The following is a 72,089-nucleotide window of genomic DNA, read 5'->3' as shown; positions in this document are numbered from 1 at the left end:
TACCATGATATGGAAGATCATGGCAACCTTGAGGAGGGAACAAGGAGATTTCTTGGAAAAGATATTTCAAGACCCAAAAGGGAGGATTCCAAATCAAAAGAAAGAAAAAATCCAAAAGAGAACCATTTGCCAATGAGATGGGTAGGATGAGGTACTAACGGACTAAGATCAGACATGAGGAAAGCTATATCCTGCAAGGACCTATCGGAGAGCAACTAAGTTGGTGGATTTGGATGAGTGATGTGTCTGGAAAGCTGAACTAAGAAGGATAACACTTTGGTGACAGGAAATCTAGCTAAAGGATGCATTGAAATAGCTAACCAAGGTGTGCGATGTGTGCAAGATGTTGACCAAGGAGGAACTGACATGAAAGCTAGATAGATACAATGGTACTAAGCTAAAGAGGATGTACAAGCTGACAGACCAAGATATTTACAAGCTAAAGCTGACCAAGATATTTACAAGCTGGAGCTGACCAAGATAGTTACAAGCAGGCAAAAGCTCAGGATGATAGGATAGCAAGAGATATGGATTTGGGAAGGATGCATCCAATGATGATGAGAGATTTTGAGACCAAGGATAGCTAGAGGAGTAGGGTGAGATGGCTAGATAGGATGGTAGATAGCTAGGATTATGATGGATATAAAGAGATGACATTGGGTTTGCATGAGGATAGCCTAGGGCTAGATACCAATGACAAGGGAGGATGGACAAGACAAGATCTCCAAGGAATACAATGCCCCTAGTTAGAAGATGACATGTGGAAGAAGGTCTTATAATGGATGTGATAGGATTGAAGCTCGGATGAAAAAAAGTTGAGGGGCTAGGGAGATGGATGATAGCTGGGATGATTGGCTAAAGTTGTAGAAGATAAGTAGATAGTGATAGGTAAAAGATGGAGGATGAAAGATAGGTGGAAAAAGTGGAAGATGGATCTAGATGAAAAGATGTAACCAAAAGCATGAGGATGATAGGCTAAGCTGGGGATGGCTAGATTACGCATGATGCTTGTTTGCCAAGTTTTCATCATAGTACTTGTCCAAGGCACTTGAATTGCCAAGTTTTCACCAGTGGACACTTTCTTTTTATTTTTCTTTTTTTGAATTTTTGATTTTGGACTTAGCTGGAATGATTTTGGCTTTCTTCAGCTATTTTTGGCTTTTTCTTTAGAATTTTTTTCACTAGCTATTGGAATGTTCAATTTTGTTGCTAGCTATTGGTACACCAGATGTGTGATTTATGCAATAGATTGGATTAGATGGGATTGGTGGTAGATGGAGGGATGAAAAGGCTAGAAAGGAGTGTGAGATGGGGATGCTTGCAGGATCAACATTGGCACATGTTGGGACATGTGTGAAAAGAGCATATGGGGGATAGATGGTAGATGTGGGCTTGATGGAGGATTTGTGGAAGCGTACTTGGGGATATAGGCACCTAATATGGAGTTAGGAGATGGGGGACATGAGTAACTGGATGAAGGATTAGCAATGGTGGATGCCATTATGCATTGGGTTTCAACTTTCTTCTTTGGGGTCCACATGGTTTTGGGTTTTCTTTTCATAGGATTTTGCATTGTTTTGCATTCTTTGATTGGATTTTGCTTTTTTAAAGTATGTATTTTAAAATGGACAAATGATTGCCTAGGATGTGGATTTTTAGCTTTATGCATTTTGAAGTTGGCATTCGCATTGCTGTGGTAAGCTTTGGGAAGATGGTTAGGAGAAGCTTTGTGAGATGGAGAGGATATGGAAGAGAATTTAGGGGGATGATGATGGATGATGTACCCTGATATGTGCCTTTGTTGATCTTGCATAGGAACGGATGGAATAGGATTTTAATGATGGCCGATAGGAGGATGTAGGATGGTAGATTTTGGGACATAGGGACCCAAAATGGATTTAGCGGATGAAGGGGGGATATGGTAGGTTGTTTTGGGTTGCAAGGATGGTGGAGGGGGGAAGACATAAGATTTCTTGAAGGAGTGATGGGAGGCTGGCATGGTGGGTTTGGAGATAGGCTTGGTTTGGGGATGTGGTGTACCAACACCTTTAGATGGTGAGCCTTTGGATACATATCCAAGACCATGAAATCCTAGATTCTTTTATGCAATAATAGGCTTTATGATTCCTTGCTCTTGTGGTCCTAAACCTTGACCTTGATAATGCCATCGATTGAGCATTTGAACTAGCTAAGGATACTTTTTGCTTCTGAAAAATGGTGGAAGTGCTTTATCAGATGTACTGCAATGGGGAGATACTATTCTTAATTCTTTTGCTGAGAGGTGGTCACCATGGATGAATGTAAGTGAACCAAGAGGATAGATTATAGATGGTGGAATAGTTTGGATAGGTGGTAAGATGGAAGCATGGAGTGGAGGAGATGGTAGGATAGGATCTAGATTTAGCTGATGGGATGAAAAGATATTCTGCAGTAGAGGAGGTATGGCTTGAGGTTTTGGAGATGGAGGGGATGGTGACTGTGCTATGGAGGGAAGACATGATATGATGATATCTTTGTTTATGCTTTGGGGGATGTCAACATGCTTTTGGGAAAGATCTTGATAGGATTGGATTGGGATGGATGGTGTGATAGGAGGTGAAGGGATGGATTCTTCAAAGGTAGTGGATGGATAGATGGGAGATTCGGTAGTGGAGATGGGTGAGTAGAAGATCGATGCATAAGGGTCATCACGAGAGATTTGGGAAATGCTTGGAGGGGATGTTGATATGATTTGAAGGGATTTGACAGGTGGTGGGATTTTTGTGCTTGCGGGAAGTAGAAGGATTTTAAGCAATTTGATGGATTGTAAGGGGATGATAGCTATGGGAGATGGAGGTGATATAATAGATGGGGAAGCTTCATCACTAACTACTTCACATGGTTGGATTGGATGACATGGCTTATCGACTGCTGGAGGCTATTTGTCTTGTATTTCCTTTGGGAGATTCCTTGGAGACTTGTGTGTCAGAGGTGGAGGTGAATTGACAGGAATAGCTAGTGTGATGGGGTGAAAGACTGGAAGCTTGGTTGATTGGGTGATGGAGGAGAAGCTAGGATATCAGATGGCATGACTAGATAGTTTGGAATAACTCTTGGATTTTGGGGGATGGTTGGTGGAATGTTTCTAAGGCTCTCAAGATACCCTTCATAGTCAACAAGATCTTCATCATTATTGGAATAGGAGGTAGTAGGAGCAAGGACAATGCGACCGAATATATCATGATAGGATTGGTACTTCATGCTTTGACGATGAGTTTGATGGGGATGGGGTCTTGCATATGGATGAACATAGAAGCTCATGGTCGAATTTGGATTAAGCTCAGATTTTGGATTGGCTGATGAAAGATTTCCTAAGGAGAGTCAAAGCTGTATGACAGACCTAAGGAGGATTGGCTGGAGATTTTTGGCTTTCTTGTGGATGGAAGACTTGAAGGGCAGGTTGTCAAAAAGTGAGAGTTTTGATTTTCTATGTGTAGGATTGGTGGAAATTGTGTCAACTTAAGGATAGACTAATGATCCTATGGGCATGACACGAGATTGACCACTTGTGGATCCCAACCTTTAGCTCAAGGTGATGGGGGATACAAGTGACAGAGCTAGATTACCCTAGACAATGCTCTATCCAAGGGATAACCTTGGTGAGATTGGTTGATTGGTAGGATTGGATAGCAAATTCTAGTAGAGTGACAACTCTTTAAAGGCTTGGGTGTGATTTTGGATTGGGTTGCTAGTTGGCTAGGGGGGATGATTTGGATGGACTTTGGATTTGGGATTGTTCTAAAGCAAAGAACTAAGGGAGCTTGGATGATCTTTTGATGAGGCAATGACTATGCTAAGTATGCCTTGAGCTGGGAGATTTTTTCTTTTCTGAGATTTTGACCAAAGTTGGCAAACATTTATTCAAAGGCTATGAACAAATAAGCAGAAATTTTTTTGGAGCAAGCACGTCAAACATACCAATATCCTAGGAAGCTTTCTACAAGGATGAAATTTGGTTTAGCTAGGGAGTCCTCGATATACACAAGGTACGTGAGGCCCATTTCTGTAGATGAAATCAAAAAGATGTCACACAGCCGAGAGGAGCGATAACCCACTTCTCCTCTTTCACTTCTTAAGGGTATAAAGTTCCTTGAGGCTTAGCCCGAGTGACAAAATCTTGATCCCAAGAGAGGTGTCTTTTGATTCACCTCTCGATTCTTATACTCCGTCAGAACGCTGGAGTTGAGGTCATCCTAAGGGGTGATGAAATCCCCAAGCAGGCCTCCAAAAAGAAACAAGATTTTGGATCCTAATCTTATGCACCCAAGATGGCCTCGAAAGATGACAAGGGGAGAGAAGACTTGGATGACCTTGGGCTAAAAAGCAAAGTTCTTTTCCAATTGATGATTTAGATTTTGTAAGCTATGATTGAAGACACTCGTGATTATGGCATACAATATTCATTCCAACTTGACAGCGTCGTCAACATAATGGAAATCAAGAATTCGTCAATGTAAGAAAAGCAAGCGTCATTGAGATGCATCAAAACCATGTAATGTTTATTGATTGTTAGGCATTCAAGATTGTGTTAGAGTGTTTTAAGCTCAAATTGGAAGTGTGAGATATTGCATTGATTCATTGATTCTTTGCATTCAAGATTGAGTTTGTTTGTTTTAAGCATGCATTCCAATAAAAGGTTGATTTTTATCCATGGCATTCAAGAGTGTGTTTTTTAACAACATTCATTCAAAGAAAAATGCTTAAACATTCAAGTTCATTCCAAGGAAAACCTAAGAAACATGATTAAGTTTGTTGCTCCAACCTACAATAAGACAAAAAAGCAATTTGATTAGTTACCCAAAATTTTTTAAAATGAAAGCTTAACTATAGGAAAAATAATTTTTAACTTTTTTTGTTCTTTTTGATATGCATAAAAATGCTTAGAATGGTTTTTTTCCTACATACAGGTTCATTTGTTAGAGTTTTGAAAGCATGTAAAGACAATGACTTGGACAAGATAGCCAAAAACTAGGCGACAAATCTTGAAAAATAATACAACAGGCGGAGACGCCAATCTACGCAGACCCTAATCTCCACAGACGCTGATCTATGCAGACACTAATCTGTGCAAACAACAGTCTGATGAAGAAAGTAGCTGGTAGCGTCAGAGATGACATTTGGCAGATAACGGCGGTGGAGATGACATTTTGACATGTAGAGATGCCAAAATTTGCAAATGACAGTTTGGGCTTTCGAAGACGATGGTTGAGCTCGTGCAGACGACGGTTGTGCAGGTGCAGACGATGGTTTATCTCTTGCAGATGACGATTGAGGTTGCAGAGATGATGATTGAGTTTGCACAGACGACGTTTGAGATGTCAAAGATGACGGTTGAGTTGGCGCAGATGACAATTTGCAGAGATGATAGGTGGAGATGCCAAACTGCAGAGACGATAGGCGAAGACGACACTGCATGAAGTGAACCGACAGACGCTATTTTTTTCTAGAATTTTTTATTTTCTTAGTTATTTTCAGATTTTAAAAGGTATGTCCTTCTCTTTAGTGCATTCTTCAACCTACAAAATAAGAAAACACACCTTGCAACAACTCAAACAACAACAAACCATTAGATTGTTAGTTTGTAAAAGCAAATTTTAGATTGAAATGGATGAAAAAATAACCCATAGCAGGGTCCCACCGGGCGTGCCAAAATGTAGAACAAGATTTTAGTATGCAAAGAACATTAACAATAAGAGAAACATTCACAAACTAAAACTAAATTTCCATATGAGCTTAGACAAAGAAAGCAAACAAGAAATGCAAACCTCAAAGGATGAATCACTTCATTGCTTTTTTGATTTTGTAGATGTGTCGTTTGATGTGGATGTATGCTCAAATGCTCAAAGTTTTCTTCGATGGTGGAGATGGATAATAGAAAATTGATAGCTTTGTGAGCTCTCAATTTAAAATAATAAGGGTAAGATTGATGGCTTTGGTTCTCAAAATAGCATGGTAACTTTAGCTCAAAGATTATTGATTAAATGGCTTGGGATGGGATTCAATTTATAGGCCAAGGGGTAGAGGGATGGAGGGCTTAGATGCAAGGATGGGGAGATGGTTAAGGAGGGCTAAGATGCATTCAAAGGGGAGCACATGGATTGTGCTTGTTTAGCGCCAATGGGAAGGTGACACTTGTCACAAGGAGGATGAGTGTGAGAGGGTAGGGTAAAGGGTTCGTTAAAGGCATGATGAGTGGGGTTGAGTATGTAAGAGAGATGTAAGAGGAATGAGTGTGGAAGAGGGAAGAGTGTGGAAGATGGATGTAAGAGTCATGAGTGAGCTTGTAAGAGTCTTTTATGGTTTGCAAGAGCACTCATGGCTTGGTGGTTGGGATTTTTGAGGGGAGACTTTGGTTTGGATTAGGAAAGTCTTAAACTTGTTTAAGGAATGTGACAACATTAGAGAGTGAATTAGGCTTGGGTTTAGGATTAGATTAGAGATGTGCAAGTGGATGGCATTAATGAGGTTGGGTGAGTTAGTGGCTAAGCTAGGTTAGTATGGGTAGATGGGGTGGATTAGGCTAAACGGAGGATTAAGGATAAGTTAGGGGTTTTTGGATTTGAGGATTTTATTTATCAAATAGATTTATTTAATAAATGGAGATTTTTGGAATTAGATAGAAGAATAAGATTTAATTGATAAATAGTAGGTTATTTGATTTATCAATTAGGACTATAGATGATTAATTAAATTAATCAACTAGGGATGGAAAAGGATTAATTAAATAAAAATTTAATTAATGATGCCTTTAGAGATAACTAAATAGGATTACTAAAGCGGTGTAATCAAATTTAGGTGTCTACAATATTATGACTAGTTATCATAGCTTTAGCCATAGGATTACAAATTTTATAATAAAATCGTTTACAAATTTGTGCTTATTCAAGCAACAACATGAGACTTACATGTATACTCAAGCTCCTTATGAGAAACCACACTAGAAACAACAATTACAAGACCAAGAGTCATAGCTTAGAATCTACATTTTATAATGAGACAATAATAACCAATAGAAGACCAAGAGTCTCAATTGTGAATTCCACAAAGATGTCCCTCTTGGGATTTGAACCACAATGAGAACTCATTATTTCAACCAACTAAGATAAATCCCTTGGACAACAACATTAGAACTTTCCAAACCATATATATTCAACAAATATTTTAGATATATAGATTTTGATATAAAATACCATCTATATTTTGCACAATCTGTAAACCCAATAGAAATTTCATTTCACCAATCATACTCATCTAAAATTCATTCTTTGTTCCATTGGAGAACATATCACTTCCTTCATCATTACCTCCAAATATTATTTCATCAACAAATTTAATAATGATCAACAAACTATTCTCAATTTCTTTGAAATACAAATTATTATCTTTTATACCTTTACAAAATCCCAATTTTTCCAAATATTTAATCAACCTTGCATACTTGGTTCTATGTGTTTTTCTTAGACACAGTGCTTTCTTCAATATACATACCATATTGTTTTCCTATATCAAAGGAAATCCTTTAGGATTCTGAATATAGACTTCTTCTTCAAGCTCTCTATTCAAAAATGTTGATTTTGCATCCATCTGATACACTTTAAACTTCTTATTTGTTGCATAATCCAAGAACATTCTTATTGCTTCGACTCTAGATATAGGGGCATGTTGTAAATATGGCTAAGAAAGTTGAATATTGTCATTTATGGAAACATATATCTCTAAAGAGAGGAAAGATTATATAGTTGAATATTCTATGATTACCAACATAAAATTGTCTAAGTGTTAGATAATTTAACATTAGTACAAAGGTAATTTTGATATTGCAAAGTCTACAGTTGCAACTGGAATGTGTGTTCTTAAGGATAGGTAGTGTAAAGTGTCTTGATGAAATACCCAAGTGTGTAGATTACTATAGATAGTAAAAAACAAGTTACAAGTCAAACAATACTAATGGCAATAAATAGACTAGAATAGATCATAATATAAATAGAAGAATAAATTGTTAAGGATTTATTATTTTTATGAAATAATTACTTAATTGATTAGGGAAGACATCCTAGATGTTAACCCTAAGAGGGTGGTAGCCTAGTTTTTCATGAGTTAAAATTTTTGAAATATTTTAGTGAAAAATCTAGTTTACCTTTAGAAATTAAGGTTATGTGCTTTTGAATCATTTTTTTCTCTTGAACAATCCCTAATTTTGTATCATTTTTCCAATATTTGGTTTTTGCCTAAGGTCACTAAGTTAGGTTTACATGGTCTTTATTTTAAAGAAATGTGGGGAAAATTTCTAAAAATATTTTACAAACTTTTTCTTATATATTTTCCTGGGTGCCCTTCAAATTTTGCTGCAATACTTTACCTTGCCCTAAGTATCTTTTTGCAATATAACCCAAGCTTTTATTTTAATCTTACACAGGTTACATTTTATACTTAAAAAAATAACCAAGTAATGATAGCCCTTGATCTTCCTTAAGATCAGGGGTCATTGCTATGTCTCTTTGAAAAGATGTGCATCTTTTAACTACAATAACAGAGCAACAAACTAACATCTATTTGCGGGACCTAGTGAATGGCAAGGTTTCAAAATATAATCATCATCATAGATCAGATGATAGATCAATAAATACTATTATGTTGCTAATGAAGTTGCTTGTTCTTTATTCTTGGCAGCATAGTGACATTTGGATGTGTGGAAGGTAGTAGGACCAGCCCTTGCAAGAATTTTCCATAGGTTCCTATCATGAACTGTTTTCTAGCTATCAAAATTTCATTTTCCACAGAGATAAACCTTATAGAGAAAAAGTTTTTTGTCAAAAATATTAGATCCTTTAAAGATCAATGAATGTCACTTCATCATGAAATAAAGTTGCATGATACATATTTATAGTGAGATAGTGACAATACAACATGTATTTGACAGGCCCATCATAGTTATAATATGGTTACTTTATTTTTACTATCAGATTAAAGGTTAATCAATGGATGTTTCTGTTTCATTATCTAGAGTTGTAAGGTTTTTACTTTTGATGACATACTGACAATGTGACACATAATATGGTGGCCCACTTTCAAAAGATTTTAAAGTATCATGCTTGATCATCAGAGAAAAAAAAAGAAAGGCTATCCTTATGTCACTAACATTAGATTTTTATGAATTGATAGCCCATTTTCAAACTCAAAAGGAAATGTCACTCTTTTTCTTCTCTACACCCATTTATGGGAAATTAAAAGCTTCTCATGCAAACTGATATAGGGAATGTAATGAAAAAAATTGAGAATTTTATTTTGCAAATAGATTTTATGAAATCTTGGAGCCTAGTACCTATTGAAAAAACTATTATTTCACCTTGCTGAGCTATGAATTTTTTTATATCAATAATCCATTTGAGTGTTCAAAGAAGAAGTGAAAATTGTTGGAATATAAAACTAGGAAGATTACTTCTAAGAGGGGGGGTGAATCAGAAGTAACACACTTTAGCCATAAAAACTTTTAACTAAAATAAATTGCATGCATGTAAACATATCAAATAAACATAAAGTAAAGACATGCATCAAGACGCATAACACCAAATTTTGGTCACCCAAAAACCCTCCAAAATGAGAAGGTAAAACTAGGGTGGGGATGATACCCACAAATTATCACTGCAGCAATATAGTTTGACCACTGCCAATGGTCTACCTTATGAGAGGTCTTCCCTATTAAAGGCTTTACTCTCTATCAAAAGTGACCTATTTAAAGTATTTTCAAACACTTACTTGAAGTGTTACCCTATCAAAGGATTTATCACCTTGTTAAAGGTTCTACAACATAGTTGTTAAGCTAACCTATCAATATAGGATTTTCCTTCCTAATAGAATTGCTAGAAAGTATTAGATTGAATTGACCTGATAGCTTACAATCCTTTATTGCTAATTTCAAGCTCTTGATCTACTCACTCTATTTTGATCCCTTGTGATCTAATGTTTATGCATAACCCTTTTGCTCTATTCTGACCAACTATATTCTACAATGCTAATCAATTATCTAAGTCTTGACACCCCTATTGCAGTTCACTTTCTTAAATAATTTAAGTTCTTAACAACATTCAATCATGGGGTCTTTACCTTCTTATAAAGGATTTGAAGACTTAGCATTAGGTTTGAATCCATGAACTTATTTTCCTACTCAAATCCTTGCACTTTTCCTATAGGTTGCATGAATTCTCCATTTTTCTTATTGGCTATATGCAGATTACATAGGTAAAGTAAAAGATTCAACCTTATCTTTAAAATCCTTCCTGATTCATCCTAAAAAGGGTTTACATCTGAGTTTTTGAGGGCACAAACTTATATGTTCATGTTGTGTTACTCGACACATACTAATTGCTTATGCTCAACACATATAAGATTTCTAACTTGCTCTACATCAATTGTGACTTGGCACATATAGATCTATCAACACCAATTGGACTTCTAGCTTAGCACACATTTTAGCTCAGCGTGCATAGTGTACTTAGCTTCAACTTGAAAATTGGTTAAGTGTATTGACACTCAATTGTCAAAACCAACCCGAGACCAACAATCTCCCCCTTTGACATGAGTGTCAAAAACACTTAACTAAGCATTATCTATCTGATCTTATGAGTATAATATGCATTCTATTTGGCATATGTACAAAACTTCAAAAAAAATTCAAAATTTTTTATAAGACAATCTACCTCAAAGTCTTGTAACTCCCCCTGATTTGATGTGCAACTTCTTTATTTAAAAATCTAATAGACTTTATGTTGGATCTTTCTCATGCTAATATAGCTTTTCCTTGTCTTGTTGTGCCTTAACTGACCTATTCTTCCTACTATATTTTTTCCTATTTTGAACTTGAATCTTTTATTTAGTCTCCCTCTTACATCATGTCTCCCCTTTTTGGCTATCATAGGGTATATACAATCTTCCCCTTTGGTTATTTTCCCAAAAAGAATGAAACAATTTAAACAATGTAATTATTCTCCCTTAGTACTCTCTCCCTTTTTGACACTTATGTCAAAGGAACCTAGGGATGAATTGAATACTTAGCCAAAAAAAAATTATTTACCTCCAAAATGATCTTCAGAGTAGACTCCCAATTGTCTAATGCAATTTTTAGGCCTTTGAGCTGGATAGCTATCTTTTTTGCAAGGTGAAAAAGGCCATATAAAGTTGAAAAATATGGATATTTCTACAAAACAATCTTAGCATAGGCTTGTTCCTTATGAAGTACTTCCATGTGGGGAGTGATGGCTAATTGAATCTATACAAGTGTGGCCTTTATGTTTGCCTCTTCTACTATTAATATTGCTAGTTCCATCTATGTTTGAAGAAATGTTGTAAAATGCTTCTCACTTTGAGCTAGATTATTTGGTAGCTATGAGCTAAATACCTTCAAATTTCCTTCCAAACTCAGTATCTTCTGGCTTATTTCCTACGTGAAATATGATGAGTCACACAATTTGGAGTACACTAAGAAAATTTTCTCAAGTACTGTCTTGACCTTTTCAATTTTCTTTGCCAATTCCACTTGGGTAAGTGCTATCTCACTAGATATCTTTTCCTTAACTTTCATCTAGAATTTCCTCTTAAACCATTCTAATAGTTTAACAATTGTATCTAGGTCTTCATTCTATACCTAGTCCACTATGTTGGACAATTGCTCCATAATTGGCTTGGTTTCATTAGGTAATTGTAGGCATAAGGCATCAAGAAATGTCTTTGATTTCCATTAGTGCTTATCTTTGTCTATACTCATTTTTTAGTATCTCCTACTTCTTTCTCTTCTCTAATGTCTCTTGCACTTCATAAATCTGTTCTAGATTCATTATTTTTGAGTCATAGCTCGGTATGACTATTTCTTCATCTAATTTAGGGTCTCCATAATGAATTTCCCTTGCTACTTTGGTAGAGCTTGAGCCTGGTGCTAAAATCTGCACTGGTACTACATCAGTGCTCAACTACTTGGTAGGAGTCCCTAAGGTAGGAAAATTCACCAATGTTTGTATTGCCTCCTATTCCTTTTCCTTGGGGGATTTCTCCTCTTCCCTATCCTCTTCTCTACTACTTTGATTAATGATAATAATTTTAGGAGGTACACCTTGGTTTGTGCAGTAGTGACATCTTGTCTTGTTTGTTCCTTTGATGGCTCCTCGGTAGTTGTTGTTGTTGTGGCTATATGATCAACCTTAGTAGTTGTGTCCTATGATTCTATACTCACCAAAATAGTATTTGTGCATAGTTGTGATTTTAATGTGGTTTGGTGAAGGATCTTTTTGAAATCCTCTACAGTCAATGGATTGATGTTCTGACCTAAAGTGTCAAGAACAATCTTTATAGTTACAATTTCTATAGATGTTATATGTGGAGGACTTGTTGGTGGCATTTGAGTGTCTTGGATACTTTTTTCTTCCTTCTACTCTTCACCTATTGCCTCTTCACCTTGTTGTGTCTTCTCTACTATTTCCTCTTCTTTTTCTTTCTCACCTCCTTCTTTTTCTTTCTCCTCTTCTTCTTCTTTTTCTTTCTCCTGTTCTTCTTCTTTTTCCTTCTCTCTTTCTTTTTCTTTCTTATCTTCCTTTTCTTCCTTTTCCTCCTCCTCTTCATCATTCCTTCCCTCAAAGGGATCTTCTTTGCCTTCCTTCACTATTTTTAATCCATAAATAACTTTCCACATAAGAGTGGATTTTTGCACAACATCTTCAATTTGATTTTTTAAAATGCTGAATGCCCTGTATATAGGAGAAAATCTAGCTCCATACTTCTTATTGGCCTTTTTGATTTGAAATTTGTCAATTCTGGCATAACTTGAGCTAGTGTGGATTCCCTAATCTCCTTTTCCATATTTAGGTACTAATGCCATTTATTTTCTACAATGGAGCTTAGCTCCTTAGGCATTGAGTTATCTAGTTCAAGTGGGGTGGTCTTGAACTTAGCCATCATAGTATAGATAGATGCTTCCACTATGTTTTGTTCTTCACTTGACTACTTATAAAAATTAATGGTCTTTAAACCAAATAAATCTACATTATCTCTAATGTTATTACAAACATTTTAGAATTTAGATTTGGTAGAATTCCTTACCAATCGGTATTGTTCATCATCAAACTCTATCTTTTCTTCATCTCACTTAGGAGGTGCAACATATTTTCTTCTTTTCTTTGGTTCTGTAGGCCCTCCTTGTTTTGTTTCCTTTTTTTTCCCCTATTATTTTTCTACTTTGGTAGTTTCCTTGGTGTTTTCCCTTGTAGTTGGCTTGGCTGGACTTGGCTTTTTTTCTTTCTTCTTTCCCTTGGGTTGTGCAGCTAGTTGTTTTTGTGCCTTTCTCTTCTTTGGCTCAGCCTTGGGTGCTTCTTTCTTGGCACCTTCTTCTTCATTTGCATCCTCCCCCAAGCCTTGTGTTAATTTTAATGGAACTTTCCCTTGTTCATCTTCATCTTCTTCATCTTCTTCTTCCTCGTCTTCTACAACCCCTTCTCCAAATTTAGCCTTCAACTTCTTCACCAATTTATCTTTTCTTTTGATGGTGGAAGCTATATTCAATTCCATATCAACTTTGGAAGTTACCACATCATAGGTTCCAAAATGAGGAGCACTTTTATCTATCTCTTCTGCAAGAAAAGCTATGATTTCTATAGATGTCTCATCTATGTTAATCTCATAGCCTAGAGGCCTCAACCATTTGATCCTTGAAATAGCAGCATGTATATAAGTCTAGTCAATATCTAGAAGAAACCTTACATAATTTACATATTTTTCTACTAGGGAAATAGGTATTCTTAGCCTTTGCTTCATTGTCTTCTTGAAGTCTTCAAAATAGCTAGTCATAAGGGTTTCAAAATGAGCTCCCACTTGCTCAATATACTCATTTACTTGGAAGACCATTGACCTGTTTGTCTTCCAACTAACCTTTCCAAAGGATGGAAACTCATTCTACATATAAAACAAAATACAAATCAAAATTGCACCAAATTTACACTATGCACCTTTACTTCTCCTTATTGCTCCTAAATTCTCATTAATTTGTTGCAATTACAGCTCTGCAAGATCATAGGTATGATCCTTCTTAACTAGTTTATATCCAACATCAACTACAATGCATGGAACACTATTAGATTGATAGAATTTATGTGAGAAAACTCTAATAGCAAAGTTGATGAGGGGATCTTGGATGGTATCTATGTTAATCCCTCTTTTGTTCCATTTTTCTCCAGTATTCTTTTCAATTACCTCTTTGGAGTCATTCCTAAGGGTCTTTAGCTGATCTAGGGTTGGGTACCTTGTAACTCTGTGCACAATTCTTTTGGAAATTTTTACTGGACCATATTCTAACCATAGGCTCCCATCATGAATCCTACTAAGCACTATCCTAATCCATTTAGTCTTGAAAATTGTGGGGAATTCGAGACAACAAGTCAAACCCTTGGTTTCAACAATTTTGAACTCATCCGTCAGGGCTCCATCTACAGATAGCTTATCATATGCTTCACTAATTTCCATGTCTCCTATGGCTTCAATCTTGCAATTGTAACATCTCCTAATGTCTTGCACCATAACTACCTTAGGGGGTATGATAGATAGGGCTCCAACTGGGTCCTTTTCATATGCAACCTCTAGGATAGGGTGAAAATCTAGTTGCTTAATTTGGTTAGATACTAGTTGAACCTCAAATAGCTCTTTTTCCTAATTTTTCCTTGAACTAGATGCCATTAATTCCTTCTAGAGTTTGAATTCAAAGAGAAAAAAAGATTTCATAACTCAAAACTTGAATAAATACCTTTAGATCGATGTAACTATGTTGAATCACAGTTGAAATCTGCTCAAACATTGGTTTGTCTACTCAAAAATCACTCTTCTCTCCTCTTCATTTTTTCTCTTTGATCATAATGAAGAAAAATGAATGAAAATGTCATCATATACCCTATTAATCATTTCAACATTACTTGGATTCCATTGATTTTCAACTACTCAGCATCAACTGAAGTTTCCCTACTTGGCATCAAATAAAATTTTTATTAGCTTGGCATCCACTGTCAACTCGGCTGCAACTGATCATTTGGCTTCTACTATTTTTTATAGTCAACTCAACATACACTAGGATTTTACTTGGCATTTGAGGGAAACTCAAAAACACTTGTGAAAACATGAAGTTTTAACTTTTCATCTTTACTTATGTTGATTTCTCCTTTCTAGTACTTTCTTATCTTAGAATTGATGCATAATATAGCTTTTTATATTAGTCTCATACACCTTATTTTTCTTAGTTGGATGAGGTGTGACCACTTGACCTCTTTGGTGAAGTGATCCCTCCATTAGATGCACTACCTCCATCTCTTCTTTTCTTCCATGTTCTATTCATTTCTCCTTTGATATGTTCAACATCAACTTTTTCTTTTTCTTTGTTGAACTCATAATTGGGTGCCTTAGACTTGGTTGGACAAAACTTACTAATATTTTCTATCTTTAGACAACTGAAGCATGTGGTTTGACTCAACCATCTATTATAGTTGTCAATGAAATGTGTCTTTATGCTATTCTTAGGAATGTGCCCATACTCTTGATAGTAGTGACAGCTTTGCCTAGTATTGTGGTCCCAATTGTAGTGGTGTCCATGGCTTTTAGTGTTTGTTTGTTGGTTTGGTGTCCACATAGGCTTTGATCTACACTCAAAACCTCTATGACCATACTTATTTCAATTATAGTAGTGACCTTCAAATCCTAGTGTCCTTATAGTTTTGGTCTTGCAATCTTGTGTCTAGTGTCCTTGCTTATTGCATTTATGATAGTAACCCTTGTTCTTGAGTTTGTCCTACTAATTGGCCTCCTTAATCCTATATACATTAGAGGTATGTCCCTTTTTACCACATAAATGACATGTGGGCTTAGTGTTCTTACCTTTTTCACTTCTTTTCTCTACAGTCTTTGATGATTCTCTTTCTTTAGTGCTCATAAAACCTAGTCTAGAAGTGTTATTACTAGATCTTGGTGATTTCAGCAATTTTTCAAAGTGCTTAATGGATTCACTTGATTTTTTGAAGCTCTCTACTATCTCCTTTTCTCTTCTCAAGTCATTCTACTGCTATTCATTTTTCATTTTTAGTGTGGAGATCTCAATGTTCTTGACATTTAGCTCATGATGAGCATTCATCATTTGGCTGAGGGTGTCTAGCTACATGTTGGAAACTCTTGCAAGCTCTATTGACTTCTCCTCTAGTCTATTTTCAAGGTTTCTCTTATCATCCTTAATCATTGCCTTATCTTTAATATCTCTTTTCTTCTATTTAGTTATAGCACCCAACACCATGGCTTGTGACTCTTGATCAATTTTGAGAGATCTGATCTCTTCTAGTTGACCTCTATTCTTTTCCATCAAATCTACTATTGCGACATCAAACTCTTGGGTATCTCCATTGTCAAACACTTTTGTGGTGTCAATCTCCTTGTATTGTGTGTCATTTTTAGCTATGGTAATATCCATTCTTCTCTTTAGGGATTTTCTCAATTCTTCTCTGGCTTCTTCCAAATTGTGTAGAGTGAGATATACGTCAATCATCTATTTCTCTATGACCTTCCCAAGTTTTTAGAATTCCATCTTTAGATCTTTTCTCCAAGCTATAATGCTTCTCCTTGTGAGAACCTTGCTCTGATATCAATTATTGGAATATACAAATGGGAAGATTACTTTTGAGAGGGGGGGTAAATCAGAAGTAACACACTTTAGCCATAAAATTTTTTAACTAAAATAAATTGCATGCATGTAAATATATCAAATAAACATAATGTAGAGACATGCGTCAAGACACATAACACCAGATTTTAGTCACCTAGAAACCCTCCTAAATGAGAAGGTGAAACTGGGGTGGGGATGATATCCACAAATTATCACTGTAGCAATATAGTTTGACCACTTCCAATGGTTTTCCCTATGAGAGGCCTACCCTATTAATGGCTTTACACTCTGTCAAAATTAACATGTTCAGAAGATTTTTAAACACTTACTTGAAGTGTTACCCTATCAAAGGATTTATCACCTTGTTAAAGGTTCTACAACATAGTTGTTAAGCTAACCTATCAATATAGGATTTTCCTTCCTAATAAAATTGCTAGAAAGTATTAGATTGAATTGATTTGATAGCTTACAATCCTTTATTTTTAATTCTAGGCTCTTGATCTACTCACTCTGTTCTAATCCTCTATGATTTGATGTCTATAAATAACCCTTCGGCTCTATTCTGACCAACTATATTCTACAATGCTGATCAATTATCTATGTCTTGACACCCCTTTTGCAATTTTATTTCTTCAATAATTTAAGTGCTCAACAACATGCAATCATGGGGTCTTTACCTTCTTACAAAGATTCTAAAGACTTATGGTTAGGTTTGAATCCACGAACTTATTTTCCTGCTCAAATCCTTGCACTTTTCCTATAGGCTACATGCATTCTCAATTTTTCTTATTGGTTACATGCATATTACATAGGTGTGTGTGTGTGTGTGTGTGTGTGTGTGTGTGTGTGTGTGTGTGTGTGTGTGCGTTCTCTCGACCTTATCTCTAAAATCATTCATGATTCATCCTAAAAATTATTTACATTTAATTTTGTGAGGGCACAAACTCATATGTTGATTCTATGTTAATTGGCACATACTAATTGCTAATGCTTGGCACATATAGGATTTTTGGTTTGCTTAGCATACATACTGATTTTGTCTTGCTTGGCATCAATTGTGACTTAGCACATATAGATCACTTGGCACTTGTTGGATTTTTGGCTCAGCACACACTATAGCGTAGCATGTATAGTGTACTTAGCTTCAACTTGAAAATTAGTTAAGTGTGTTGACACTTAATTATCAAAACAACCCTGAGACCAACAAAAAGGCTAGGTAAGTATGTTCCTCTGCATATAAATAAGAATTCTATAATTTTCTCATTGACGTTCATTATGCCTCCAAAGAAGGGTTTTTCTGGGAAGGTTGATTATGCCAATAGAAATATACATGATGATTTATTAGAAAAATGAAATGAATCTATGAATGATGTATCCCAAATAAAGAAGTTAGTCCCCATAAACCCTAGGTTGCAAGTTACAAACAGTTTATATGATAAAGGGAATTGGACTCGAGATGCAATGACATCTAAAACTAGATTACAATTATTCAAAAAATGGTTTTCAGAGAGAAAGTTTTTCATGCTCCATGGAAATATGTTGAATTCTAATCTAGGAAAAATGGTAGTTCGTCAAGTTTTCATGGATTCAGGCTTCCTTATTGTGGTATACCAAAATTATGATCTAATGGCTAGGATGGTGAGAGGGATAAATGGAGGATGTTTGGTGAAGATTACAGTAGAAGAAATCCAAATTTTTTTTGGGATGGATCTTGTTTCAGAATATCACGAGGTCATCAATTTTCAAGGTTTGGAAAAGCAATATGTATCTTGCAAAGATCATATTGGGAAAGGGGAATCGAGAGGAAATTAATCCATAATTGGAAATCTAAATATTTATCACATCCTCATTCAAGGAACCTTTTAAGAAAAAAAATTTCAATTCTAGAGCTACAGACATATACATGACTTTATGTAAGGTTTTTAGTGATGATGAGTGATAGTTTATGACCATAGAATTCATGTATATGATGATGCAAATTTTGTCATTTGGGATTGATATTTTTTTAAATTTGCTTCAATAATAGTTGAAGAAATTCATATTGGTCTGATAGGGATTGCAAAAGGCAAAATTGAGAAGACCTTTCATTTTTACTCTATGTTGATGCATTTTTTTTGTATAAGGGAGTTATATATTTTGACAAATAAAGGATTTTGACAAGAAAGCATGATGGAAGTCATTGCCAGTCTAATTATGGAGTATAGACATGACTTGGGATGTAGAGGAGGACAAATTTGTAAGATTTTATAGGTATTTTTGTTAGGATAAACCACGGACATAAATAAAAACTACATGCAAATATAACAAATAATAGAAAATAATAGAACACACAAAAATAAACACAAGGCACCAAGATTTAACATGGTTCACCCAATCCCTGGGCTACGTCCACCAAACAACAAGTCCGATCTTATTACAATCCAGTGATTACAACCTGATTACAATCCGTAATCCCTTACAGCTCAATACCGCCACAAAAACCAATTTCGTATCACCACATATCAAAATACCCAACCCTAAGCCCTTTTTATACAAGTATTAAACCACTTTAGGGTTATAACATGTCAGCCATATGTCGGCCATAATATGTCGGCTACTTCCCAAAAAAAAAAATTTTAGGGCGATGCCCCAAACCCCACTATTTATGAAGTATGTACAGTACTTTCCTGATCAGTCACCACAATCTAACAATCTCCCACTTGGGGATTGATTAGGCTCCACACCAGAACAACAATCTCCCACTTGGAGACTGATCCTGTAGCAATACAACTACCGCATGGGGCTCCCACTGGATCAAACCACCCTGGACTCTATTGTTCTTGTATTCACATTTAGTCTAAAAGACCAACTAAAGCTGAAGAGGTGTTCAGCTTCTCCCTTTTTACAACCTTTGTCAACATATCTGCTGGATTTTCATTGGTATGTATCTTCTCCAGCTTTAACTGTCCATCCTCCAAAACTGACCGAATGAAATGGTACCGCAACTGTATGTGTTTGGTCTTAGAATGCAGAGCTGAATTATTAGCAAGATGAATGGCACTATGACTATCTGTGAACAAATAAGTATCCTTCTGAGGATGTCCCAATTCTTCCAAGAAGAACTGAAGCCATATCATCTCTTTGGCTGCCTCTGTAGCAGCAACATACTCTGCCTCTATAGTGGAGAGAGCATTAATCTTTTGTAGCCTAGAAACCCAGCTCATGGCTACCCCACCAACAGTAAAGACATAACCTATAGTACTCCACCTGGTATCAATATCCCCAGCCAAATCTGAGTCAACATAGACCTATAAATCAGTAGTAGAGCCCCCAAAGTGTAAACACTTATTGGATGTTCCTCTCAAATATCTGAGAATCCACTTGACAGCATTCCAATGCTCAAATCCTGGATGACTCATATACCTGCTAACAACTCCCACTGCATGTGCAATATCTGGCCTAGTGCATACCATAGCATACATCAAACTTCCTACAGCTGAAGCATAGGGTACCTTGGACATTTTATCCTCCTCTTCCTGTGTCTTGGGAAACATCTCCTTAGTCAATTTCAAATGACTAGGTAAAGGTGTACTGATAGCTTTAGCATTCTCCATAGAGAAACGTTGCAACACCTTCTCAACATAATCAGCTTGAGATAGCGTCAATGTTCTATTCTTCCTATCTCTACAAATCTTCATACCAAGGATTTTTTTTGCTGCCCCCAAATCCTTCATAGCAAATGCATGTGCTAATTGGCATTTCAGCCCCTTAATATGATCCATGTTAGACCCAGCTATAAGCATATCATCAACATATAAACATAAAATAATGTAGCTAGCATCATCAAACCTCTTAAAATAAACACAGTAATCTGAATGACACCTATTATATCCATGCTCATGCATAAAACTGTCAAATTTTAGATACCATTGCCGAGGTGCTTGCTTCAAGCCATATAAACTTTTCTTCAATTTGCACACTAAGTTCTCCTTACCTTTGACCTCAAAACCCTGTGGCTGAGCCATATATATTTCTTCATCCAAATCACCATGAAGAAAGGCTATTTTAACGTCCATCTGCTCTAAATGCAAATCTTCAGTAGCCACAAGACTTAAAACAGTACAAATAGAAGTCATTTTAACAACAGGAGAAAATATCTCATCAAAATCAATTCCCTTTTTCTGTGCAAATCCTTTTACAACTAACCTGGCCTTAAATCTTTTCTTACCTCCTTCCTCTTCTTTCAACCTGTAAACCCATTTATTCTGTAAAGCCTTTTTACTTGCAGGAAACTTGCACAAATCCTATGTCTTATTTTTCAGCAAAGAGTCCATTTCATCTTTCATTGCAGACTCCCACTAAATCTTAGTATCCACTTGCACAGCTTCATCATAACTTTCAGGTTCACCAACATCAGTAACTAAAATAGAATACAAAGAGGGAGAAAACCTTTGTGGAGGTCTAATTGGCCTTGTTGACTGTCTAACATTCACTGGTGTGTGTGGTATTTGTTGTTGCAGTTGTTGCGAATCATGAGGAATGGCTGGAACATCAGCTTTTGGAGTATCATCCAGCACTACATAATCATCTTCTTTGTTCTCATGTTGCTGCAACAGATCTTTGTACAACACTTTTTCATTGAATATGACATCTCGGCTTCTTATAATTTTATGATTTTCAAAATCCCAAAGCCTATAGCCAAATTCATTAATGCCATATCCAACAAAGACACATTTCTTTGATTTAGCTTCTAGCTTGGTTCTATTTTTAGAGTCTATATGAGCAAAAGCTTCACAACCGAAGGTTTTGAGAAAAGAATAACTCACCTTCTTACCAGTCCATGCTTCCTCCGGAATACCACAACCCAAAGGAGTAGAGGGAGCTCTATTAATCAAATATACTGCAATATTGACAGCCTCCGCCCACATGTGGAAGGGCAACCCAGCATGCAACCTCATGCTCCTTGCGCTCTCCAGTATAGTCGTGTTCATGCGTTCAGCCACTCCATTTTCCTGTGGAGTCCTTGGAACATTTTTTTGTCTATGAATACCATTAGTGGAGCAATAATCTTCAAATTCATGACTGCAATACTCACCACCATTATCAGATCTGAGACATTTTAATTTCTTACCAGTCTCATTTTCAACCAAGCATTTCCATTTCTTAAAAGTTCGAAATACATCAGATTTCTGTCTAAGTAAATAAACCCATACTTTTCTAGTTGCGTCATCAATAAATGTAACATAATAATGAGAGCCACCAAGGGAAGATACCTGAGCCGGTCCCCATACATCTGTATGCACAAGCTCTAATTTCTCCTTTTTGTTTTCCTTCCCTGTCTTTACAAAACTCACTCTCTTTTGTTTTCCATACACACAACTTTCGTAGAAATCCATATTCACACATTTTAGACCTAGTAAAACTTTCCTTGAATGAAGTACTTTCATACCTTTCTCACTCATGTGCCCAAGTCTATTGTGCCACAACGCTATATCAGAATCTACAGTAGCTATTTGTTCTCCCTACTCAACTGCAGTAATTGTTCCTGAATATTCATTTTTCTCTGAAACAATCAAAGTAGAAGGAACAATATGACCTGTACAAAGATATAAGGTGCCTACTTTCACACCTTTTGCTACTACAAGGGAACCTTTTGAAACCTTCCAATTTTTATCATTAAAAGTAACTACACAACCCTCATCACTGAGTTGCCCTGCTGAAATTAAATTTCTACTTAGTTTTGGAACATGTCTTACCTCATGTAGTAGCCAATGATTCTCATTCTACAACTTAGTCTTAATTTTTCCCTTTCCAACAATTTGACAGGGTTCATTATCCCCCAAATAAACAAGCCCAAAATCCCCTTGGACATAATCAATGAAATAACCTCTATGAGGTGTAGCATGAAAAGAAGCACCAGAATCTAAAACCCATGAATCATCAACACTCTCTAAAGACAGAAGCAAAGCATCCTCTTCAGATTTGTTACTTACCACATTTGCCTCTTTGTCTCCATCTGATTTATCTCCTTCATTTTTCTTTCAAGTCCAGCAATCTTTCTTTTTGTGCCCTGGTTTCCCACAGTACCAGCAATCATTTGGTCCTCTCGATTGAGACCTCCTCCCCTTTGACTTTCCTCTTGATTTCCCATGATTTCCAGAGTTACTTCCTCTTTCAGTCATTCTGCCCCTACTTTGTGCATTTAAAGCACTTCCTGATGTAGATCCACCTGAGGATTTTCTACGAGTTTCCTCACTTAAAATAACACCGATCACATCATCATATTTTAGGGTACTAGATCCAGGAATAGAATTACTCACTGCCATTACCAAGCCATTCCATCTTTCAGGAAAAGAACACAAAATCAAGAGAGCCCTAATTTCTTCATCAAAATTGATACCCACAGAAGATAATTAACTAGTAATAGTATTAAACTCATTTAAATGATCTGCAACAGATCCACCTTCTGCCATTTTTATATTAAATAAACGCTTCATGAGAAATACCTTATTTGAAGCGGAGGGCTTTTCATATAGTGTCGCTAGGGTTTTCATTAAATCTTCTGTTGTCTTTGATTTTGTAATATTAAATGCCACCAATGGTGCCAAGCATAACCAAATGCTTTCGAGTGCCTTTCTGTCCAAAAGATCTCTTTTAGCCTCTGACATAGTTCCCTGATTCTTGGCTTTTCCTTCCAACAGCTTTCATAAATCCTTCTGATATAAATAGCCTTCCATTTGCATCTTCCATAACTGGAAGTTCTGCCCATTAAACCTGTCAACCCTCAACTTACCCTCATCTGCCATTGCTCCCACTCAACTGTGAGACTCCCACTTAACCGTGAGACTTTCCTGCAGAGGATAACTGAAAGAGAACCTTGCTCTGATACCACTTGTTAGGATAAACCACAAACAGAAATAAAAAATACATGCAAATATAACCAATAATAGAAAATAATAGAACACACAAAAATAAACACAAGGCACCAAGATTTAACGTGGTTCACCCAATCCCTGGGCTACGTTCACCAAACAACAAGTCCGATCTTATTACAATCCAGTGATTACAACCTGATTACAATCTGTAATCCCTTACAGCTCAATACCACCACAAGAACCAATTTCGTATCACCACATATCAAAATACCCAACCCTAAGCCCTTTTTATACAAGTATTAAACCGCTTTAGGGTTATAACATGTCAGCCATATGTCGGCCATAATATGTCGGCTACTTCCCAAAAAAAAAATTTTGGGGCAATGCCCTGAACCCCACTATTTATGAAGTATGTACAGTACTTTCCTGATCAGTCACCACAATCTAACAATTTTGCGTCTAGGTTGAGAAGCTTGACATTGAAAGATAATCCTAGGATACCTAAAGCATTGTTATATTTCATAAGGCCTATTGATAACCCTAGAAAACTGAAGCTTTCCCATAATTATGGTAGATATTATACCATATCTAGTATCAATAGTCTTTAGAGTGTATGGATTCCAAGGAACTCCACATGTGCTCCCCTACCAAGTACCTCTTAAGATAGGGCTAGTTAAGATGTTATAGACAATAGGTGGTTTGGAGGAGACAAAATTAAATGTTATGTCAAGGGGCTCCATTTTTCCATCCTACATCATGGCTCGCCAATTTATAATTACAAAAGGTAGCTAGTTATTCTTACACAAATTTTTAAACCCATACAAAATGGCAATCTCTCATTCTAGATTTTATGATAGTGAGGGATTTTTTGAAATATTTAGATAGAGGGCCAAGACCAGTGCTTGCAAGCATCAATCATATTTCTCTTAGGATGTAATAAGGAATGAATTTTCTCACCAAGAATAAGAAATCAAGAAAGAAAAGTAGAGATTTTAATCTAGGGTTTCAAAATTCATTAATTATTTTGATAAGGACTATAATCCATTAAAGTATGCAAAGAGATTAGCTAACAAAGTGAACAAATTAATGATGACCTTTTTAGAGAACATGGATGAAATGAAAGAAAAGAAGGTGTTGGTGTTTGAAAATGCTGGAGGGTTTTCAATTATCCCATTGAGAAAGTGACATGTCTAGGGGTAGGTAACTCCCATTCTCAACATACCATTTCTGGCAATAGGCCAACTATAAGGCATGACCCTTCTTCTATTTTAGGCTCTGCTAAACCTAGGCAGGTAGACCTCAGATTCAATTGATACCGTACCAATGCAAAAACATATCCCTGAATCTATTAAGTAGATGAAACCCTTATATCTCCTAGTAACTCATGAAATGACACAGATATGTAGTAGCTAAATGAAGATCTAGAATATTCACAAGATGAGTGAGGGTTAAACATTTAGGTCCTTCAACATAAAATAGAAAGAATGTTTGATTAATAATGTTGAATTTAGAAAAACCTCAAATATGCAGCAGTAAGACCTAATGATCTTGTAGCTAATCAGCTCCTAATCCATTAGCCAAATTCATGAATCAAATGCATACATATGGATATCTGATACTTATGCATATATTCAGATATTTGATCTATCTATTTAACTTGTAAATAGACATCAATGCTCAATCTGAACCTCATTCTTACATGATATCCCCATCAAAAAACTTGCAACCCTGTTAATTCCCTAAAGCATTTATATAGCTTCTTGAGTCATAAGCAACAACAAAATAACATACAGCCTTAAGGGACTGCAACTATGATCTAGGCTCTTTGTTCAAAGACCATAAAACATTGAAACTTACTGATGAAGGGAGATAGGAATCAAATTGAAACTAATGAATCTATTATTCCTTGTATTAATTTCCTTGAAACAATACAACCATATGCATGAAATGAAAACAAAGAGAAACCTAACATATCAGAACTATCTATATTAACCATCCTACTGCTAGTCGTAAAAGAGAAATTTGCTGAAGAATGTGGTATCATAGTAAAACACTAGAACCCTACTAGTATTACCCAGAGAAAACTGTGAACCTATTGGTTTCTCAGTCACCAAAACTGGAACCCTTACAATGGAAGAAAGAAAGAATAATATAGGATGAAGATAAATTCTTGGATTGAATCTACAATTGACATGTGTCCATTTGAAATTTCCTTTCTTTTCCATTGGAAACCTCTTTGATCTTTCTACCATTGATCTGATTTTGCTTTCATCATTACTTGTAACAAATTTGAAAATATGCTCTGTTCAAATGATGAAAACCTTTTGATTCACCAAAATATCTGATTTGCCTCATAAAATGCCAGTGAAATCTCAGTTTTTACTAAATGAATTTGAACAAATTTCGACCCAAATTGAGTTTTTACTACCTTTTACTGATATTCAGGTCATTGCTATGTTAAAAATCAATTTTGGACTCTGATTACCTGAATACAGTTACAATTTAGGTACCTAAGACAAATCCCCCTGTAGCTTGAATTAGTGGCATTCTGTGCAAAAACCAACCCTAGAATCAAAAAATTTAGATTCTCACAATTCTGACAATATATGATATCGCATACTTTGCCTTTCAAAAATGCCCAAAAAGTCATTTCAAAAATCATAACCCCTTGCTAAAGGCTCTGGTCTATATTTTGAATTTCTTTAAAAATTTAAAATTTCTAAAGTTTAGAGTTTAGAAAATGAACTTTTAAATTTAAAAGACCTGCATGTATCCTTTTGAAAACAATTTTAGAATAAAAATTTTTAAAATCATTTTATTTTTACACCACCTTCAAATTTGTGGTCAACTAACTTTGACCAGCTACCACATCTCTCCATTTGATTGGTTGAGCATTCTGCATCATCCACCACATCAGTGCAACTATGACCTATACCATGTGGCACTTGCCTACCTTCCTGCATTATTTATCTTCCTTGCATCTTCTTTTTGCGAGAATGCAAGCACTGTAGGATTTGCCACATGGCAACATCCTACACATCTACCTTGAACCTACTTGTCTATGCCATCTTATTGTGTCTGGGTCCCACGCTGCCACATGACACAATCCTACTTTCTTTCTTTATTTAACCTGGGTACAACTTATTTTTGTAGGGAAGCAAGCATGGTCGATCTGTACACGTGTCAGAATCTCATGTAGTCTTCATTCTCAACACCACATTAGCTTATTTTCTTCTTCATTTAAAATTTTGTCACCCTTTACTATCCCTTCAACTAACCATGGGTCCACATATGGACTTGGCTTTCACAAAAGCCATGTGTCTTATAGACATTAACTCTACCTTGTGTAATAGTATTTAAACTATAATATATTTCTTCGCCCACCCAATGTGGAATAAAGCATTTTGACTACTTTCCTTTTCACTACATTTTTTCTATCTTTGTGTTACACTCTAGCCATACTATGGGCCTCTTCCTTTTGATTTCGCATTGACTCTCTTCAAATATTGAATTTCTTATGGTCATGGGCTGCTTCCCTTCAATGTCATGTGGGTGCCTTTTAAATCATTGACTGTGATTTCTTACTCACATTGCATGAGTTGCTTTCTTAATTGCTGCTATGGGCTTCAGTGTTGACTGTTTGTAATTGTGGATTCCTTTATTTAAGATGGCTATCTTATTTTGCATGTGAACTTCTCTTAACCAAATAGAAATTCCTCCTTGATTGTGCTTTGTGGTTGTATACTATTTAAATGTCGACTGCTTCAATTGGATGTTGCAGGTTTCTCTATTAACATGCATGAGTTCCCATGTTTAGATTGGCATCTACCCTAGTCCTATGAATGCATTTTTCCAGATGAAATGTGTGGATTCACTATTTTGCAAATTCTCTATGGTCGCCCCAGCACATTTTTCTCCTACTTCACCTCTTACAACATCTCTCTTAGCATATTAGCTAGAAATTTTTTTCTCACATCTTTGCATTCATTAATCTTCCTTCTTCAATTTTCATAGGTGTGTTCATTTTATGATGTCTACTCTACATATATGCATGGATTCAAATTCATTTCTTATGCATGGTCTCCCTTAATAATGGCATGGGTCTTTTAAGAAAGGGTAGCGAATTTCATTTCTAACATCTAAAAAACCACCTTTAATGCATCTTAAGAACACTAATGAAGCCAGTGTATTAAGAAGAGACTTGGTCAACCTCTCAAATCCTCTAACTAAAAATAGGCAGAGGTACAATACCCTAGATTGTAGCAGAGGGAAGCCATAGGAAACTGAGATTCTCCAAAGGAATGTCATGATTGATCCTTATTCCAAGGAATAGAAAGAGAATAATGTTGAGCTCTATGATCATCAAAAACCCATGCCAAGAAGAATAGGTAGAGCTTCAATATGCACAACAAGTTGAAGAACATCATTTGTTCCTCCTACAAGGCGAGTCTCAATGGTACCCCTACCAATCACATGAAAGGATTGTGCAATGGATACCCTTACATCATCTAAAATTAGTTTGGATGTAGAAGTTATTAACAAGGGGTCTTTTCCTTCTAACCAAAACCCAATTTTCATCACAAATTCCAATTAGGATCCAGTTATGTTACCCTCTTGTACTCCTATGAGCTTAAGAGGACTTAGGACTTCTAACACACTTAATAGGTTGCACTGTAGTATTCACAAGAAAGTTCAATTAAATTCTCCCATTCTAAGAGGACAACATAATGATCTTACTGTTGGTGAGAGGGCAAAGTTTCCACCACTCGATACTAATAGAATCAAACGAATAAGTTCTACAAAAACTTGGGGAGAATTTATGGCACTGGAAGATCTCTTGTTGGCATGGCTCTTTGCACATGGGCATTGATGTCCTTTTATTGTGGCATTAATAGTTGCGTGCAAATGCTCCTCCTCCAGCCTTGTCACCATTTCTACCTCCCCTATTTTATGAATGGACTCTTCTTCCCTTGGAATTGATACACTTCATCTTTTCACCCACCTCACAAATATAATGGAGAATTGCTGCCTTTTGATGTTGAATCAGTGCACCCTTCCATCCAATTTATAGAGTAGGATGCCCATTAGTTTTGGCTCTAAGAGCATCTCAAGACCTTTGATTGAAGTTTTTCCATTTTGCTTGTGAATCTGCTCCTTAACACACACAGCCTCTTGCCCTCTTCACCTTCACCGATTCCTGGATCAAAGACGTTCATCCCATATGCCCATGCATTCAAATATGTTGACCCTTCTTGATTTGTAATATATACTCAATCTAACTTTGACTTGGGCACTTAACAATATCACAAGCCCAATCACCATCTATCATGGATTATGGATGTAAGTAGCAATCTTCTTTCACCTCTAGTGCATATGTGATCCAGTACACCATTTAATCTTGAGGAAAATATATGTTCACACCAAAACATATAATGATTAAAACATTGTAATCTTCTCATAGAAAACCTTTTAAAACCTCAAATGTCTTATCATTCTTCAATAATCAATCAGAATTAGCTGGGCCCCAAAGTGGATCTAGCTAAAAAAAATTCATTTTTAGACAACTGAACTGCAGAACTAATCCATTAACCATCTCATATTGATCAAACACAAGTTCGACTACTAAAAAAAATTTTGAAAACTCATTTAGCATCATTCTGTAATTTGCCAATTTAATTTCAGGAGGTCCATTGACTAGCCTTAAAAATTGACCAAAACACCTGATCAGGCTTTGAAAGTTGGCACAATGATTTTTTGCTTTACATGCTTCCACTATGCCGAATCTCATCTTATGATGAATTTCTAGTCAAAAGATATTATCTATCAAAGTTGACCACTTAAAAACACTTGCAGATAAACATGTCAGAAAGCAATAAATTGGGTTCAAAATCGGCTTCAAAAACTGGGTAAACTGACCCTTGGGAAGATGAAACCTAGGATATTGGTTCTCCGTCATGAGGATAGTATGAATCTATGATTTGGGATCATGAAAAATAACTAGACACATTTGGCAAGTGATCAAAGTGGGCTACTTTGATTTTGCAAACTGGAAACACTGACAGAAAGCACTTTTTGCGAATGGAATTGACTTGGAAAAGCATGCAAATGGATTCGTCATGACTTGCAAACTAACACACTGAAAGAATTTTTAGAGGAAAACATAGTGGTACAATCCATTTGAGCTAGAAAATCATAGATTTCAAGTTATGACATCACGAACAGGGGTACCAAACAATCTACACTTGCTCACACCAGTAAAACTTTTAGAAATTACTTTTGGAATCGTGTTTGAAAACTAATCAAACGGATTCATCATAAGCTGAAACTTGAAACATAAAAAGTGTCTAACATATACAATACAATGAAAAAGAAATTTTAGCATTTTGATCAACTCAGTCAAAGTTATAACTAGTCAAATAGGGCTTCCCAAAAATGTGTGCAATTTGCAAATGTGAAAACAGTAATTGACCAACTTTGAGGGATTCAAAACCTAGTCAAACAAACTCAAAATGGCTCAAAATTTGAAACATAGGTTCTCTACTATGGACACTAGACACTCCCAAAGTGGAAAATTGTGACACAAGTTTGGGTCCAAGATATTTAGGTGCAAACAGGGCTTCCTGTCATTTTTGACAGGTGAAAAAGCAAATTTGGAACTAGCTCAAAATAAGACTTTGCCAAATGACTTGGAATGTCAATTTAACTTCATGGAATAGGTAGACATGCTAAATGGAAGGTGTTAGAAACATCAAACACCTTAAGGGGCCTCACAGGTATAGCTAGGTACATATGCAATTATGGGCATTCATAGAACTTTGTTCAACTCAAAATTTGAAATGGGGCTAAAAATGAAGCATGCAATTTTCAGTCCCAATAGAAGGCTCTTCTTATCAAAACTTATCTTGATAAAGAAAGGGAGGTAATGAAGAGGCTATCTTTTACTCCTATAGTAGGATCAAGACAATTGGTTATCCAAAAGAAGTCTAGTTATAGAATAATAAATAATAGAGAGCATGTAGGTAAAAAAGGAAAGCAAGTGGTTGTGTCAACTAGTGTTGTTTTGACACGTGGATTCCAATTGGAAGAAAATCCTAAAGATCCAAGGACTAAGAGGTGGAGAATAGAAGAGAATAAGGTGTCAAAAGTAGAAGATTACATGCCTTCTCAATATCCTTTACATATAGGGGAAGAACATCTCACTAAAGAGAAATTTGAGAAATTTGGTTTTCAAGGGGTAGTATTCATTATTGCTATGGAGTTAGAAGAAGGGAATCCCCAAGAGCCTCCTATGCCCAACCTTAAATTGAGTGTGGTAGATTTCATAGGTAGAGAGTTAGATCTTATGCTAGAAAAGGCTAGCCATGAATTTCCATCAGATGATAACTTTGGGAATTCAAAGGCTTTCTACCAATTTTCTTGGAGGACAAATATGCAGAATTTTGAAGAAAGATGTAATAAAAGAAAGGTTGAGAAGCTAGAGAAGGGAGATGCAATTGTACAAGATGAAATAAAAGAGGAAATGATGAAAGAATTAAAAAGTTTGACTCCTAAATAAGGAAGAAGAATGGTCAAATCATATGGAGTTCTACATTTTCCAAATTGGGATATTGTAGATGCAATGTTTTCTAATAATGTCACCAAGAAATTAAATGTTGAGGAGAAAATAAAGAAAAGACTCAGAGGTGCCAAGTTTAGTGAAGATCATGTTGCTTTAGTAATTTGGTCTATAAATGGAGGATCTAAAGCCAACTTTTCTCAATCTGATGATACCAAATTAGTGGGAAACTTGATTTTCAAGAGTAGAAGATACTCTACATGATGAAGCACTAGAATTTAGTCTTGAAAAAACTATTATTACTTTTGCTACTACCAAGAAGGAGAAAATATATATGAGATAATTGCAAGAGAGATATAAGAATGTTCTAGAGGTCTATAATAGGAAAGCCCAAAAGGGGATTGAACTTGAGAATTAAATGGCAAGACATAGAGGATAGACAAGTAAACCCAGAATTACTTATCCGTGTCCCCCAATGCCACCTTTCAACACAACACCAATTATTGAAAAGTCATCTACTCCATAGGAAGCCCAATTGTACATAGCTAAAGAGTTTGAGGAAGAAAAGAAAAAAATATGGGCCATGCATGTGGAATTGGATATTCAGTATGAAGAAAAAATAAGAAATAAAATTATATTGGTAGATAGGATAGGGTGACCTACATTTTATGAGCAATTGTCAAAACTAATGGATATATGGAATGAGCTAAAAAGTAATGAGTCCTTTTTGAAACCAATTGTGAAAAAATAGAATGGTATGGATAGTGGTGTCACTATTGTATGTTTTTCATTCATTAGTCTTTCTTGTGAATAGGTAGAAAAAATATTTGACATGACTAATGGTCTCTCTAATTCAGATAATAAGAGAATTATGCCCTAGAAGAGAGTTATAAATCATTTTCCAAATATCTTGGTGAAAGTTTTTGAATTTTTCCTCATGCACTTGAGGTTGTTGATAAGCTGAAAGACAAAGAAGAATGGGCTAAGGAATTGGATGATTTGATATGCATTAGACTCAATAAGGTCATAAATGAAATGGATCAAATATGTTTTGCCAAGACAACCAAGGAAATTGAGAAGGTACAAATATTTTTTGATTATTTTAAAATGGATGTTTCTAAAATTGAGAAATTAGGAGAAGATATCTTGAAGAAACATAAAAAAAATTGAACTTTAATTGCCCTAATGATTCACTTTGCAACATGTGGATGTCAAATCTTGATCAAGAAAATTAGTTGATATTTAAAGAAAATGATGAAGATGGTGTTGATCAAAATAAATTATAGATAATTGATGCACTAGCTCAAATAGAAGAAAGAAAAGAGGAGCAATTAACTATAGCAATAGATGAGGAGGTTCAAACTAGTGATTTAACAAGAGAGAAACCAATTGAAATTTTCGATTTGGCAGTTCAATCTAATGATCTAGAGGTAGAGTGTTGGCATAAATAAGTATTTACTATTTACACTTACTTAAGTTTACTTAGGTTAATGTATATTTTATTATTTATTTCTTAGCCACCCAGGAGTATGTGTACTCTTGTGAGTTGTCATGTTGATTACACAGGAGTCCACAGCTCTTTTATGCAAATGGTGTCTACAACATAGGAGTTAGCATACTAATTAAGCACATGGTCTCTACAACATTTTAATTTTTATCCTCTCATCTAGAATCATGGATAAGGCATGCGCTTGGTTGTCATGATGCTTATCTTATCTCCTGGTTCCTTCTAGAAACATTCTAGGTGCTTCCTGAGAGGCCTTTATATATGGCACTCCTAGAGTGTTTGTGCATACTGAATAGAGAAATGTATGAGGACATACTCTAATTAATTGATCATATCCATTTTCTATCTATAGTTGTTCTTGTTTTGATTTCTATGATCTTGGGTGAATCTTTCCCTAAGGAAAATTCTTACATGGTATCAGAGCTCTTGGAGAATCTCTCTTCACAAAGCCATTCAAGACCATCTTCTTGCTTTAGCACCTTAGCCTGAATCTAGAGTATTGTCATCATTGGGAGTGTCTAGAACTAGATATGACCTAGCCATTGCATATAGAATGCTGATTTGGCAAAAATTGGCTATAAATTCAACTACCCTAGCCCAAAGTCAATCATAAGGGAAAAAAATCTATAAATCGGCACCCAGAGGCCCCAATTTGCAAGTTTGGTTATGGTATTTTGCAGATCTCATTAGTTATTTTTTCGATCTGTACTTTATTTCTTTGTATTTTTTATTGTATTTTTTCAAAAAAAAATTCCCTTCGAGTAGTAGAGAAATTTTTTTTGCACAAGTGCCAGGTTGTCAGATCCTAGCCCTGCATAGGGAATATTCTATAGAATGTTCCATCCATTTTCGGCAAGCATCACGATATATTTTGGTAGAATTTTATACTCATCAATAGGCTAAAAATGGCAACTCACTAATACTAGCAACAACATATCCACAGCCACTTATTTCGATAACTGTGGCCATGAGGTTTTAAACTACAAAGAGTTCCCCATCCTATGTGATGTGGGTCTAAAGTCCAATCCCACTCTACCATTTTTTAAACTTGGGACATCATTGGCAGTGCAAGTGTACCTTCTTGTGTCAAAAAGTCTAAACCTCTACAATAGCTCAATTCCATGCGGCATTTTTTAAATCACCCAGGTAATCCATCCATGTGGACCAATCCATGTCACCTACCACCGATTGACACGTCAAATATGAATCAATATCCATGTCATTCAAAGAAAATTTAGCCAACCCTACCATGTAGACTCTACCATGTTGACAATTATACTACCTCATAAGTGCCAGTTGGATAGTTTGTACGACTACCACATCATTTTTTCCATCACCACATCAGATTTTTGTACTACCACATTAGCCAAGGGGATTTTTTTTTGACATCATCATTTTGCTAGGTTAAATTTGACATCCATCTGACCATCAAAATTATGCCAAATATAACTACTGCAATAGCCATTTGGCTATCAAATTTATGCATTCAAGTTTCCTACCAGACCCCTCTTCAAATGCAATTTTGAATTGGCAACTTGACTTTGCGAGGCCATAACTCGAACATCTAGACTCTGATTCATGTGCAATTTTTTTATTTTGGGTAAAATTTCCTAAAATTTCTAGTGGTGGTGTTCTTTTCTAGTTTTGGTGCAAGGACTTTTTAGAGATTGCATCTTTTGGAGACTGTACATATCCAATCCTACATTTTACAATTTGAAACACTTCGTACAGGCTCATCTAGACTCGAAAATAGGTTCCATTTTTTTTGAAAGTGTATATTTTTTTGTCTACTTTCCAGATATGCAGTCAAATTCATGGGTTGTGTGGACATAAATCTCACTTTTAGAACTAGGGCCTTTTCTGCTTTATATTGCTTTCATTTCTTTTCAAAATTGTTGCATATCTCAGTAACAGTGCTTAGTTCCAAATAAAGGCCTCAAAAGGAAGTTTTCGTAGGCAAAATTAAAATTCCACTTTGTAATTTTTAACAAGTGGCCTATTGTATACACACTACTTATAAAGTGCCAAAGAATCTTTTTCGAGGGGGGTTCTTTTAATTGAGTGAAAGGGGGGTGTGTATCATGTTTTTGTGTCTCTTTTTTGTGTTCTTTACATTTTTGCATCATGGGTTGACCTAAATATCCACCTGTAACTTTATGCAATTATTCTACATGGAAAGATATTGATTAGAGGAGATTAATGGAAAGGTTATAGTTTGTATGTTGAAGATATAATTCCTAAACCCACTGATGCTAAAGAACTCCTTGAATGGAAGAAACAACACCAATAGTGTTTAGGAGTTATTAGGAGCTATGTGAATAGAGATCTCTTCTTTCACATTACATGTTGTATGGAATCCAAACTAGCTTGGGATAAACTTACAGCATTGTATGGTAAGGTGGATGAAGAAAAGGGATTTTAGATTAGGACGATCTACTTCTACTGGATCTGAAGAACATTGACATAATTCAGGATTACATCACCAAATAAAATGAGTATAGGGAACTACTTAAAGACTATTGAAATCCCATGAGGGATGAAAAGTTGATTCATCAAATCCTAAAGAGGCTACCTTCAGAGTATGCTTCATTTTTTTTGAGTTTTAATACTCACAAGTTGACCATGGGAAGTGCTTACCAGAAGCCTATTTTTGATGCTTTTGCAGAGATGTTGATTTTTTGAACAAACTAACTTGATGCATTTAGGACTTCTCAAGACATCAAAGACCAAATCCTTGGTGGTTAATTATGAGCACAAATCAAGTCAAGGTGGGAAAATTTCTAGCAACAAGAAGAAGAAGTAGTAAAAGAAGAAATTACAATCTGAGACACAGCAATCCTCCTCTCAACAAGGCAGTTCTTCTTCTAGTAAGAAGGGAAATAGTGACAAGAAGAACAAACTTTTTTGTGCATATTATAAAAAGCCAAATCATGATGAGCATTGTTGAAAAATTAAAAGAATTGATGAATTAGAAAATCTAATCAGGAAGAACAAGATTCAAGTGTTAGGTACTTCCAAGGATTCAACTCCACCCACTTCAAAGGGAAAAGTGCAAGCACTTATGGCCAACTCAAGTTCTTCTATGGAATAGATACTTGACTTAGGTGTTTCCAACCATATGGGTTCTTCAAAGGGAGACTTTTCTTTATTGAAGCAATCATAGGTACCACACATATTTGTGGGAGATGATACTAAAATGGAAGTTGAAGGAAAAGGACACATGGAAATGGAAAATGGGGAGTTCATAGATGTTCTCTACATTCCAAATCTTAGCTCTAATCTCCTCTCATTTTACCAAATCACTCACCTTGGAGGTGGTCACAAAGTTGAGTTCCTTTCAAATTTAGTAATGGTGCACAGTCTTAGAGATGATTCATTAGCTGCAGTGGGGAAAGTTAATGATGACAAGAGGCTTCATTCATTCTCCCACTTTGTGCCTAAGTCTCCTTCTCAAGCCTTTTTGACTTACTCTAATTTATAAAATACATTATGGAATGAGTGGTTTGGTCATCTTTCCTTCCTCTACCTTAAACAAATTTTCTTCAAACACATGGTCAAAGGTCTACCTAAAATCAACTTTTCTAAGGGTGACTATTCATCATGTTTAGTGTATATGCATCTCAAGGAGAAGTATGATAAAGGTAAGTCTTCATGAGCACCATTTTTTCTCCATTTGGTTCACTTGGTTCTAGTAGGATCCTTTGCAATGACATCAGTCAGCCAAGGCCACCATATAATCACATTTTTTGATGACTTTTCACAATTCACTTGGGTCTACTACCTTCATCACAAGAGTGATGTGGTTCATAAGCTTCAAGCCTTTAAGACTCATGTTGCACACAAATACAAGAAAGCCATCAAGGTTTTATAGGTGGACAATGAGAATAGATATGTGGACCAAATACTTAAGGACTTTTATGGGCTTGAGCGAATTGATCTTCAGAATCCACTAGCATTCAATCTGTAAAAGCTAGATGTTGCAGCACTGAGGATTACTACTCTCGAATCCATGACAAGTTGCATGATAAAGGCCAAGTCTCTTGATCCTTCATTAGAAGTCAAAGCTATTAGCAGTGCCAATCACATACTTAATAGGTCTCCTCATAATGCCTTAGATGGGAAGACTCCTTTTGAGGCATGTTGTGGCAAAAAACCAGTTGTGAGTCATTTTAGAGTCTTCGATTATCCAACATGAGAAAACCTATCTTCTAGGGGATCCAAGGCACTGGAACCTTAGCCTTGTACTTTCATTGGGTATGAAGAGAGAATTAAAGCATACTGACTCATGGATCTAGAGACAAGTGAGATATTTGTGGAGAAGGATGTACACTTTGAGGAAAGTTCAACCAACTTATCCTCTGATCCTCTCTGCACCTCATATACTATAGAGACTAATAGTGATACCAGTAATAGTACTTCAATAGATTTAGATACATGGGGTTCTATCAATAGTTGTAGCGAGAGGTCACAACATCAGTCTATTCCACATGCTTATATTGCCACAGTGAAAGGTCTAGCACAACAAGGTACATGTTTTCTTCTAGCTCTAGCTTTAGTTGATGACTTCTTGGTAGCCATTATAGGTTTATTCATTGAGTCACATATTGCATACTTGGGAGATAGTCTTGATGATTTTCATCTTCTCTTTGCTGAAGATGATCCTTCTACAATTTTTGCAAGTGCTTACTCTTACCCTCATGTCCATTCTCTCCATGATCAATCTTCATAGGTTAGCTTGATTGTGGATACTTATGTACAGCAATTGGAGGAGGTCTCTTTGTTAGTGGAGGAGATAGTTATGGAACAAATTCTATAGACTCTTGAGTAGGTTTTAGGGCTACCATACACCTTTAGGGTTGTACCTTTGACTTTGTTTCTTCCAAAGTAGAGGAACATCATTCTGTAGTCTTGGATTGGCCTCTACCTTGGAGCATCTTTCACTTATTAGCATTCTTTTTTTGGACAGGGGGGGCCCTACCTTGTCTCTCTTCCTCTTCTTTCTTATGGGGGGGGGAACTTTTTCCTCTTTTGAGGTTTTGTTCTTCTCATTTCTCTTTTTTATATATTGGATGTATGTCATAATGGGGGGGGGGGGGGGGGGGTTCTTGATTACTCCATCCATCCATGCATCCCTTTTCATCTCTCCTTTTGGGGGAGGGTTTTTCCCATGAGGCTTTCCCTCTTTCTCCACTTTACAAGAGATTATATATCATTATGTACATGGGTACCTAACATGGCCTAGTAGCTAGGATCCATCATGTATTTTATCCTAGTTTTTGTAAGCTTAAGGGCATTTCACTAAGTTTCACTTAAGGGGTGGTGTTGGTGTAAATAAGTATTTACTATTTACACTTACTTAAGTTTACTTAGGTTAATGCATATTTTAATATTTATTTATTAGCCACCTAGGAGTATGTGTACTCTTGTGAGTTGACATGTTGACAACATAGGAGTTAGCACACTAATTAATCACATGGTTTCTAAAAGCTTTTCATTCTTATCCTCTCATCTAGAATGATGGATAAGGCATGTGCTTAGTTGTCATGATGCTTATCTTATCTCTTGGTTCCTTCTAGAGATATTCTAGGTGCTTCCCAAGAGGCCTTTATATCCAAGCACTCCTAGTGTGTTTGTACATACTCAATAGAGAAATTTATGAGGACATACTTTGATTAATTGATCATATCCATTTTTCATCTATAGTTTTTCTTGTGTTGAGTTCTATGATCTTGGGTGAATATTGACATAAAGTGAATTCTTATAGAGAGAAATGAGTCATGATCAAATTTTAGATATCAAAACTTGACTCATCACATACAAATCAAGTGATCCTATATTTAAAGGAACAATATATTCATCTAGACCAATCATCACATAAAGCCTCTTAGCAACAAGAAGATGCATTAGAAATGGCTCCACCACAAGAAGGTTCATGATAGAGACGTTCTATTCTAAAAGAGAAAGGTGGTGTAGGAGCACATAAAGCACAAGAACGTGAGAAAGTTAAGATTATTATTTGAAATATTTAAATCCATCTGAGTCATTTATATTGTATTTGGGTCAATTTGTAAAGGCTATGAAGCCATTTTGTCATAAATTGTAAATGTTGTCAATTTGCCCTAGTTGTCCTAGTAAGGTCATGAATTCGTCAAGAGATCAAAATATGTTTGTAAACTAAAGGAAGGCTAAAAATATTGTAAATGGTGATTAATATTCCATCATGACATGTTTGTAAGGTTGGAACAAATTTGTGAATTCAAAATTTCTAAATTGTAAAAGTTGCTTAAATGTTGCAACTTTAAAACTTTGCAAAACATGCAAAAAGGGTTAAAGAATATAAAAAGTTGGTTCAAAAGTTGGTTGGGAAGTTCTCAACTATCAAAATTCCTATAAAAGCTTTGTAATGGTTGTTCCAAATCAATGAATGAGAATAAGAAGAAGAAAGAATCATTTTAGACAATGACCTTGACCATGACAATGAACAAATTTTTATCTCATTCTGACAATGACCTTTTGTCTTTTTAATTTTATTTTGTCTTAAGAATAGTTGTCTTTCTTTTCTAACCTTGAAGCTTGTTGCATCTCATGTTATATAAAAGAGATCCCAGTGCTAGAGAAAGGCTCTAAATTCTATATAATTTGAGTCTTAAGATATTTTTGCAATCAGTCCAATAGTCTCTATATGAATTTTATGATGTATTCATCTTTTCATATCTGAGAATAATTAGAACATGGAAGGATTAGGTGTTTAATCTTGAGTTATCTTGAATTTGATGCCAGTAATGTAATATTTTCAAGGAAAATAGATACAAAGGAATATTCTATAAACATCTATGTCTATGAATTTTATCTCCTATTTCATATATCTAAAAACTTGAGAATGAATGAATAATGTTCTTTCATTTTAATATAGCTTGGATGGGTTGTATGTCTATTCATTGATTGGTCTTAATTCAAGGAATTAAATAATATTTTGATTGAATTGATAGTGTTTTTTAGGTGTATGGGAGGCTTTTCGTAACAAGAAAATAGAGTTAACTATTCATAGTTTCAATTATAAGGTAATTGAATATATCAAGTTTTACTAGTGTGATTTTCTCTGTACCAATGTGAATGGATAAGGCATTGATCACCAATTAGGATGCAAAATATAAAGTTCATGGGGTTACAAAGAGCACAAATATAAATCAAATCAATCTTTACTTTATTGTATGAAGAGTTAAACTGTTGGTCAACACTTATTTGCAATAATCCCTTGTATTTCATTGTTAGCTACTGTTGTCAAGAATTATTTGTAAAGTATAGAAGAATTGTGACCATTTTCTATTGTAAGGGGTAGAAGTGAAATGGAAAGATGATGCTAATAACAATATGTTGAAATAAAGAACCATAATCTAGTTATATGACCATATATCCCTAAGGTGCACCCACCTTGTTTTTCCAAAACCTAAAGAGTAGAGAATCCCTTTCATTTTGTTGAAGTTGGATCAAGATTTAAAGATTTCTTAGTTTAATATAGGAGGTTGCTAACCCTTAGACCAAGTTTTATTTTTTAGAATCTTGGTATAAATTTTTTTTTTCTTGGTAGTTTTGAAACACCAATGAAGGGTAAGTTATAATTTTGTATTTTGTCAAGCATGTGGAAGCATCAAATTTGACTGCTCAATAATTTTGTAAAAGTAAAGGCATAAGTAATAATTTTGTAGAGAGAAACTACATTTTATAATTGCTTGTTTGGGTAGTGGGCTAATCTAGCATATATTCATAATTAGTGATACCAACTCCTACTAGGGATGAGGCTTTTAATAGGGCATATTCCTTTAACAAGAACCAAGACACTATATGTAATTCATAGACTCCTAATACGATCAATATCCTTGTAAGAATTTTCCTTAGGGCAAAATAACACCAAGATCAGGAGGCACAAACACTAGCACAAAAATAGACCAAAGTATATAGTATAATAATAAAGAGAATGCACTCTATTATATAATATACACTAGGAGTTCTTGTATATAAAGGCCTCTAAGATGCATCTATAATTTCTCTAGAATGAACTAGGAGATGAGCATGATGACTAAGCATGCATTCACCAGAAGTGGATTATCTTCCATTATGCATGAATGTATGTGCATCAATGAGAGGATAAGTATAATAGGGTGTATCTCATATAGAGATTTTGTAGACACCATGTGCTTAAATTAGATGCTAACTCTTGTGTTATAGACACCATGTGCATAAAAGAGTTGCGAAATCATGTGTTGTCAACTAGACAACTCACATGAGTATGCATACTGCGAGAGGACTTACTAATAAATAATAAAATAATGCATTAACCTAAGTAAACTTAAGTAAGCTGTAAATAGTGAGTACTTATTTACACCAACACCCCTCCTTAAGAGAAACTTAGGGGAATTCACTTAAGCTTACAAAATTTAGGATGGGTCTTGTAGACACCTAAAAACCTTTAGAAAATAAAGTATTTTTATTTTCTGAAAAAGTCCTGATGACATCATCATTTATTAATTAATTAATTATTTAATTAATTAATTAATTTTTATGCCATTAAATCCCTTTATCTTAATTAAAAATATTTAATTAAGGAATCCCTCCCAAAAAGGTTTAAATCTTATTTAAACATTATTTTCTTATTTATTAATTATTTAATTAATAAATTGACCAAAAATCCTAAAATAAATAAAAAATTTATTTTTTTCCCAAAACTTGGCCAATTTCCTTATGACCAATAACCTCTTCCAAAATCTTCTAATCCTTCTTTAATTTCGATTAAAGGCTAATCTCATCATTTCCTACCCCTAACCCCAACTCAAAATATTTAATTAAAATTAAATATTAATCCTCATGTTTATTAAAAAAGTTTTAATAAATATCTCCTCAACCCAAACCCTTGAAATAAATAAAACTTTATTTATTTCCTAAAAATCTAATTTATCCTCACCCTAAGAAGTTCTAGACTCTTCTAGAAAGTCTTCATCCTCATCCTAGGAAATTCTAGACTATTCTAGAAAGTCTTTATCCTCATCCAAAATCTAGACTCTTCTAGAAGATGTTTTTAAACCTAATCCTAATCCCCTCCTAACCTTGTCACATTCCCTAAACATGGGTTAAAACTTACTAACCCAAGCCAAAGTTAACAAATATCTCTTCTTTCACCCACCCTCATTAAATGCCATCCACTTGCCTATCCTTAAGCTAATCCTAAACCATCCTAATCCATCCTCTAATCATTTACACAAGCCTAAGCAAGCTTAGAACCTTCCTAATCAAGCCCAAGTCGAATTTTCTCTCATCACCCTCAAAATATCTCAACCATAAAACTTTATGAAGTCCACTAGGTCATAAATGACTCTTACAAGCCCTTTTATTGCTCTTACAAGTCATTATGAGGGTCTTTATGAAGATTTTATCCCTTGAGCCTCCTTTGTTGACTCATCCTTCCCCTTTCCTCCATCCTCTCACCATGTGACATGTGTCACTCCTTGATTGGCTATAAGGAAGCACAATCCATGTGCTCTCCTCTTATGCAATCTGAGCCCTCCATAAGCTTTTTTCCATCCTTGCATCTTAGCCCTCAATCTCTCAAGCCTCTTGCCTATAAATTGGATCCTTCCCCTTTGCAAAATAACACAATCCATGAAGTAAATTTATAATGCTATTTTGAGAGCCAAATCCATACTAAAGCCATCTATCCACACAAAAAATCCACAATCATCCATTGAAGCATTTGGAAGCATATTGAGCATACATCCTATCCATTTAGATAAAGCCACTCAACAAGAGAGCTTCTCATTGAGAGAGCCCATTAATGGCTCATATTCTCAATTGAGAGCTCATCTTAGTCTATCTTGAAGTTTATGAATTTTGTTTAGTTTGTAGAAGCTTTATTTAAATTTGGTTTCTATTAGCATACTAACATTGCTCATATACAGGTCTCAGCTATGAGGCCATGTTAGGTACCCATGTACAAAAGAAATGCTCTACATACAATGTGATGCAATGAAATCCCTCATAAAGTGGAGAAAGAGGAAAAACCTCAAGGTAAAAACCCTCCTCCAAAAAGAGAGAAAAGTACAATAAAGAAGATCAAAGAGAAGAAGACCTCAGATGAAGAAAAGATCCCTCCCAGAAGAAAGAAGAGAGAAGTCAAGGGAATCCACTTTTTGAAACATCTTATACCCCTAAGAGATCTTACAAATGAATATGCTTGGCCTCAGTGAAGGATTTGGTGAATACATATGTGACCTACTTTGCTATAGGACAATACTATAATGTAATGATCTAGTCATGGATCATCTCTCTAATGTAGTGCCTATGAACCTCAATGTGTTTGGTTCACTGATACTAAATTAGATGTTTTCAGGTCTCAATAGCACTCTGATTGTTACAATGTATGACTGTGGGTTTAGGTAGATCAAATCCAAACTCCTTCAGGATTTTTTGTAACCAAAGAGCTTTTGTAGCTACATTGATAGCTCCTCGATACTTAGCCTCAGTTGAAGAAAGAGAAATATTATTTTTCTTCTTACTCTACCAAAAAATGGCACCAAAACCAAGGTGAAACACCTAAAGTAGACTTGCAAGAATCAAGATCCCCTACATAGTCTAAATCTATATATCCAACCAACTAAAGTCATGTACCTACTACACAGTGTATCCCATGTGTATGTGTACCATATATGTAGTGCAAAATGCACTTGGTGGCCTTCCAATGAAGCTTATTTGGCTCGTGCATGAAGTGAGAAACCATGCCAATTAAAAAGCTATGTCAAGGCTGTATATGAGCAATGTTAGTATGCTAATAGAAACAAAATTTAAATAAAGCTTCTACAAACTAAACAAAATTCATAAACTTCAAGATAGACTAAGATGAGCTCTCAATTGAGAATATGAGCCATTAATGGGCTCTCTCAATGAGAAGCTCTCTTGTTGAGTAGCTTTGTCTAAATAGATAGGATGTATGCTCAATATGCTTCCAAAGGCTTCAATGGATGATTGTGGATTTTTGGTGTGGATAGATGGCTTTAGTATGGATTTGGCTCTCAAAATAGCATTATAACTTTACTTCATGGATTGTGTTATTTTGTAAAGGGGAAGGATCCAATTTATAGGCAAGAGGCTTGAGGGATTGAGGGCTAAGATGCAAGGATGGGAAAAAGCTTATGGAGGGCTCAGATTGCATGAGAGGAGAGCACATGGATTGTGCTTCCTTATAGCCAATCAAGGAGTGACACATGTCACATGGTGAGAGGATGGAGGAAAGGGGAAGGATGAGTCAACAAAGGAGGCTCAAGGGATAAAATCTTCATAAAGACCCTCATAATGACTTGTAAGAGCAATAAAAGGGCTTGTAAGAGTCATTTATGACCTAGTGGACTTCATAAAGTTTTATGGTTGAGATATTTTGAGGGTGATGAGAGAAAATTTGACTTTGACTTGATTAGGAAGGTTTTAAGCTTGCTTAGGCTTGTGAAAATGATTAGAGGATGGATTAGGATGGTTTAGGATTAGCTTAGGGATAGGCAAGTGGATGGCATTTAATGAGGGTGGGTGAAGGAGGAGATATTTGTTAACTTTGGCTTGGGTTAGTAAGTTTTAACCCATGTTTAGGGAATGTGACAAGGTTAGGAGGGGATTAGGATTAGGTTTAAAGACATCTTCTAGAAGAGTCTAGACTTTGGATGAGGATAAAGACTGTCTAGAATAGTCTAGAATTTCCTAGGATGAGGATGAAGACTTTCTAGAAGAGTCTAGAACTTCTTAGGATGAGGATAAATTAGATTTTTAGGAAATAAATAAAGTTTTATTTATTTCAAGGGTTTGGGTTGAGGAGATATTTATTAAAACTTTTTTAATAAACATGAGGATTAATATTTAATCTTAATTAAATATTTTGAGTTGGGATTAGGGGTAGGAAATGATGGGATTAGCCTTTAATCAAAATTAAAGAAGGATTAGAAGATTTTGGAAGAGGTTATTGGTCATAAGGAAATTGGCCAAGTTTTGGGAAAAAAATAAATTTTTAATTTATTTTAGGATTTTTGGTCAATTTATTAATTAAATAATTAATAAATAAGGAAATAATGTTTAAATAAGATTTAAACATTTTTGGGAGGGATTCCTTAATTAAATATTTTTAATTAAGATAAAAGGATTTAATGGCATAAAAATTAATTAATTAATTAATTAAATAATTAATTAATTAATAAATGATGATGTCATCAGGAATTTTTCAAAAAATAAAAATACTTTATTTTCTAAAGGATTTTTAGGTGTCTACATTTTGCCCCTCTTTGATGTGATGCCGCAAGTGGCATGACATCAAAGATAAGAAAATAAGATGCCCAAGGCTAGAGCAGAAGAGGAGAGAATGGACTGCGAGTTGCCCCCTCAAGAAGGCGGCGGGGAGAGAAAGCGAGGCTCGATGGCTTCTTGAAAAATACAAGAATCTGGGATGAGCAAGGAGACTCAAATTGGCAAAGAGAATGGGCTGAATTAGCTCAAACTCTCACTATGGGAGAATGATAAAGGAGAATCAGAGGCACAAGAGGAAGCAAGCTTAAGATCTCAGGGATTACAGAGGATGAAGGAGCGAAGCACTATAAAAAGGAATCCAGGATAGGGATATGGATGAGGGGATTATAAAGCTGATGCAACAGGATTTCAAAGAGTCAGATTGGCGAAAGATGGGTTTCGAAGATCCCTAGGACTAGGATTGTGGATCTCGAAAGATGAGGCTTGGTGGATTGATTTGGATTGGTGGATCCCTAAGACTAGGATTGTGGATCCCTAAAGCTAAAGGTGAGGAGTGATTCAAATAGATACTGATGCATAAGGTGGGGTACGAGAGACAGATGCTAGATATGGATGGGGGATAATGGAGATGAAGGAAAACCATTGAAGCTTTTTGAGCGGGGGGATACTTCAAAGAGAAGTACCACCATGTAGTTGAGCACTAGATTTGCTATAGGACTATTGGTTAATTGCCAAGGTTACCAAGAACATCAAGGCCTTTTCACCAACCGTCCAGAGGACTGAAAAACTGACTCAAAACAAACACGCAAGGATTGCCCCAGCATCACACATGATTCCTAAAGGAAGCAGTGTGGAACCAACACTGGGTAACCCACAAGCAAAAAAGAAAAACAAACGAAAGAATGATCAAGACCTTATGCTCTAATTTCCCCATTCGCAGTATACCATGATATGGAAGATCGTGGCAACCTTGAGGAGGGAACAAGGAGATTACTTGGAAAAGATACTTCAAGACCCAAAAGGGAAGAGTCCAAATCAAAAGAAAGTGAAAATCCAAAAGAGAATCGTTTGCCAACGAGATGGGTAGGATGAGGTACTAACAGACCAAGATCAGACATGAGGAAAGCTATATCCTGCAAGGACCTATTGGAGAGCACCTAAGCTGGTGGATTTGGATGGGTGATGTGTCTAGCAAGCTGAACTAAGAAGGATAGCACTTTGGTGACAGGAGATCTAGCTAAAGGATGCATTGGAATAGCTAACCAAGATGTGTGATGGGTGCAAGATGCTGATCAAGGACGAACTGACACGAACGCTAGATAGATACAATGGTACTAAGCTAAAGAGGATGTACAAGCTGACGGACCAAGATAGTTACAAGTAGGCAAAAGCTCAGGATGATAGGATAGTAGGATGGTTTGATGTTGTGCAAGATGCAAAAGCTAAGGGTGGGGTGATAGCGAAAGATATGGATTTGGCAGGATGCATCCAATGATGATGAGAGATTTTGTGACCAAGGATAGCTAGAGGAGCAGGATGAGATGGCTGGATAGGATGGTAGATAGCTAGGATTATGATGGATATAAAGAGATGACATTGGGTTTGCATGAGGATAGCCTAGAGCTAGATACCAATGACAAGGGAGGATGGACAAGACAAGATCTCCAAGGAATATAGTGCCCCCAATTAGAAGATAACATGCGGAAGGAGGTCTTATGATGGATGTGATAGGATTGAAGCTAGGATGGAAAAAGCTAAAGGGGCTAGGGAGATGGATGATAGCTGAGATGATTGGCTGAAGCTGCATAAGATTAGTGGATGGTGTGAGATGGAAGCTGGAGGATGGAGGATAGGTGGACAGATTGGAAGATGGAGTTGGATGTCAAGAGATGACCAAAAGCATGAGGGTGATAGGCTAAGTTGGGGATGGCGGGATTACGCATGACGCTTGTTTGCCAAGTTTTCATCATGGTACTTGTCCAAGGCGCTTGAATTGCCAAGTTTTCACCAGTGGACACTTTATTTTTCTTTTCTTTTTTGACTTTTTGACTTTGGACTTAGCTGGAATGATTTTGGCTTTCTTCAGCTATTTTGGCTTTTTGGGATTTTTCACTAGCTGTTGGAATGTTCAATTTTGTTGCTAGCTATTGGTACACCGGATGTGTGATTTATGCAATAGATTGGATTAGATGGGATTGATGGTAGGAGATGGAGGGATGAAAATGCTGGAAAGGAGCATGAGATGGGGATGCTTGCAAGAGCAACATTGGCACATGTTGGAACAGGTGTGAAAAGAACATATGGGGGATAGATGGTAGATGCGGGCGTGATGGAGGATTTTTGGAAGCGTGCTTGGGGATATAGGCACCCAAGATGGAGTTAGGAGATGGGGGACATGAGTCACTAGATGGGGGTTTAGCAATGGTGGATGCCATTATGCATTGGGTTTCAAATTTTTTCTTCGGGATCCACATGATTTTGGATTTTCTTTTCATAGGCTTTTGCATTGTTTTGCATTCTTTGATTGGATTTTGCCTTTTTGGAGTATGTCTTTTAGAATAGACATATGATTGCCTAGGATATAGATTTTTAGCTTTATGCATTTTGAAGTTGGCATTCACATTGCTATGGTAAGCTTTGGGAAGATGGTTAGGAGAAGCTTTGTGAGATGGAGACGATATGAAAGAGCATGTAGGGGGATGATGATGGATGATGTGCCCTGATATGTGCCTTTGTTGATCTTGCATTGAAATGGATGGAATAGGATTTTTATGATGGCTGATAGGAGGATGGAGGATGGTAGATTTTGGGACATAGGGACCCAAAATGGATTTAGCGGATGAAGGGGGGATATGGTAGGTTGTTTTGGGTTGCAAAGATGGTGGAGGGGGGATGGCATAAGATTTCTTGAAGGAGTGATGGGAGGCTAGCATGGTGGGCTTGGAGATAGGCTTGGTTTGGGGGTGTGGTGTACCAACACCTTTAGATGGTGAGCCTTTGGATACATATCCAAGACCATGAAATCCTAGATTTTTTTGTGCAATAATAGGCTCTCTGATTCCTTGCTCTTGTGGTCCTAAACCTTGACCTTGATAATGCCATCGATTGAGCATTTGAACAAGCTGAGGAAACTTTTTGCTTGCAGAAAATGGTAGAAGTGATTTATTAGGTGTATTGCAATGGGGAGATATTGTTCTTAATTCTTCTACTAAGAGAGGGCCACCATGGATGAATGTAAGTGAACCAAGAGGGTAGATTATAGATGGTGGAATAGCTTGGATAGGTGGTAAGATGGAAGCATGGAGCGGGGGAGATGGAAGGATAGGATCTTGATGTAGCTGGTGGGATGACAAGATATCTTGTAGTGGAGGAGATATGGCTTGAGGTTTTGGAGATGGAGGAGATGGTGACTGCACTATGGATGGAAGACATGGTACGATGATATCTTCATTTATGATTTGGGAGATGTCAACATGCTTTTGGGCAGGATCTTTATAGGATTGGTTTGGAGTGGATGGTGTGATAGGAGGTGAAGAGATGGATTCTTCAAAGGCAGCGGATGGATAGATGGGAGATTCAGTAGTGGAGATGGGTGAGTAGAAGATGGATGCATAAGGGTCATTACGAGAAATTTGGGAAATGCTTGGAGGCGATGTGGATAGGATTTGGAGGGATTTGATAGGTGGTGGGATTTTGATGCTTGCAGGAAGTGGAAGGATTTTAAGCAATTTGATGGATGGTATGGGGATGATAGCTATGGGAGATGGAGGTGATATTATAGATGGGGAAGCTTCATCACTAACTACTTCACATGGTTCGATTAGATGACATGGCTTATCGACTATTGGAGGCAACTTTTCTTGTATTTCCTCTAGGAGATTCCTTGGAGACTCATGTGTCAAAGGTGGAGGTGGATTGACAGGAATAGCTAGTGTGATGGGGGTGGAAGATTGGAAGCTTGGTTGATGGGGTGATGGAGGGGAAGCTGGAATATCGGATGGCATGACTAGATAGTTTGGAATAACTCTTGGATTTTGTGGGATGCTTGGGGGAATGTTTCTAAGGCTTTCAATATACCCATCATAGTCAACAAGATTTTCATCATCATTGGAATAGGAGGTGGCGGGAGCAAGGACAATGCGACCAAACACATCATGATAGGATTGGTACTTCATGCTTTGATGATGAGTTTGATGGGGATGGGGTCTTGCATATGGATGAACACGGAAGCTCATGGTTGGATTTGGATTAAGCACAGATTTTGGATTGGCTGATGAAAGATTTCCTAGGGAGAGTCAAAGCTATATGACAGACCTAAGGAGGATTGGCTGGAGATTTTTGGCTTTCTTGTGGGTGGAAGACTTCAAGGGTATGCTATCAAAAAGTGAGATTTTGCTTTCCTATGTGTAGGATTCGTGGTGATTGTGTCAACTTAAGGATAGACTAGTGATCCTATGGCATGACACGAGATTGACCACTTGTGGATCCCAACCTTTAGCTTAAGGTGATGAGGGATACAAGTGACAGAGCTGGATTACCCTAGACAATGCTCTGTCAAAGGGATAACCTTGGTGAGATTGGTTGATTGGTAGGATTGATTGGATAGCAAAATCTAGCAAAGTGACAACAACTCTTTAAAGACTTGGGTGATTTTGGATTGGGTTGCTAGCTGGTTGGGGGGATGATTTGGATGGACTTTGGATTTGGGATTGTTCTAAGGCAAAGAACTAGATAGATTCAGTTGCATCGGGGGAGCTTGGATGATTTTCTGATAAGGCAGTGACTACGCTAAGTATGCCTTGAGTTGGGAGATTTCTGCTTTTCTGGGATTTTGACCAAAATTGGCAAACATTCATTCAAAAGCTATGAACAAACAAGCAGACAAAAGTTTTGAGCAAGAACGTCAAACACACCAACATCTTAGGAAGCTTTCTACAAGGATGAAATTTGGTTTAGCTAGGGAGTCCTCGATATACGCAAAGTACGTGAGGCCCAAATCCGTAGATGAAACCAAAAAGATGTCACACAGCCGAGAGGAGCGGTAACCCACTTCTCCTCTTTCACTTCTCAAGGGTATAAAGTTCCTTGAGGCTTAGCCCGAGTGACAAAATTTTGATCCCAAGAGAGGTGTCTTTGGATTCACCTCCCGATCTTTATACTCCGCCGGAACGCTAGAGTTGAGGTCGTCCCAAGGGGTGATGAAATCCCCAAGCAGGCCTCCTAAAAAGCTTATTTTTAATTTATTTTAGGATTTTTGGTCAATTTATTAATTAAATAATTAATAAATAAGGAAATAATGTTTAAATAAGATTTAAACATTTTTGGGAGGGATTCCTTAATTAAATATTTTTAATTAAGATAAAAGGATTTAATGGCATAAAAATTAATTAATTAATTAATTAAATAATTAATTAATTAATTAATTAATTAAATAATTAATTAATTAATAAATGATGATGTCATCAGGAATTTTTTAGAAAATAAAAATACTTTATTTTCTAAAGGATTTTTAGGTGTCTACAAAGGCATGTATGTGTCAAGTAGATGAGACTCCTAGCCAACTATCTATATAATGTAGCATTAACAAGTAGAGTGTTACACTTGTCCTCTAACTTGAGACCTAAAAGAAAGGGAGTAGGAGTAGGCTTATAGTTACTCATGTGAAATTAAGAAAGCAAGTCAAGAGCATACTTTGGTTGAGAAAGTGTGATCCCTACTGAAGACTGTGTGATCTCAATACCAAGGAAATAATGGAGTAAACCTAAGTTAGTCATAGAAAATTTGTCCTATAAAGAGGTCTTGACATTGAAAATAATGGATGAAATACTTCCTATACTGATCAAGTCATCTACATAAAGCAAGAGTATCAAGTATGAGTTATCCCTCTAAAGAATATAGACATTCAAATCAGAATGACACCTAGTGAATCCTGCTGAGAGTAAGAAGGAATCCATCTTGGCATACCAAGCCCAAGGAGCTTGCTTAAGACCATAGATATACTTCTTCAATCTACAAACCATAGTAGAATCTTGTATAAACCCCTGTGGTTGCTCATTTTAAGACTAACAATCCCCCACTTTGACATGAGTGTCAAAAACACTTAACTATGCCTTAATGGATTGATCTAATTCTATACATTCTTTTTGCTACTTGGCATATATACAAAACTTCAAAATTTTGTGAGTATAAATATACCTTATGAATCCCCCTAAGTTTATTGTTCCTTAATCACTCTTGAAACTGAAATTATGTGTTGTTGTGCTTGATTCTCTCTATCCTTCATCCTATTTCTACATTCTAAGCCTGTATGTTGTATCTATTCTATATGAAGTCCTTATTTTTGAGTTGTTTACCACTTTATTTGCATCTCCCCCTCACTTCTCTTATTACTTGTCTCACCCCTTTTTACTATCTAGAAACTTTCCACTTTATTCTTAAAATGAATGAAAGAATGTAATCAAAATTGTAAAAATTTGGTATCATCATATATCTTCATATATCTCCCCATATCTTCCCCTAATGTATATATCTCCCTCTTTTTGACACTGATGTCAAAGGGTTCTAAGGACAAATACCATATTTAACCAAAAAGGTACTATTTACCTCCAAAAATATCTTCAAAGTTGCATCCCAATTTTCCAATGTAATGTCCAATGACTTATGTTGAATGGAACTCTCTATAGTAAGGTGTACAAGTCCATCTAAGGTAGAAAGATTTGGATATTTCTGTAGTACTATCTTTGCATATGCTTGCTCCTTGTGGAGGACCTCTAAGTGTGGGGTTATGGAGGACTGGATTTGCACCAATTTTGCCTCCTCTATTGTTAATACATCTAGTTCCCTTTGTGTATGAAGCATCTATGTAAAATGCTTCTCACTTTGAGCTGGATTAGTTGGAAGTTGCATGCTAGAAATCTTGATATTTCTCTCCAAGCTCATTATCTTTTGGCTAGTCTCCTATGTGAAATTGGAAAAATCACACAACTTGTTATACATTGAAAAGGTATTCCCAAGAAAAAATTTTACTTTTTCTAATTTCTTAGCCAATTCAACTTGTGACAATGCTATGTCATTAGAAATTTTCTCATTAAATTTTCAATGAAATTTTCTTTCAGACCATTCCATTAATTTGAAATTTGTATCATGGTCTTCACTAGTCACCTCATCAACTATATTTGATAGTTGCTCTATTATAGTCCTTGATTCATTTAGTGACTACAAGCTAAAGGCATCCATGAATATGTCCTTTATCTCAATCAATGTTTGCCTATACTTGTATTCTCTCCTCAATACTTCTTTCCTTTTTCTTCTATCCAGTGCACCTTGTATTTCATTGATCTTTTCTATGGTGAGGGTGTTGGATTCATAGGAGGGAATAATGATCTCTTCATCACTCTTAGGATCTCCATAGTGAAGTATCCTTGCTACCTTTGTGGAGCTCAAGCCTGGTGTCTAAACTTGCATGGTTATCATATCAGTGCTCAGCTTCTGAAGAGTTTGAGTAGGAGTGCCTATTTTTTTAATCCAACCAATGTCTATATTGGAATTTTTTCCTCATCTCTTATTTCTTCCTTCTCTTCTTCTAATTTCCCTTTATCAGTTACAATTACTAGGGGTGAACCTATCAATTGTTCTAGTTTCCTTATTTCTTCCCCTATTGCTACACTCAACATCTATGGTGTATCATTTGTTGCACTTGGTGGAGATGGTGGTGGAAGTAGTAGGATTTTAGTAGCATCAAAGGTTTAAGGTGGTTCTTGTGTTTTCATATTGACTTTTCTTGAATCTACTAATGCCTTGTTCAACTCATCAACATTGGGTTTGTGCATAATCGTGTTTTTTGTGTGGATTGGTCAAGGATCTTTGAGAGATCCCTTAAAGTCAAGGGATTGATGTTTTGACATGATGTGTCAAGAACATACTTTATTTTTATGGTCTCTGCAAGTGTGATGGTGGCATGAGGAGGGCTAGGAGGTGGAACTTATGTGTCTTCCACACTTTGGCCTTTTTGTTCATATGATGCCTTTTCCTCTCCTTTAGCTAACTCCTAATTTTTTTTCTCCTTATCTAATTCTTCTAATCCTCCTTCCTCTTCACCTTTCTTCTCCTCTTCATATTTCTTCTCTTCCTCTTTCTTTCCTATTTATTTTTCTTCTTTTTCCTTAGTACTAGATTTTGCATTATATTCTTCTTCAAATACATCTTCAATTTTCTTGTATATTGATTTCCACAATTGTGTGGATTTATTTACAACATCCTCAATCTTATTTTGGAGGATAAAAAATGCACTATATTTTGGTAAAAATTTTCTATTATGCCTTCTATTTGCCTTAGCTATTTGACCTTTAGTCAAGTCTTGCAACACTCTTGCTAGGGTAGATTCCCTTATTTTCCTTTCCATTTGTAAACAAAAATGCTACTTATCTTCAACTATCTTGTATAGCCCCATAGGCATTTTACTATCTAATTCTAGAAGAGTATGCTTGTATTCAATGATCATTTCATACACTCATTCCTCTATTCTATTCTACTCTTCCTTATTGAACTTCTTCAAATCTAGAGTGTTTAAACCATTCAAGTTTTCTTTTCTAATATTTACACATAACTTGTCAATGGCAGACTTAGGTGGATGACTTACCTCTTTAAATTGGTTGTTTTCATATGACTCTATTCTTTCTTCATCTAAGTCTAGTTGGGCAACATATTTCCTTCTCTTTCTTGTCTCTTCACCAATCTACTTTGTGGCTTTCTTCTTCTCTTTGGCTTCATCTTTTTCCTTTTGTGTTGTAGCCCTAGTGGTATCCCTTGTAGTAGGTTTCTTTTTTTTGATTGCAATGGGCTTAGCCATCTTCTTTTCCTTCGGCTAGGATGTAGGTTGCACCTTGGCTTTCCTTTTCTTCTCTTTGACTAGTGCTTCCTTGACATCCTCTTCCTCAGCACCTTCTTCTCTATCTTCTCCTAGGCCTTGAGTCAATTCCAATGGACCTTGCCTTGGTTCTTCTTCTTGTTCACTTTATTCTTCTTCTTCATCAACTTCTTCTTCCTTTGTTGGTGTGCCTGCTACTTCTATGTTAGCTCTAAATATATTCTTGATATTTCTTATCATTTTGTCTTTCTTTTTCACTATAGAAGCTAGATTCAACTCTATTACCACCATAAATTTGACAATATCATAAGTTCCAAAGGGTTTTGTAGCCTTGTCTATTTCCTCTGCAAGTAAATCAGTAATTGTAGCTAAGTTTGGTCTACATCAAGTTCATATCCTAGTGGCCTAATCCATCTTACTCTAGGTACCACTACTTGAATGTAGGTGTAATCTATGTCAACCAAGAAAAAATGTAATTAACATGTTTTTCTACTAGTGATACCGGTATCCTCATCATTTGTTTCATGGACTTCTTGAAGTCCTCAAACTAGCTTGTTATTTGGGCATCAAAATTGTCTCCCATTTTCTCAATAAACTCATTGATTTGTGCAACTATTGTCTTGTTTGAATCCCAATTTACCTTTTCGACTAAAGGAAATTCTTTCATCACATAAAAGAATATACAAACCAATACTGATCTAAATTTTCACTGACCTCCTTTTGATCTCCTTATTGCTCCCAAATTTTCATTAATCTATTATAGAATAAGCTCTACTAGGTCATATGTGTGATCCTTCTTCACCATTTGTATGCAACATCTCATGCTATTCATGGCATGCTATTCAATCTACTTGACTGATAAAATTTTTGGGATATGATTCTAACAATGAAATATACTAGGGGTTCAATGATAATGTCAATGGTCATTCCCCTATTATTCCATTTTGCATTAGTATTCTTCTCAATTGTTTTCCTTTTTCACTTCTAATAGAGTTGGGAAACTAGTAACCCTATGAACAATTTTCTTTGTGATCTTCACTGGCCCTATTTCTAACCAAAATTCTCCATCATGAATTTGGCTCAACACTATATGAATGCATTCAATCTTAAAAATAATGGGGAAAACTAGGGCATTGGTTAAACCCTTCTTCTCAACTACTAAGAACTCATCCTTTAATATTCCCTTGTCACATAGTTTTCCAAAGGCATTGAAAATATCTAGATCTCCTATGGCTCCAATCTTACAATTATAACATTTCCTGACATATTGGACCATTACCACTTTGTTTGGAATGACTAACAGGGCACTAGCTGGGTCATTTTTGTAAGCGACCTCAAGAATGGGTTTAAATTCTAGTTGCTTAACTTCATTACTAACCAGTTGGACTTCATGACTATCCTTTCCCTTAGTGGTTTTAGATCTAGAGTCCATTGTAACCAAACTAGGGTTTAATATTCAAATAAACTTTTAAATATTGTATAGCTTGGCACTTGATGAAATACCTTCGAATCAAAGAAGTCATGCTGAATTGTTGTTGAAATCCATGCAAATCATTGTTTGATCACCTCTTCTCTATACTTGTCTTTTCTCTATGTTTGAATGACTTGAAAATGAGTGATGTTCAACTTTATTAGGTTCAAAACCTAGCATTTATTGTATAGTTCTTATAGCTGTACACTCAGCATTCGAAGGTTTTATCACAACTTGACATCCACTATCTTCTATTTACTTAGCAACCACTAAAATACCTCACTTGGCATCAACTTGACTTTCCAACTCAACATATACTAGATTTTCACTTGGCAATCAAAGGTAGCTCAGCATCATCTACAAAATTTTCAAGTTTTGTCTTAGCATCTTTTCACATGTTGGTTTCTTCTTGGTAACTCTTCTTTGTTCTTTGGGACTGATGTAAGATATATCTATGTATATTAGTCCCATACAACTATCTTGTGCTTAATTAGATGAAGTGTGATTACTTGACCTCTTGGATAAAGTGACCCCTCCATTGGATGTGCTTGATTCATCTCTTCTTTGCCATTTCTTTTTCATTTCTACCCTAATGTGTTCCACGTCAATTTTTTCTTTACCCTTATTAACTTCTGTCTTGGTTGGGCAACACCTACTGACATGTCTAGTCTTCAAACAACTAAAACATGTGGTTTGACTTAATCACCTATTGTAATTTACCTTGAAGTGTGTTCTTATGTAGTTTTTTGGAGCATGACCATATTCCTGATAGTAATGACAACTTTACCTAGTATTGTAATCCTAGTTGTAGTGGTGTGCATAGTTGTTTCTCTTGGTAGCCTGATTAGGTGTCCACATAGGCTTTGATCTACACTCAAAAATTTTATGTCTATACTTTTTGCAATTGTAGCAGTGACCATGAAATCTTGGTGTCCTCATGACTTTGGTTCTACAATCTTGTGTTAGATGTCCTTGCATGTTACACTCGTGACAATAACTTTTGTTTTTGGATGTGTCCTATTGATTGGTCTTCCTACTGCTACAAAAATTAGCAGTGTGCCCCTTTTTATTATAGAAATGACAAGTGGGTTTAGAGTTCTTACCTTTGTGACTCCTTTCCTTAGCACTCTTTGATGTTTCACCTTCTTCAGTACTGGTGAATCCTAGTCCTGAAGTGTCATTGCTTGATCTTGGTGATTTCAGCAACTTCTCAAAGTCCTTGATGGCTTCACTTGATTTTTTGAAGCTTGCTACTATCTCTTTTTCTCCCTTCAACTCATTTTTTAATTGATCAATGTGCATTTTTAGAGTGGAGATCTCAATGTCTTTAATGTTTAGCTCATGGTGAGTATTCATCATCTGGCTAAGTGTATCCAACTGCATGTTGGAAATCTTTGTGAGTTCTATGAAGTTCTCCTCAAGTCTATTTGCAAGGTTTATTTTGTCATCCTCAAGCATGGATCTATCCTCAATTGCTCTTTTCTTTTGTTTAGTTATTTCACATAGCATCATGGCTTGTGATTCTTGTTCCATCTTAAGAGATCTTATCTCTTCTACTTGAGCTCTATTTTTCTCCATCAATTTTGCTATTGCTATATAAAATTCCTTGGAATATCCATTAGCAAAAACTTGTGTAGTATCAATATCCTTGTAATATATGTCATTCTTAGCTATGGCTATGTCCTTCCTTCTTTTCAAAGATTTTCTTAGTTCCTCTCTTGCTTTCTCTACCTTGTGTAAAGTGAGGTCCACATCAATCACCTGATTGTCAATAATCCTTCCAAGTTTTAAGACTTCCATATTTTGATATTTTTCTCTAATTTTTTAGGCTTCTCCTTGTGAGAACTAGTGCTCTGATACCAATTTTTGGAATTTTCAAAATGGGAAGTGTACTTCTGAGAGGGGGGTGAATCATAAGTAACTAGTTTTTATCCTTTTAAACCCTTATTAACACATAACTAAAACTAAAGTGCATGAATGTAAAAATATAAGAAAACATGAAATAAATACATGAATCAACACATGACATAAGAGATTTGGTAATCTAGAAACCCTCCAGGAATAAGAAGGTAAAATTGGGGTGGGGATGACACCTACAAAATCACTATAGCAATATGTTCAACCACTTCTGATGGTCTACCCTATTAAAGGCTATACACTATGTAAATAGTGACCTAGTTAAAGAATTTACTAACACTTTACAAGAAGTGTCACCCTATTAAAGGATTTACAATAGGTTGTTAAACCCACCTAATTCAATAGGATTTTCATCACCTTCTCCAAAGGTTTTCCCACCTAGCTTTTAAGATAACCTATCAACATAGGATTTCAACATCTAATACAATGGTAAAAAATTATTAGAACAATAGACCTAATAGAATGCATTCTCTAATTGTTGGTTTTAGGTACTAGATCTGCTCTTCCTATCCTAATCCTTTCTTGATTTGATCTCTGTGTATGTCCCATGTTCTGTTCTGATCAACTAGATGTGTAGATGCTGCTCAATTCACTAAGCCCTTGACACCTCTATTGATTTCTCTATTTTGTAACAATCTTTTGTTAACTTGATAACTTCAAAAACTTTGTCAACAACTTCATCTTTATGGTATCCTAGTCTCCTTATAAAGACATTGCAGACTTAAGGTTTGCAATGTAATCATTAACTTAAAATTCCCACTCAAATCCTTGGATTTCACCTATTGGTTGCATATTGTCTCCAATTTTTTAATTGGCTGCATGTTGATATCATAGGTAAATGCAAAGACTCGATCTTATCTTCTTATCCCTTCATGAGTCATGCAAAAATGGTTTTGCATCTTAGTTTGTGAAGGCACAAACTACTATGTCGATTCTATGTTACTCAACACTTATTACATTATTGGTGCTTGGCACATGAATGTTTCTAGATTGCTTGGCATCTATTAGATTTTTTGATTGCTTGGAACCTATTATACTTTGTATTTCTTGGCACATGTTATATTCTATATTTCTTGCTACATGTTATACTCTATATTTCCCAACACATGTTATAGTTTGTATTGCTCAGCACATGTTATACTCTGTATTGCTCAGCACATGTTATATTTTGTATTGCTTGGCACATGAACATTCCTAGATCACTCAACACATACTATGTTTTGTCTTTCTCAGAATGAACTGTGACTCGACACTTGAAGTCACTTGGCACATGTTGAAATTATGACTCAGCACATACTATGAGTCGGCATAAATGGTAGAATTGATTAAGTGTGTTGACACTCGAATGTCAAAATCATTCTAAGACTAACACCAAGTGCAGTGTAAAAAGTCATCAATAAAGGTGAGAACATAGCGATTACCAAATGATGGTACTAGAAATGGGCCAGCTACATTACTATAAACCAATTCAAGAATAGCAGTAGCTTTCTAAGACTTACCCTTGTCATATTTCTCTTCGCGATGCTTGCCTACTTCACAACCTAGACATACACCCTCTGAATACTTAACTTGAGGTAGACTAATGACCATATCCTTGTTTCTAAGTTGTTGAAGGTACCTATAATTGATATGTCCAAATCTCTCATGCCATAGTTTACTTTGTGAATTTTAATGAGTCAACAATGCAAGGGAAGTGGACTTAGGCACAAAATGAGAAAAAGAATAAAGTCTTGTCTCATGATTAGCCTTTCCAATCACCACCATAGAATCATCCTTGAGATTTTTCACCACAACTATATTAGGAAGGAACTCCACTTTGTTACCACATCCATAGTGAGTAATTTGGTAGATGGAAACAAGGCTGGTGCTAAGGTTAGGAACATGAAGAAAATATTTGAAGATGCCATTGTCCAACTCAACATTTTCTTCCCTTCAAATTCCACTTGAGTGTAAGGTAAATTTCATGATTTCAAAGAGGAAAAATTCTCCCTTGAAGCACCCATATAATGTAGCTCCTGAATCAAGAACCCATTCCTCAACATTGTTTGTACTTGCTACCAAAGCTTGTCCCTTACCCTTTGAAGTGGTTGAAGATCCCTTATCCTTATAGGAATTTGGTACATCAATTTTGTGTTTCCTCATTAGGTTTACTAATTCATCAATCTTCTTATCCTTACACTCATTTTCATCATGACCATTCTTCTTAGAATATGCACAAGTTTTCTTCTTCCTTTTGTTGGAGTTGTTCCCTGCCTATTATTTTTGAAAAAAGACTTTCCTTGTTGTGAAGAATATTATTGAGTGGAAGAAGATTGACACAAGGAAGATTTGTGTTTCGAAGAAGATTGTTGTGTGTCATCTTGTGGCTTAGCCTTCCACCAAGGCTTTGGTCTTGGAAAATTGGAAAATCCCCATATCCACTAACTTTTCATGTTCTAAGACAAATATTTTTGAAAATTTCTCGAATGAAGGTTTAGTGAAGGAACTAACCATTGTTAATTTGTGATTATTATAACTAGAAAAAAAAAAGATGAATATTCTAGAGGAAGATGATTCATCACATGTTTGATCAACTTTCTATTCTTGATGGGTTCACCAAATCCTTAAGTTGTGCCCTATACATGTCTACTTGGGTAAGATAATCTTTGATGGTGTTGAAATTCCATGAATCCAACTTCAGAAGTTTGTCCTAAATAGTGTAGGTCATATCTTAATCTATAGTCATGTACAATGCTTCAAATTTAGTCCAAACTTCTATTGGATTGGTAAGTTTCCTAATGTGATATTTGATAGGATCTGAGATATTCATTAGCATGGTTCCTAGGGCCTTTTCTTGTTTGGATTCCTAGTCTTCTTTTCGATCCTCATCAGCATCAGTAGGAGCTTTCTTTGCTACACTAGTTACATAATGTAGTAAACCTTTTTCAACGAATGGTTCCTTTATGTTTACTTTCCAAGTAGCATAATTATGTCAAGTTAACTTTGAAAAAGAACCCATAATGCAAGAGCACAATATCAAGGAGACACAACACACACACCCCCTTTTCACTCAATCAAAAAAATCCCCCAAATGAAATAGTTTGGCACTTTATATGGAGTGCATTTATAATAGGCCATTTGTCAAAATAGACAAAGTGGGCTTCTAATTTTTTTGTTTAAAACCTCCTCTTGGAGTTCAAATCTAGAACTTTACAATGTAGCTCAGAAATACAACAATTTTGAAGCAATATAATGGAAAATAGGACCTATTTCTAAAAGTGGTATTGTTTTCCAGTGAAGCCTATATTTTGATTACATATATGAAAAGTATATGAAAAAATATGCACTTGCAAAAAATAATAGAACCTAAAATGTGTCCAGATGAGCTGGTATAGAGCATTTAAAGTTACAAAATGCAGGATTAGATAAGAATAGTCACCAAAAACTAAAAATTTTGACAAATCTATGCACCAAAACTAGAAAAAAATAGCATCACTAAAGTTCAAGAAATTCTACCCAAAATTGAAAACATCGCACTTGATTTGAAGTCCAGATGATCGAGTTATTGCCTCTCAAAGTCAGACTATCAAATCAAAATTGAATCTAGAGAGGGGTCTATAGAGAAAAATATTGTGTTAAATTTGACATCCAAATGATCATCATAGCAGTGTAAGTTGGCCTATAAATAATAGTCAAATGATTGTCAAATGAATGCTCATGACTGGCTAACATCAATAAAAAATGGGTCCCCTACTAACATGGTAGATGATGTCAATGATGACATTAGCAATATAAAATGCCTATGTGTTGTGTAAAACTACTTACATTTTGCATGATTGCTATTTACTAGGACACACAATTTGATTGGGTCACATGGCATCAACAGGTGATGAGGACACCAATGTGGAGGGGTCTCCTTTAATCACCACATATAGCTTAGCTAGATACACGAGGTTGGACAAAATTTGTCAAAGGCTAGGAATGTTGACTGTTGGAGAAAGATGTCAAAAGTTTGAAGAAGTGGTGCTTGGGAAACATTGTTGATGCCAGCAATGGAGGGTATTATGGGTTGCTGGAAAAGAATACAGCCGATAGGTGTGGGAGTTTAGTCCCACATCTACTATGCAAAAGCACATAGAAGTAAATAAAATAATTGAGCCATGGGAGTTTATACAAAGTCGCTAAGAATTGAGTGTTTCCTGCTATTATTACAGGGTTTCTATAAATATTTCAATCTACTGGTAGGTGTTACGAACTTGCCAGATATTGTGGCTAATTGGTGACTATCTATATGGTGTAGGTTGAGCCAATGTTGTTGTACTACAAATATTATGAGAATATTCTCTACAACGGGAGGGGTTTCACCACCTAGTTCCTAAAAAAAAAATTCTTTGCAGCCAAATAGGCCTAAAAAATTTCAAAAATTTGCTCCAAAAAATGTAGATGAATTGATGAATTGCAAAGAAAATTAAAATGATAGATCTAAAACAATAAAATTGCAGATCTAATAGATCATACCAAATTTGCAAATTGCACCTTCAGGTTTCATTTTGCAAAAAAATATTGCCTCAAATTTGACTATAGCCTAGGGTAGGTGTATTTATAGTCAAATCTTACCAAATTAGTGCTTCAAACACAATGGAAAGGTCTACTTTTGCTCTAGACACCCCCAATGATAGCAGATGCTCTAGATCTAAATTACGTCCTTCAAGAGGTGAAGCAACAAAGTTCTCCAATGGCTATGTGAAGAGAATCTCCCTCAACTCTAATACCATGTAAGAATTTTCCTTAGGGAAAAATAACACCAAGATCAAGAAGCTCAAACACTAGCACAAAAATAGACCAAAGTATGATTAGTATAACAATAATGAGAATGCTCTCTATTGTACAATACACACTAGGAGTGCCTATATATAAAGGCCTCTAAGATGCATCTAGAATGTCTCTAGAATTAACCAAGAGATAAGCATGACAAATCATACATCCACCAGAAGTGGATTATCCTTCATTGTGCATAAATGTACATGCATCAATGAGAGGATAATTATGACAAGGTGTATCTCATATAGATATGTTGTAGACACCATGTACTTAAATTAGATGCTAACTCCTAAGTTATAAACACCATGTGCATAAAAGAGTTTCTAACTCGTGTGTTATCAACAAGACAACTCAGATGAATACACATACTCCTAGGTGACTAACTAATAAATAATAGAATAATGCATTAACCTAAGTAAATTTAAGTAAGGTGTAAATAGTGAATACTTATTTACACCAACAATCTTTAACTAGATTCTTTTGTTTAGTGGATCATTTTGTAAGAACCATCCCCACTAAGGTTTTCCCTTGGCTAGGGTTTCCTTAGTTAACAAGATATTATGTTACAAGTTCTCTTCATATATAGATTTATTTACTATTCAACATTATTGGTTTATTTTCATATGCATGTTATAAAGCAATACACAATATTTAGTTGTGGGAAAAATTTGGTAGAATACTATTTCACTCCCTATTGGAAATATAAGAGGAGTAACTGAGAGGGGAGGGATGAATCAGTTACCACTAAAATAAATCCCAAATCCCTTAGATGTCAGTACAAAAATAAAAGCTGAAAATTGAACTCTACTGATGCTCACAAAATACACACAAATTTTATAACTTGATAAACACTAAAAATTCTTGGCAAATACTTAATATGAAAAACTTAAGATGTTATTTATGACTACCATTACTTTAACTTATTTGAAAACATATGAAAGAAATAGCATGAACACATTTGACATGAATATTTAACTTGAAAACCCAATTTGGGAAAAACTACTAATTGCAACTAGTTATTGATTTCACTTTTAGGAGCCAACCCTATCAAAGGTTACAAAACACATTGTTAGGTGTGACTTTGTTAGAGGATTTAATCACCCTATTAGGAGTGGCCTTGTTATAGTTCTTTGGAAAATTCAATAGAAATTTCACCTTGTTAGTTGATTTACAAATAACTCTTAAGCCAACTCTATGAAGAGATTTAGATTACTACTACAATGGTTAGAGAGTAACAATGACATGACCTAATTTGGATGCAACTGAATTGCTAATTATAGATCTCAATTTTGGCTTGTATTCTTGATCCTTCTTGATTTAATATACATTATTAGCTCTACAAGGATATTCTATTTATCCTTTTGATTCACTTCCTCATAGCATCTTCAATTATCTTCCATTCATTCACATACACTTCTAATCCTTAGCTTGACCTTATTCTTATATCTTGCATATTGTCAAGTCAAATAGAATACAACTTAGAATAATTAATGTTCATAGACTTAGTCAGCTAGAACTAATTAGATAAATCAATTGAGTTCAATATGCCAAAACAAAAAAATCCTTCGTTAGTTGACCTTGCTTGGTAGACACTATCTAAGAAACAATTTTCCTATGTTAACCAAGTAAACTCAGTCAACACTACATACTTGCAAATTTTTGTTGGTAACTAAGTGAGCTTGATTAACAATGGTTCCATCCAACATTTCCTTCATTAATCAAGTGAGCTTGGTTAACACTCAACTTCCACAAAATTTCCTTTGGTGCCTGAGTGAACTTGGTAGATACTATCTTTTGAACTTGGCAAAATTAGGAACGCTTGGTAGACATAGAAAACTATCTTCAATGCTTGAGTGATCTCAGCATACACTGATTGGTAATGACATGTCATTTTATGTAACATCAAATACAATACACAATTAATCAATTATTTCAAAAATATTCCTCTTTGGCATTGATGACAGTGAAACATGTCATAATCTAATGAGATTTTGGAGCAAGAATAAAGTAAGGAACATATCCTTACTTTCATTCACATTCTTATCTATGAGAACTTCCTCTATTAGTGTGATCTCTGTCTTCCTTTTGTTAGAAAACTTCTTTTCTACTAGAACTTCTTTAGATAGAAAAACTCTACCTTTGATATCAGACTAAGTTTAGTCTCCTCTTTGACATAAAATTTCTATGATGGAGATTTCTATGAGATATGACAACAAAATTCTCCCTCTTTGACATCTCATGCCAAAGACAATGTTTAGTGAATATCAATGTACCTCATGTGTTAATTCATTTGCAATATGCCTTTGTCAATATTGCATCAACTGATTGATCTTCAACATGCTCTGGTTGATGCATCCTAGGTAATTGGTTTGTGAATATGTCTATAATTTTTTCTATTGTATTTACATATTCCAATGTAAAATATTTATCTTGTATCAATCCTCTCAAGAAATGATATTTTAATACAATGTTTTTTGTTTTGGTAACTATCACTATATGGCTATTGGATCCTTCATCTCTATCTTCATACCTATCAACAATTGTTTGAACCAAAAAATGTTAGAAAAATTGACTACTACTACCACATATTATGCCTCTACTGTGGACTGAGAGATACAATTCTATTTCTTCCTTGTCCAAGACACTAGTATTTTAGTAAGAAAGAATGCTCCACCATTGGTTCTTTTTCTATCATTAATATTTCCTACCCAATCAGAAATAGTGATACTTTTAAGTCCAAATTGCCTCCAATTTTGTACCATAAGTCATAGTCTTTAGTACCTTTCATATATCTCATGATTCTCTTGATTTCCATCATATCATTTTCTTTGGGATCTATATAGAATCTTGCCACCATACCAACTACAAATGCAATATCAGGCCATGTATGCACTACATACTATAATTTTGCAATCATTGATCTGTATGTGGTCTGACCTACCTCTTTGGAATCATCATTTTTGGAAAGTTTATGTGCACTAGACATAGGGGTTTTAATTGGTCTTGAATCTCCCATTCCAAATTTCTTTAGTATCTCCTTCATATATTTAGATTGAGTAATTTAGATACCATCTTTCTTCTACCAAATCTACAATCCAACAAAGAATTTTATCTCACCAAACATAGACATTTAAAATTATTTACTCATTTCTTATGAAAATTACTTGCACAAGTCATCATTTCCCATGAATAAAGTGCCATCCACAAATATTTCTTCCAACACAATTTTCTTATCTTGTCCTTCTTTGATGTATAGGCTATTGTTATCATTGGTTATTTAAAAACCAATCTATACCAAGTACTTATGAAGTCTTTCACACCAAGCTTTGCAAGCTTAGTTGAGACCATATAATACCTTGTGTAATTTTTAGACCATGTCTTTTTTGCTAGGATCTACAAAACCTTCTGATTGTTCAATGTAGACTTCCTCATGAAGAATTGCATTCAAGAATGCACATTTTACATTCATTTTATAAAATTTAAATCCTTTGTGTGCTACATATTCTAATAAAGTTCTAACACCTTCTAATCTTGCAACAAGAGAAAAATTTTCACCATAGTCAATTCTTTCTTCTTTAGAATAGCCTTTACATACTAACCTTTTTTTGTTTTGGATACTTCTTCATCTTCATTTAGCTTCTTTTTGAATACCCACTTTGTGCCAATTACATTTTTATCCTTGGGTCTAAGAACAAGAGTCCAAGTCTTGATCTTCTCTATTTGTTCTATTTCTGCATTCATTGCTTCAATCCAACTTCATTATCCAATGCATATTTAACATTTCTAGGTTCAAATTCAAAAAGTAAACATGTAACTTTTAATTTTTTTATTGTCATTGTTCCATTTGATTTTTCTCAATGATCTTATCAGGTGCATGATGCCTCCTAACATATTTTTCTAACATGGGTTCTTTGGATTTGGAGTGTATTTCACTAATTTGATCATGAACTTTAGTATCAAGCTTAGGTCACACTGTCCATGACTTAGATCCATCAAACACAATTTTCTCTTGTAGTAGCTTAGTAGACTCTAACTATCACTTATTCTATACTTTCTATAACTCAATAGCTATTGGAGATTTTGAGGATTCAGGAGGTGAAGCCTCCTTTCTTCCAGAGAGGTTTTGTAGGAAATTTTTTTGTAATCCTTAGACTCTTTGTTTCTTTCTTCTTCACTCTTTTCTTCAAGCTCATCAATTCTCACATGTTAACATTCAATCATTTTATGAGCAGAAAAATTCAAATACTTATATTCTTTACTTCTATGGGAGTATCCCTAGAATATGCCTTCATCACCTTTGACATCAAATTTACCTTTCCTAGATTCTTTTAAGATATAACATTTTCTACCAAATACTTTCACGTAACTTACATTAGGTTTATAGTCATACCATAGTTCATAATGAGTTTGATTTGAGTCTTTCTTTAGTTGTACTTTTTTCAAGGTATGTATTGCAGTGTTGATTGCCCTCTTGTAGTATTTGATTACAACATTCTTTTCTATCATTAATGTCTTGCACAATCCATGATGGATCTATTTCTTCTTTTAGCAATACCATTCTACTAAGGTGTATGAGGGGTTTATACTTGTCTTTTAATTCCTTTTTCAATGCAAAATTTATTGAATTCATTAGAGATGAATTCACCACCTCTATCTAATCTTAAACGCTTCAACTTTTTTTTCTACTCTTGCTAGATACAACTTAAATTTTATAAAAGATTTTGAATTTTATTCTAGATACATTACAATCATCATTCTAGAATAGACATCAACAAAAAGAATGGAAAACTTATATCCATTATAACTTTCTATTCCAGTAGGTCCACATAAGTCTGCATGCACAAGCTCTAAGACTTCTTTTGAATGATTGTTTTTGCTTTTGAAACTAGTCTTTCCCATCTTACCAATTTGAAAAAATTTGTATAGACCCATATCAGGTTTCGTCAAGCTACGAATATCTCTTTTATATTTGATTATTGTAACCAAATTATTAAAGTTTACATGACATAATTTTTTGTGCAATAACCAAATTTCTTCTACTTGAGCAATAAAACATGAACTTTCATTGAGATCAAGATAGAATATATTACCTTTTGTTTTTTTTCCATAACCAGCCAGATTTCCTTTTTTATCTAGTAGTTTGGCCTTCCCATTTATAAATTTCACCTTGAATCCAATGTTATTCAATTGTGCCACACTCATTAGATTGTGTTTTAGTCCTTCAACTCAATAAACATTATTAAATATAAGTTCATTGGTTAATGAGATACATCCTTTTCCTTTTATACAACAAGGTTCATTATTTCCAAATCTCACATTGCCACCATCATAATATTCCATGTGCTCAAACTTTGTTTTATATCTAGTAATATGATGTGAGTAGGCATTATTAATAATCCATGTATCATTTTTGCTAACATGAGAGATAAATGCCATCTTATCTTCTCCATCATTAGATTCATCTTTTACAACAATATATGCCATTTCATCTTTACTATTATCAAAATATTTAGCCATAAAACAAGATTTCTTACATTTTTCCTTGTAGTCCTTGTAGTTTATGAATTCCTTCTTGCCTTTATACTTTTTTTTTTATCCTTTTTTTCTATGTTTGGGCACCTAGCATCAATGTGACCAACTTCTTCACAAGAAAAATAGATTAGAGGGATCTTACCTTTGTATTTTCCTCTACCATTGGAATATTTCCTTGCAAGTAGGGCTTAAATAACTTCAAGATCACTATCAAATATTTCTTCTTCTTCTTCACTTCTTTATTCATTGGTCTTTGATTTCTTTTTCTTTTTCTTGAGTGAGAGTTTGACTTCAAATAAAAATTCAATACATTTGGAACTAAGTACATAGTTGTCATAGTTATCCAACTCAAAAGCTATTAATTTTCTGACTAAAGGATCCAAAGTTATATTACTATTTGGATCACATCTCATTTCTTGAATAGTAGGAACTCCAATCATAGATAGGAAGAAGAGTTCTGAGTACCTTTCTTACAACTATTTTATCATCAATATCTCATCTAGATGATTTGATTGTGCTTACACTCACTATGATTCTTTCCACATATTTTCTAATATTTCCATCTTCTCTCATCTTCATCTAATCAATTTTTTCTGTAAGACTTTCCACTTTAGCTCTTCTTACATTTTCACCTCCTTCATAAATGCATTTTAGTTTGATACACATTACATGAGTTGTAGTGCAATATTTTACTTCATCAAATTTAGCATAACTAAGATCAGATGCAATATCAATCATCATGATGTTATGATTTTTCTTTTTAGCAATATAGTCAACTTATAATGTTCCAGTAGAAGTTTGTATTTAGCATCAAGATACTTACAACTTGAATCATTGATAGTTGCCAAATGTAACCTCATAACTCCTTTCGATGTGACAAAGTTGTATTTTTTCAACCTTTGAATCTCTCTTATGTAAGATATTTTGATCTTTAGCTTAGGTCATTGAAGCCCCTTCTACAAGCACCAAAAGATTTGATACCAATTGTTGGAGATATAAGAGGATTAACTAAGAGGGAAGAGGTGAATCAATTACCACTAAAATAAATCTCAGATCCATTAGATATCAGTAAAAAAATAAATTATGAAAATTAAACTCTGCTTATGCTCGACAAACACACACAAATGTTGTAACTCAGTATAACACTAAAAATATTTTGTAAATACTTAATATGAAAAACATAAGATGTTATTTGTGATTGCCAATACTTTAACTTAGTTGCAAACATATAAAAGAAATAGCATGAGCATATTTGACATCAAGATTTAACATGGAAACACAATTTGGGAAAAACCACTAATTGGAACTAGTTACTAATTTTTGCTCTTCTAAAATGAGACCTATTAGGAGCCAACCTTGTTAAAGGTTACAAAACCCATGATTAGGTGTGACTTTATTAAATGATTTAATCACCCTATTAGAAATGGTCTTGTTAGAGGTCTTTGGACAATTCAATAGAAATGTCACCTTGTTAGAGAATTTACAAATAGCTATTAAGGCAACAATGTTAAGACATTTAGATTATTGCTACAATGGTTAGAGAGTAACAATGACATGACCTAATTTATATACAACTACATTTTTTATTATAGATCTCAATTCTAGTTTGTATACTTGATCCTTCTTGATCAAATATATCTTTTCAGCTCTACAAGGATATTCTTCTTATCCTTTTGATTTTCTTCCTCTTAGCATCTTCAATTATCTTCTATTCATTCACAAACTTCTAATCCTCAACTTGACCTTATACTTATATCTTTCATATTGTCAAGTCGGCTAGAATACAACTTAGAATAATTAATATTCATCTTTGTAGTCAGCTAGAACCAATTAGATAAATTAATTGAACTAAATATGCCAAAACAAGAAAATCCTTCATTAGCTGACCCTAGTCGGTAGAAACTAATTGAGAAATGATTTTCCTATATTAACCAAGTGAATTGGGTCAACAATGCATATTTTCAAAGTTCTTTAGGTAACTAAGTGATCTTGGTTGACATTGGTTTCATCCAACATTTCCTTCATTAACTAAGTGAGCTCAACTAACACTCAACTTCCATAAACTTTCCTTTTGTGCCTGAGTGAACTTGATAGATACTATCTTCTAAACTTGGCAAACTCAGGGATACTCAGTAGACATAGAAAACTATCTTCAATGTATGGGTGAGCTTAGCATACACTAACTGGTAATGAGATGACATTTTTTGTAACATCAAAGACAATACACAATTTATCAATTATTTCAACACCCCCTCTTAACATTATCTATTTCTAATAATTGGTATCAAAGCATAGTTACTCAAAGAGCCTTGACGGCATGAATAAGATCTCAATGGATATGTTGGAAATATAAGAGGGGTAACTAAGATCAGAGGGGTGAATCAGTTACCAAATAAATAAATCCAAGATCCCTTACGATGTCAATACAATTCAAAATCAAGCTCTATTGAAACTAAAATATTTTTGTAACTTGATTAACACAGGAACACTCGATTAACAATAAGAATTATTGGCACTTGGAAAACACTAAAATAATTGCTTCTTAATATGTTTAGTGTGATTAACCTTAATCAACTTAGTTACATAACCATAAAGAAAATGAATACAAGAGACAACAATATTTAATGTAGAAACCCAATTTGGTAAAAACCACCAATTGCAACTAGTTACCATTTTTCACTCTTCTAAAGTGAGCCTTGTTAGGATCCACCATTGTTAAAGGTTACAAAACACATTATTAAGTGTGACCCTGTTAAAGGTTTTAGTTCACCCTTTTAGGAGTGGCCTTTTTAGAGGTCTCTAGACACTTCAATCTAGAAATGCCACCTAGTTAGAGGATCTAACAAACAACTACTAAGCTAACTTTGTTAGGATATTTGACTCACTACTACAATTATTAGATAGCAACAATGATATAACTTGATTGCTAATGTAACTATATTTTTTTATTTTAGATCTCTATTCTGGTTTGAATAGTTTAGCCTCCTTGATTAGAATGTTCTTTATAGCTCAATCAACTCAGATACTCTAATATCTTTCCAATTCACTTCCTTGATTTATCTTTTCAATCCCATGCTTCTCACAATTTAATCCCATAATTTGACCTCATATCATTTACCTTGTCAAGCCAACTTGAGTACGATTTCAAACAAATGAAATTCATCCCATAAGTCAACTAGAACTAACCAACAAAACTATTAGATCAAATAAACTAATTCAGGAAAATCCTTTGTTAGTTGACCCAACTCTATCAACACTAACTCAGAAATGACTCTCCTTCGTACTTCCTTTGGTAACCGAGTGAGCTTGATTTAAAAAAATTCCATGCCAACCTTTCTTTGGTAACTAGGTGACCTCGATAGATACTATCTTGTTGTAAACACCCTTTGGTAATTGAGTGAGTTTGGTTAACACTTGTTCCTTGTAGAATTTCCTTAGGTGACCAAGTGAGCTTGATAGATACTAGCTCTGAACTTAGTTAACATTGAAATGCTTGTCATATAGAGAAAAATCTTTTGACTCTAAAGTGAGCTTGACATACACTAATTTCTTAGTATATACTTTACATTTGTGTAACATCAAAGACAACATACAATTGAATGATTATATCCAAAAATCTCCCTCTTTGGAAATAAAGGCAACACAACATATCATGATACATAGAAATTTTAGAGAAAAATATAAGTGAGGATAATATCCTTAGTTTCATTTTGATTCTCATCCATGAGAACTCCCCCTATTAGTGTGAACTCCCTCTATCATCAATCTTTGTTTTCAATGACTCAGACATCTCTTTTTGATAGAAAAATTTCCCTCTTTGATATCAACTCAAAATTTCTAATACAACAATATGACAAATTCTCCCTCTTTGAAATTTACACAAAAATTTCTTTGATGTATGACAAATGTATAGAAAAATACCCCTCTTTGACATCTGATGTCCAAGACAACAATCAATATAGTTTCCATGTACCTAATGTATAGATTCATATACAATTTGTTCTTACAATATGTTGGTTAATAGTTTTTTCTCCTATTAGATTTGATAATCTTGACTCTTTAATACACAATTTTTGGATAAACAAAAGGATGTTTACCAAAAAATGGGTCAATGTATGTACTCTTTTTCTACCCTTTGAATTAGATTAGGTATAGCTCCCTATGATTTTTAATGATATGCAATGAATATGTTTTTATGAGAGAAGAAGTATTAACATTATAAGCTTTTATTCTGAGAGTAGTAAAGGATAACCAAATTGTTTGTAGGAATAAATAGCTCAGACAAGATGTATATGAATAACCTATCACAATCAATGGAATGATTATAGTATATTATCTTGATTTTTTTTGACTTCTAATTCTATTCTAAATGCAAATTACTCATCTAAATGTAGAAGTAGGAAAGAAAGAACTTTACATATAAAGGCAAGTGGAATTTCTTTATCTATTAGATCTTACTAAAATGAAATTCAATAAGTATCAAATAGATTCACATACATATCATTCTTTAATCCCTAATGAATTATCCAACATTTATGAAACTATCAAGAGAAGAAACAAAATTATATATGAAATAATAAATGGAATTACTGAACTGCAAACA

The sequence above is a fragment of the Cupressus sempervirens genome, chromosome 7, assembly GCF_028749045.1.
Source record: "Cupressus sempervirens isolate cs-2001-9-10 chromosome 7, ASM2874904v1, whole genome shotgun sequence".
Classification (NCBI taxonomy): domain Eukaryota; kingdom Viridiplantae; phylum Streptophyta; class Pinopsida; order Cupressales; family Cupressaceae; genus Cupressus; species Cupressus sempervirens.
This window is presented reverse-complemented; position numbering follows the sequence as displayed.